The sequence below is a fragment of the Canis lupus genome, chromosome 16 (genome assembly GCF_003254725.2).
Source record: "Canis lupus dingo isolate Sandy chromosome 16, ASM325472v2, whole genome shotgun sequence".
Taxonomy (NCBI): Eukaryota; Metazoa; Chordata; class Mammalia; order Carnivora; family Canidae; genus Canis; species Canis lupus.
Genome location: NC_064258.1, coordinates 6,024,227 through 6,096,315, shown reverse-complemented (window position 1 = coordinate 6,096,315; position 72,089 = coordinate 6,024,227). Strand labels below are relative to the sequence as shown.

At 42.4% G+C, this 72,089-nt stretch overlaps 1 protein-coding gene, 1 long non-coding RNA gene and 1 pseudogene across 5 annotated transcripts; 2 read left to right on the top strand and 1 right to left on the bottom strand.

Moving 5' to 3' along the window:
• Positions 1–12,935: 12,935 nt before the first annotated feature.
• Positions 12,936–14,497, top strand: LOC112650909 (methylosome subunit pICln-like; annotated as a pseudogene).
• Positions 14,498–46,778: 32,281 nt separating this feature from the next.
• TCAF2 (TRPM8 channel associated factor 2) lies at positions 46,779–71,030 on the bottom strand. Of its 3 annotated transcripts, none has more exons than XM_025433821.3 (8): positions 70,796–71,004; positions 67,932–68,577; positions 55,641–56,632; positions 55,250–55,347; positions 54,024–54,237; positions 53,466–53,705; positions 52,229–52,566; positions 46,779–49,568 (listed from the first exon to the last, which is right to left on the bottom strand). In XM_025433821.3, exons 2-8 carry the CDS (start codon positions 68,552–68,554, stop codon positions 49,320–49,322), a joined length of 2,754 nt encoding a protein of 917 aa, XP_025289606.3. In that variant the 5' UTR covers positions 68,555–68,577; positions 70,796–71,004; the 3' UTR covers positions 46,779–49,319. The 3 variants fall into 3 exon arrangements, with proteins under 3 accessions (XP_025289606.3, XP_048950602.1, XP_048950603.1); XM_049094645.1 differs by lacking the exon at positions 70,796–71,004 and adding an exon at positions 69,197–69,360 and having other exon boundaries at positions 67,932–69,093; XM_049094646.1 differs by lacking the exon at positions 46,779–49,568 and adding an exon at positions 51,160–52,115 and having other exon boundaries at positions 70,796–71,030.
• LOC112650911 (uncharacterized) lies at positions 46,999–70,096 on the top strand. 2 transcript variants are annotated; one of them, XR_004805489.2, is made up of 5 exons: positions 46,999–47,134; positions 52,235–52,291; positions 52,654–55,881; positions 69,350–69,405; positions 69,959–70,094. It is a non-coding gene; the product is annotated as an uncharacterized LOC112650911 (long non-coding RNA). The 2 variants fall into 2 exon arrangements; XR_003130522.3 differs by lacking the exon at positions 69,350–69,405 and having other exon boundaries at positions 69,959–70,096.
• Positions 71,031–72,089: the final 1,059 nt, after the last annotated feature.

The following is a 72,089-nucleotide window of genomic DNA, read 5'->3' as shown; positions in this document are numbered from 1 at the left end:
AAGGCCTCAGGTGGTGAGTTTGGGGGAGGAAGGCATGATCAGAAGTTCAGTGCAGGGTATGTTAAGTGAGATACCTACTAGACATCCACATGGATTTGTCTAATTCATGGGGGTTCATGGGAGAGGCCCAACTTACATGTATAACTTTGAAGTCATCAGGGATGCCTGGGTGGTTCAGTCAGTTAAGCTTCTGACTCTTGATTTGGGCTCAGGTCATGATCTCAAGGTTATGACATGGAGCCATACATCAGGCTCCATGCTGTGTGTGGAGAGCCTGCTTAGGATTTTCTCTTTCCTTCTCCCTATGCTCCACTTCTCCCCCCACCTCTGCTTGTGCTCTCAAAAAATTTTTCTTTGAAGTTTCAATTATAGGTGGTATTTAAAGTTATGAAACTGGGTGAATTGGTATGGGAATGAGTAGAATTAGAAAAAAGAGTTCCCCAAGCTGAGCCCTGGGGTATTCTAGTGGTAAGGAGTTTAGGAAGATGAGAAGCCAGAAAGTGGGTCTGCAGGGAGATGGGTCTTACGGCCTCCATTTTTCAGCCCCGGAAATCATATACTTGTCTACTACCTACTTCCCAGTGGCATCTCCATCATATAGAATATTTACATGGAAAATGATTCCATGATAGAGCAGAATGACTTCCTCTATTGATAATAGACAATTACCTCAATGCCTACATACTTCTGATGTTAAGGGGGCTGTGAAGGGTTGCACGATAGTTGGATGGAAAGCAGAAGGTCTTATTCTTTCCTTATTCTTCTTAAAGTATAAGGAGCTTTACCACAGGCTGGAGTTGAGAGCAGAATCCAAACCCCATGGAGAAGAAGGAAAGAATTGACAACAGAGACACCCAGCTGGCTCAGTTGATAGATCATGTGACTCTTGATCTCAGTTTTGTGAGTTAGAGCCCCACATCAGATGTAGAGATTACTTAAAAATAAACTCTTAAAAAAAATTGGAAATAAAATTTTGGAATCTAAAAATCTAGGTTCTTATCTCAAGTTTACCATTTTTTGTTTGTGTGCTATGTGTACTTTGGGGAGTAATTTACTTTGTCCAAGTTGCATGATTGAATATGGGAATAATACTATAATTTGTGTCTAATTAGCAGATTGTTTTAGATTTCATTTAATCTTTAACAACTTTATTGAGGTATAGTTGAACACGAAGAACTACACCACATTAGAAGTGTACAATTTGGTGTTTGGACAGATGCAAACACCCATGATACATCACCATAGTTAAGGGAACAGACATACCTGACACTTCCCAGAGTTTCCTGTTTTCCTTTGTTTTTGCGGTAAGAACGTTTAACGTGAGATCCACCCTCTTAACAAATTTTGAAGTGCACAATACAGTATTGTTAACTATCAGCACAGCGTTGTACAGCAGATCTCTAGAAATTACTCATCTTGCATAACTGAAACTTTGTCCCCTTTAAATAACAATTTCCCAATCCCTCCACCCTCCAGCCCCTAGCAACCACTATTGATTTTTTTTCTTCTATGAGTTTGGCTGTTTCAGATTCCTCCTGTAAGAGGATTTAAACAATCTCCTATTTTTCTTCTTTTTAATTTTTATTTTTAATAATTTTTTGGTAAACTCTACACCCGACTCTACACCAACTCATGACCCGAGATCAAGTGCCTCAAGCTCTACTAACTGAGCCAGTCAGGCACCCCTTAAACAAACTGGTATTTCTCTAATTTTAAAGAGTAAGATTAATCTCTCAATCCCATTTTTTTCATCAAACTCCCATTTTTCTGCAGTCAGAAAAATTCCTAAAGAGTTGTCTGTCCTTGCTTCCTCACCTCTTATTCTCTCTTTTTAAAAACTACTTTACTGAGGTATGGTTGACACATAAAAAACTTTTGGTATTTTAAATGAGATCTTACATATGAAAACATTTTGTAAATTCTAAAGTACTGCATAAGTGCCACTTACAATTATTATTATATCGAAGAGTTATGATCAACATATTATTGAACATAGGACTCTATTCCCCCCTTCTCTGGCACTGAGCTTTCAGAATGTAGAGTACATTCTCATCTCCCATTCTTTTTACGTGCATAGTTTCCCAGTAAGGTGAGAGGCAAATGGGAAGGGACTCTGTCTGAACAGGCCTCCTCAGTGATCAGGACTCACAGATGTGATGATGTCATTCACAAACAGCAGTGTGGTCATGGTTCAGAATTTTGGAAACAGTGCCAAGAGGAACTTGGACATAATTTTCAGGATGTGTAAACTCTGCATGAAAGCAAAGGTTACCAAAGACAAGGACTTTGGGATTTTATACATAATGTTTTCTTTGGCTGGCGTCTGGCTTTATTTGAAGAGTTGTGTCAACATAGGGAATTCTCTACTTGGGCCTAAGGATTCCTCAGGCTGGTGGTGCCTCTGTCCCCTCTCAGAGGGTTGCTGGAGGGTTGGAACCATGTGGGATCTGTGCTGGAAGAGAGACTGGAAAATACTTACATCATCTCCACATTCCTCAGCCATTTGTCATTCGATTGCAAATCAACTGGTGAGATGCCAGTGAAGAAGAGGTTAGTTAAATTATTGAGTTTGATGAATATCTATAGCCCTTAGGGAAAAAAGTTAATTTCATTTGGGGCTTTGCATATTTTTTTTGGTAAATTTATAGAAATAATTGATGATAGAAAAAGAGCAGTAAACCTAAAGTATCAAAAATAAATTATAATGATATATATACAAATCAAAGACACAGAAAAGAAACAAAGTAGACTATAACCCAAACCTTAAGCAGATTCACTAAAAATTCCAAGATGGATAAATTTCTGAAATTCTCACCAGTGAAAAATGAGAAAATATATAAATGAATTTAAAAAATTAAAAAGGTAGAAATTAAAATACTCATAGAGATTAAAGATAATAAGAAAATATTATTAAGTATTTCTAGACACCATGGACACATATATGAAGATAAAAGCCCAAAGGCTTAAGAAGAAAGAAAACTTGGAACCACTTATAATCATTGACATTGAATTACTATTAAAGAGATAAACTTTTGCCCTTCTCACTACTCCCACGGAAAATAATTTTAAAGATAGATTTTACCAAACTTTCAAGGGACACATGATTCTCATATATTAATGTTTTTCCAGGAAATGAAACAAAAAGAAAGAAAAATTGCCCAACTCATTTTATGCAGTTTTCATAACCTGGGCTAAAATAATCCTCATGTTACATGAAAAGTGTACACTGATTTTATAGATGAAAACATTTTTTAATGTTATCCAAGGAAATTGAATGTTTTTTAAAAACATATTTTTACCAAGTGACAGTTTCCTCAGGAATACAGGGATGATTCAGCTTCAAAAAATGTATGATTCACTGTCATAATGGTTGGCCAAAAGAAAAGAGAGTCATCTCAGTACACATGAAAAAAAAGCGATGAAAGTTCTTAGAAGTTAGAAGTAGGAACTTTAAGTTTCCAAGACAAACAAAAACTAAAGGAATTTGTGAACACTAAACCAGGCTTGCAAGAAATATTAAAGAGGATCGTTTGAGTGAAGAGAGAGCCCAAAAGTAATAAAGATCAGAAAAGAACAGAGACAGTCTACAGAAACAATGACATTACAATTAATACAAGGGCACTACATTAATATCTTTCAATAATTACTCTGAATATAGATAGACTAAAATGCTCCAGTCAAAAGTCCTAGGATATCGGACTAACCCATCAATATGCTGTCTACAAGACACTCATTTTAGATCCAAAGGCGCCTCCAGGTTGAAAGTGAGGGGGTAGAGAACCATTTATCATGCTAATGGACATCAAAAGAAAGCTAGAGTAGCCATTTTTATATCAGAAAAACTAGATTTTAAACCAAAGATTATAATAAGGGATGAAGAAGGACACTATATCATAATAAAAGGGTCAATCCAACAAGAAGATCTAACAATTGTAAATATTTATGCCACTGACTTGGGAGCAACCAAATATATAAACTAATAAATAACGAAATTAAAAACACACATTGCTAATAATATAATAATAGGGAACTTTAAAACCCCACTCACTGCAGTGGACAGATCATCTAAGCAGAAGATCAACAAGGAAACAAGGACTTTGAATGACACACTGGACTAGATGGACTGCACAGATATTCAAAGCATTTCATCCTAAAGGAACAGAATACACATTCTTCTTGAATGCACATGGAACATTCTCCAGAATAGATCACATAAAAGACCAGGCACAAATCAGGTCTTAGCCAGTACAAAAGGATTGAGATTATACCATGCATGTTTTCAGACCACAGTGCTTTCAAACATGAACTCAACCTCAAGAAAAAATTTGGAAAGAACATGAATACATGGAAGTTAAAGAGTATCCTATTAAAGAATGAATAGGTCAACAAGGAAATTAAAGAAGAATTAAAATAATACATGGAAGCAAATGAAAGTGAAAACATGACAGTTCAGAGTCTTTGGAATACAGCAAAGGTGGCCCGAAGAGGAAAGTATATAGCAATATAGGCCTTTCTCAAGAAACAAGAAAAGTCTCATGCACAACCTAAACTCACACAAAGGAGCTGGAAAAATAACAGCAAATAAAGCCTAAATCCAGCAGGAGAAGAGAAGTAATACAGATTAGAGTGGAAATCAATGATAAAGAAATTAAAAAACCAGTAGAACAGATCAATGAAACTAAGAGCTGATTCTTTGAAAGAATTAATAAGATCAATAAAACCCTAGCCAGACTTATCAAAAAGAAAAGAGAAAGGGCCCAAATAAATAAAATAATGAATGAAAGAGGAGAGATCACAACCAACACTGAAGAAATAGAAACAATTATAAGAGAATATTATGGGCAATCATATGCCAACAAATTAGGCAATCTGGAAGAAATGGGTGCATTCCTAGGAACATATAAACTACCAATGATGAAACAGGAAGAAATAGAAAACCTGAACAGACCCATAACCAGCAAAGAAATTGAATCAGCAATCAAAATGCTCTCAGCAAACGAGTCTAGGGCCAGACAGCTTCTCAGGGGAATTCTACCAAACATTGAAAGAAGAATAAATACCTATTCTTCTGAAACTCTTTCAAAAAATATAAATGGAAGGAAAGCTTCCAAACTCATTCTATAGGGTCACCATTACCTTGATCCCCAAACAAGACAAAGATCCCACCAAAAAGGAGAATTACAGACCAATATCCCTGATAAACGTGGATGCAAAAATTCTCACCAAGATACTAGCTAATAGGATCCAAAAGCACATTAAAAGGATTATTCACCATGACCAAGTGGGATTTATTCCTAGGCTACAAGGGTGGTTCAACATCCACAAATCAATCAATGTGATACGCCACGTTAATAAAAGACAAGATCCATATGGTCCTCTGAATGAATGCAGAAAAAGGATTTGACAAAGTACAGCATCCTTTCTTGATTAAAACTCTCTGCAGTGTAGGGATACAGGGAACATACCTCAATATCATAAAAACCATATATGAAAAACCCATAGTGAAAATCATCCTCAACTGAGAAAAACTAAACTTCTCCCCTAAGGTCAAGAACATGACAGGGATGTCCACTCTTACCCCTGTTGTTCAGCATAGTACTGGAAGTCCTAGGCTCAGTAACCAGATAACAAAAAGAAATAAAAGGCATTCAAATTAGCAGAGAAGAAGTCAAACTTTCACTCTTCACAGACAACATGGTGCTCTATGTAGAAAACCTAAAATACTCCAGCAAAAATTTGCTAGAACTGATATAGGAATTCAGTAAAGTCACAGGATATAAAATCAATGCATAGAACTAAGTTGCATTTCTATACATTAACAATGAAGCAGAAGAAAGAGAAATCAAGGAATCAATCCCATTTACGTTGCACCAGAAATCATAAGATACTTAGGAGTAAACCTAACCAAAGAGGCAAAGGATTGGTACTTGGAAAACTAGAGAACACTTATGAAAGAAATTGAGGAAGACACAAATAAATGGAAGAGTGTTCCGTGCTCATGGATTAGAAGAAAAAATAAAATGTCTGTGCTACCTAGAGCAACCTATACATTCAATACAGTTCCTATCAAAATACCATCAGCATTTTTTCACAGAGCTGGAACAAATAATCCTAAAATTTGTATGGAATCACAGAAGACCCTAAATAGCCAAAGTAATTTGAAACAGAAAACTGAAGCTGGAGGTATCACAATTCCAAACTTTAAGTTCAATTATAGAGCTGTGGTCATCAAGACAGTATGGTACTGGCTCAAAAACAGAGACATAGATTAATGGAACAGAATAGATGACCCAGAAATGGGTCCTCAACTCTATGGGCAACTAATTTCCAACAAAGCAGAAAAGAATATCTGATGGAAAAAAAGACAATCTCTTCAACAATGCATTGGATAGCCACATGCAGAAGAATGAAACTGGACCACTTTCTTAGACCATACACAAAAATAAATACAAAATGGATGAAAGACCTAAATGTGAGACAGAACTCCATCAAAATCCTAGAGAAGAACACAGGCAGCAACCTCTTTGACCTCAGCTGCACCAACTTCTTGCTGGACATGTCTCCAAAGGTAAGGGAAACAAAAGTAAAAATGAACTATTGAAACTTGATCAAGATAAAAAGTTTTTGCATAGCAAAGGAATCAGTCAACAACCTATGGAATGGGAGAAGGCAACCTATGGAATGAGAGAAAATATTTGCAAATGTCTTCAGATAAAGGGCTAGTATCCAAAATCTATAAAGAAACTTACCAAACTCAACAACCAAAAATCAAAAAATTCAGTCAAGAAATGGGCAGAAGGCATGAACAGACATTTCCCCAAAGAAGACATAGAAATGGCCAAAAGACACATGAAAAATGCTCAACATCACCTTGTATCAGGGAAATGCAAATCAAAACCAGAATGAGATACCACCTTACAACTGTCAGAATGATTAAAATTAATAACTCAGAAACAGCGGATATTGGTGAGTATGTGGAGAAAGTAAAACCCTCTTACACTGGTGGTGGGAATACAAACTGGTGAAGCCACTCTGGAAAACAATATGGAAGTTCCTTAAAAAGTTAAAAATAGAGCTACTCTACAACCCAGCAATTGCACTGTGAGGTATTTACCCAAAGGATACAAACATAATGACTCAAAGGGGCGATGCACCCCAATGTTTATAGCAGCAATGTCCACAATAGCCAAAACATGGAAAGAGCCCAGATGCCCATTGACAGATGAATGGGTAAAGAAGAAGACTGGTATATATACACAATGGAATATTACTCAGCCATCAAAAAGAAACGAAATCTTGCCATTTGCAACCATATGGGTGGAACTAGAGGGTATTAGGCTAAGTGAAATAAGCCAGTCAGAGAAAGACAAATACCATATGATTTCACTCATGTGAACTTATGAAACAAAACAGATGAACACAGGGGAAGGGTAGGAAAAATAAAATAAGAATGAAATCAGAGAGAGAGAGAAACCATAAGAGACTCTTAACTGTGGAAGCAAACTGAGGATTGCTGAATGGGAGATGGGTAGGTGGATGGGGTAATCGGGTGATGGGCATTAAGGAAGGCACTTGATGTAAGGAGCACTGGGTGTTATCTGCGACTGATGGATCACTACATTCTAACTATGAAACTTATACTACACTGTATGTTAATTAAATTGGATTTAAATAAAAAATTCATACACCATCGAATCATGTATAATGATGTATAAGAATCAGAAAGAAGGATGCCTGGGTGGCTCATTCTGTTGAGTGCCTGACTCTTAGCTTCGGCTCAGGTCACAATCTCAGGGTAGTGAGACTGAGCTCTGCACTGGACTCTGCACTGGGCAGGGAACCTGCTTGGGATTCTCTGTCTCCTCCTCCCTCTGCCTGCCCCCCTTTTAAAAAATTAAATTTTGAACTAGGATGGAGAGGAGAAAGGATGAGTAACTTTCCTAGATATTAAAATATACCTGCAAAGCAATAATTAGTAAAATACATTGATATTTATATAACAATAAATAGACATATAGTACAGATTGACAGTTCAAAACACATGTATTTTTATGTGAAGTCAGTAAATGATAGTGATGCATCATAAATCAGTGGAAAATGCTTTAATTTTAAAATAAATGTTTTAGAGAAGTAGGTTTATTAAATGAAGAAAATTTAAGTAGATGCTCCAGATATGCCAAAAAGATGTAAAATATACACTCCTTTAAGAGACAAATTGATGGATTTGACTACATTAAAAATAAATATTTGGGTAACTAAGGACAATATGGGAAATAATAGTCCAGGAAGTGATACTTGCATCATGAATATAAAAAAGTTATTCCACAAGGAAATGCCACTACTTACTTTTAAAAACCAAGAAAAATAGACAAAGGATATGATTAGGCTTTTTGAAAAGAGGAATTTGAATGGATAATAAGTCATTGAAGAGATTCTCAGCATCGTTTTTGTCACAGAAACATTTAAACAACCACACAATCTCTCTTTTCTTTCTCCATCAGCACTGCTATGATGTGGATCCTTGGTCTTCATTTAATCTTGTCTTCATACTAGTCTTTCAGGATCAAGTTATCTTTGTGCCGAGAAAGGAAAGCAAAATTGTCCTATTTCTCAAAGGACTTTTTAAAGGCTTTTAAAATTTTTTATTTATTTGAGAAAGAGAAAGAGAAAGAGAGCACATGAGCTGGACGGAGGGGCAGAAGCAGACTCCCCACTGAACAGGGAGCCCTACATGGGATTTGATGCCAGGACCCCAAGATCATGACCTGAGGTGAAGACAGAGGCTTCACTGACTGAGCCACCCAGGCGCCCAAATTTCTGAAGGGATTTAAATATAAGTCATTAATCAGATCAGGTGTGACTCCAAGAAAAGCCATTTGAGAGAAACAAAGCTGGGCTCACCTATTTATCTTGCCTTGATTTCACATTTCTTACCATCCTGCTCTGAAACAAGTGCCTTTCACAGTAGCTAGTTGCAATATGTTGGAAAACATAACCCATCAACTCCCCCCCTCGTTTTGTGTAGTTCAGTAATAAATACATGTAACCACTTTGGAAGTATTGTTATACCTTAGTTCATGAAGCAGCATATTTCCCAAATGTGACTTTGAGGTCACACCCACTGACCTCACCCAGATAGAGTAACACGTTGAGTATCACACCTCATGCAAGACACTAAGCAGACAATTAAATGAAAAAAATAAAAAAAAAAGCAAGAATAAATGAGAAACCCATTTACAACCATGAGGTTGGCAAAAATTAAAATGCCAAGTAATATAAAGGACTGATGAGGTCGGAGAGAAATGGGAACCCTCTTGTACTGCGAGTGGCGATATAAATTAATGTGATCATTGTGCTCATATTAATTCATAGAATTAATGAGCCTGCACCATGTTCATGTTGTGTGTCCTCATGGTTTCATTCTGAAGTGCCGCAGACTCTTTGCTGGAGATACAAGAAATACAAGTGTTCAGGAGTTCCCTGCAGCATAGTGTGAACCAGCAGGGTTGGAAATAACTTGAATGTCCAATAGTAGAGAAAGGGATAGGAAACTGTGCTGTGTGCAAATAATGGAGCACTGTGCAGGGAGTAGAAGGAAGAACTAGATTGAAATATGTCAGCATGAACAAATCTCAAAATATAATGGCAAGTAAAAGAAAAATTAATGTAGGGGTACATGGGTGGCTCAGTTGGTTAAGCAGTTCAGCCTCTGTGTTGGGCTCAGGTCATGCTCCCAGGGTCCCCCGGGCTCCCTGCTCAGTGGGAGTCTGCTTCTACCTTTCCCTCTACCTCTCCTCCTGCTGGTTTGCTCTCTCTCATGCACTCTTTCTCTTTTAAATAAATAAAATCTTTTTTTTTTAAAGAAAAATGGATATAGCATAATGCCAGTATGTTAATCAAACACACAAGAATGAGTACTTGAATATAATAATACTATTATTAAACATAAGAATAAGGAAAGAGGAACTGCACATGATTGGTAAATTCTATCGCGCCACAAAGTGATTATGGTCACATTAGTTTTTCGCCCCTACCTCTGAGAACTAGTTGGTTGCAGCTAACTAGTATGAGATAATGATTGATGCTTCCCTTATCATCCTGTTTTCTCGAGTAAGATCTATGGTATTGCCGGTTCACATCAGAAATGCTTGTCACTATTGTTAAGGTTCCAAGACTGCTTTTACCATCTTTGATGATTTCTCATAATAAAGACTTGGCAATATGAGGATGAGGGCCATATTTTCAGCCTCCTTGCAGTCATGCGATTAGTTCCTTAAATGAAGCGATCCTACAGAGCCTTGCTGGTGATTTTCCTGTTCATACTGATATCCTAATCACACTTCTCCTTGATTATTTCCACTCCTTTGCTTAGCCAGTAGCAAGGAGATGCTTTCAGTATCACCAACCCTTCTGTAAGATATCATCTACTAAATCCTTTAGCTGATTGTACCTTTGTGTAGTGGGATTGCCTACTCATTTCAATTCCATCCATTCCACTAGCTTCCTTTCTGACCAGACACCTACCAACTTTTCCCCATACCAATTCCTGGCCAAACTGCAAGTGAGTTCCCACAGATGCCTAATAATAGCTTGCTCGTTTGCTGAGGAAATCTTCATAGTGTCTCTGCCAACCAACCTTCTGTTTTCCTCAAACTTATTTCTGCTTATTTTATTCTTAAAAAGATATTCCTTGTTGATTATTGCTTCTCTTGGTCCTTCCATTTCCGCCCTACTGCCTAGCTTGGAAGAGTGCCCAGAACATGGTAAATACTCAGTGTTTGCTGTTGTTTCTTATTGCCACCCCTTGTACCACTGTTGAGTCTCCCAGGACCACCAGATATTAAACAATTAAGATGCTTTGAGCCTTGTGCCAAGTATTTTCTCACTTAACTTAGTACATTCTTTGGCTGAGAACATTGAAGCCCTGCAAGAAACTTTTTTTTTAAAGCTTTCTCAAAGTCAAGCTTCTTAAAATTTGAACTCTCTGCTTATCCTTCTCATCTCAGAAAAGAACTGTGTCTTCCTTTACAAGGCTACCACTTCAACATGTATTTTCATCCTTACTCCTGTAGATCACTCCCAAGACTGTGTTTTTTTGGTTTCTGACACCCTAGATTCTTCATCCTTTCTCTTCCCACTGCCTCCTTTCTCCTTCTAACATTCACAGGTCTGCCTGACTTGTCTTGAAAACCCCCAGGTTTGGGCTTTTTTCTGCATAAGATTCTATACATTTTTCTCCTTCACATCCTTGTAGACATTCTTAGGTAAGTTTTTGTCTATCCCATGCCTTCTTCATGCCTGAAATCTACACTCCTAGAACTCACTTCTACCATTTCTGAACTAATCACAGTTGGTACTGATTTCCCAGTTACTTAAATCCTCTTCTAACCACTTATTCTTCATAGATTTTTCTTGTGCATCTTGCCCCCATGAGTGCTATATCCTTGAAACTCTTTCTTCTTTGGTGTTTATGATAGCAAATATTCTTGATTCTGTTATACCTTTCTGCACACACACCCCTGCCTCTCTCTGCCTCCTTAAAACCAGATGGTGGGGCAACCCGGGTGGCTCAGAGGTTTAACGCCGCCTTCAGCCCAGGGCGTGATCCTGGACACCTGGGATTGAGTCCCACGTCGGGCTCCCTGCATGGAGCCTACTTCTCCCTCTGCCTGTGTCTCTGCCTCTCTCTCTCTCTGTGTCTTTCATGAATAAATAAATAAAATATTTTTAAAAATAAAATAAAAATAAAATCAGATGGTGAGAATCATGTGAGGAACCATCTGAAGGGATCCCAGAATCAGAGCATGGATAGAAGTTTAGGCCTGGGGCAGCAGGAGGGTCAATATTCACAGTGTTAGAAAGAAGTCAAGAGGACATGAAAAGCAGAGAAAGACAGAGGGTTCATATTCCTGGCGTTGATTGATAGCTGATATGTCTGCAACTTTAGGTAAAATATTTAGAGGGCTTACAAAAGCTGATGGAGAAAGGAGGGGCAGAGTTGTGAAGGTAGAAGTTGGATGGGATGACAGGTGTGGGCAGGCTGGTAGGGAGAAGAACAGATGAACAGCAAGAAAAAAAAGGATAAAGAGGAGACTTAGCTCCATTTATTTACTTTCTCCTGATGGAAGTTAATCCTGGGTTGGCCTTGCTCAGAAACCTGTGAGTGATGATACAACAAAGCCACACAGTCTTGGTGATCCCAAGACCCGGGTTGGTCTGATGAATGGCAGTGGAATGAATAAAGTCTGCTGGAGGTACAGACCTGATAAGCAAGACACCTGAACCGTCAACCTCCCATTTTTTTTTTTTGAAGATTTTATTTATTTATTTTGAGAGAGAGAACAAGTCGGGGAAGGACAGAGGGAGAGGGAGAAACAAACTCCCCACTGGGCAGAGAGCCTAAGTACAAAGCACAATGCTAGGGCCCCAGGATCATGACCTGAGCTGAAAGCAGAAACTTAACCAACTAAGCCCCTGTCATCCTTCCTCTTTAATAAGCATCAGTTATCCACACATTTTATACCTTTCTATTATACAAACTTTCACACACACACACACACACACACACACATATATGAAACAGAAAGAATTATATATATTATATTATATATATATAACAAAGAATAGTATAACAAGCCCTCATTTATCAATTACCATTGAATTTATCAATTCAATAGTCATCAACATATTGCAATCTTATTTAATCTGTCTTTGCCCCATGTCCTTAAGATAATTGTTTTTGTTGCAGTGTTTTAAAGGAAATCCAAAATTTCACCCATAAGTAATTTAGTGCCTTCACTTGTTTTATATCTAAGCACCTGCACCCAGTGGTAAATTTCCTGCTTTTGTACAATTATTTCTGTAGCTCTTTAGTTATGATACTTGAGTACCAGGTGAATCTTAAAAAGGAACAGTGGAGTGGCCGCGCTGCAGCTCCCTCCTGGCCTGTGTCTCCGCGCTCCCTGCTGCAATGAGCTTCCTCAAAAGTTTTCTGCCACCGGCTCGGCCGAGGGGCTTCGGCAGCAGCAGCCTGAGACCAAGACCGAGGCTGTGCTGAACGGCAAGGGCCTCGGCACCGGCTTGCTCTACATCACGGAGAGCTGCCTGTCTTGGTTAGATGGCTCTGGATTAGGATTCTCACTGGAATACCCCACCATTAGCTTGCATGCGGTGTCCAGGGACCTAAATGCCTATCCACGAGAGCATTTGTATGTTATGGTGAATGCTAAATTTGGACAAGAATCAAAAGAATCTGTTGCTGAAGAAGAAGAAGACAGTGATGATGATGTTGAACCTATTGCTGAATTTAGATTTGTGCCTAGTGATAAATCAGCATTGGAGGCAATGTTCACTGCAATGTGTGAATGCCAGGCTTTGCATCCTGATCCTGAGGATGAAGATTCAGATGATTACGATGGAGAAGAATATGATGTGGAAGCACATGAACAAGGGCAGGGGGACATCCCTACATTTTATACCTATGAAGGAGGATTATCCCATTTAACAGCAGAAGGCCAAGCCACCTTGGAGAGATTAGAAGGAATGCTTTCTCAGTCTGTGAGCAGCCAATATAACATGGCTGGAGTCCGGACAGAAGATTCAATCAGAGATTATGAAGATGGGATGGAGGTAGACACTACACCAACAGTTGCTGGACAGTTTGAGGATACAGATGTTGATCACTGAAGATGATTTATGCTGCTGTGGGATTCTGCTCATAACTAGGAAAGGACTAAAGAACTTGGTGCCTCTTCTACTGTGGAGTGGGTGTTGATGAAAGTCTTTTTCCTTCTCCAAAATTTACCTGAACCAGTTCTTTTTTTGAGACAGACTGTATACTGAGACAAAAAGTTGTCACCAGCAGAAGAAACTATGACCTTTATTAACAAAGGTGAATTAACTTAACCAAGAGGGTATTTGTAGTTTATCATCTACCCAAAACTTTTGTGTATAGGTATCCTCTGAGAAGGCCTATAGTTCCTGCTTTCACTATATGCATCTTCTGTAACCTGGCAGGCCTATGTGGTGAGAATGCGCAGGTGCTTGAAGACATAGGTAGACTGGATGGGAAGGAAGGAGGCTGAATCTAAGATATATCCTTTAGAGCCTAAGGATTCCCTTACCCCTTAAAAAGAAAGACAAAGAGATCTCAGAGAAATCCTGGCCACTGCTTGTTCTTCACAGGGATTAGGGTCTTTTTACTAATTTGGGATCCAGGTTAGCTCATTTAGGCATCTTTAGAGAGCCTCTTGGGAAATATCCTAGCCACATGAAATACCACTAATATGGATGCTTCTGATCAGCTTTTACTTCTTTCACCATGTTTCACCAGTCTGTTTTGTTATAACCTCTTAGGTTATAGCCTTTAATTTCTAACCTCTTAGGTCAGTTTCCATAACAAATGAAATTGGGATGAAGTCCTCACAGTACTTCAATGATAATTGTTTTGTCTTTGTAATACTTTAACAAATAAATCTAGGTTTTCTATAAAAAAAAAGGAACAGTGAGTTCTGCAAATGAATATAATAAGGACTGATACTGGTGCCTCTTGGTTCCTTTAATCTTCATGGCTTTAAGATACCCCATTAAGGACTGGCCTTATTCCTTAAATTAAAGCAGAGTATTCCTTTCTCAGGCAGTCTTGGTCTTAAAGGTGAAATCTGTGTTTTGGGTAACATGGATTTTGCCATTTGAAAGTCTCTGAGCTAGTCTAATAGCAACCTTAGAATCATCATAATCAACCTAGATTATTGAGCATTCACCTCTGGAAGATAAATACTGGAGATAAATGGACCAACCTGGTAGGGGTGGTATGAAGGGATATAAAACATAATTAACAATACAGAACTGCGGACAGTGTGTCCAGTGAACAGTCCAAAAAATAGATATGATCAACAATTATAGCAAACCAACTATATAAAACAGAAATCAGGATATATGGTTTAATAAAGGGTTTTTTCCAACATGTGAGCCTATTTACAATAAGAATTCCTCAAAATAAAATAAAATAACTTTTCATGCTTTTTTGAATCATCTTTATTAAGAAGAATAAATCTCAGAAGACCAGGACCATGTAAAAAATCTGCAACATATGGTTTCCTGTACAGTGAGCTCTACAGTGAGTCTGGAGTTGTCCACAGGCTTTTTGGGTGGTTAGAGGAGGATGGTATTGAACTTGAAGGTAGAACTTGGTCTGACTTGGTCTGGAGCCAATTTTAAGGCCAAAAAGGATTTGTATGGGGTAGTGGTAGGAGATAAGTCCAGGAAAGGATGTGGAGGTGAGGTGTAGAGTATCCCAGACTGTGTTTTGTGGAACACTGTCAATCAGATGTTCCTAAGTTTTCATTGAAACAAGTGTTCTGTGATCAAATGCATCTTGACAACGTTAGTTTTTTTAAAAAAAGATTTTATTTTTAAGTAATCTCTACACCCAATATGGGACTCAAACTTACAATCCAGAGATAAAGAGCTGTAGACTTTATTGGCCGAGCCAGCCAGGGACCCTGAAAATGTTAGCTTTAAGAAAAAAGTTTCAGATCTCTAGGTCACATATTCGGACTCTTAGCTAGTGTGCATGTAAATGGGGAAGAGATGATAATAGTTAGCCTTTCTTTCTTTTCTGTTTCTAATGAAGCACCTATTAATATCCACAGAACATTGGCGTCCCTCAGCACACCGTTTAAGAACACATGGGCGGCAACTGATCTTATCTTAAAGGATGTGACAAGCCACAGAGTTTTTCTGCAAGAGGAAAAGCGATGTTACTGAGATTCATCTGATGTGGGTTTAAGATGGAATGAAAAAAGAGAACCTGAAAGCAAGAAGATGACTAGAGTAGTGGTTGACGGGGTAAGTTATGAGTGTCTAGATCTAGGCAATGGGTGACTGAGATGAAGGGAGAGTTCACATGCGGGAGTAACACATAGAGAGGATGTTCACGTTTCAGTGGATAATTGAATGGGACGGGTGAGGGCGAAGGGTGGGCCAAGTGGGATTCTGAGGTTTTCACATGTAGGGAAAATTTGAGACCATTGACAGAAATGGAGCCATGCACATAAAGAGAGTTAGTGAGCTGGAAAGGATGCTGAGGTCAGAAGTGAGCCTACTGGGCTGCATGTGGCTGGGCAGTTATGCACAACAGCTGCTGATGCAGCTGTAAAACCAGGAGCACTAGGGCAGGGCCAGACTGAAGGCTTGGAATTTTATTTTATTTTACTTTGTTTTCTATTCTAATTTTATTTGTGGAGCATGATTTTAACGGTTAATTGATCGACATTGTCATTCACTTCTAAATTCACTAAGCTGATTGCTGTGATTTGGATATATAACATCAAGCCTCTGAATGAGACTTGGAAATTTTTATAACCGGGTCTTGAATCTATGCAAACTTTATGGACAGTGTGGTACACTGGAAACAATACAGTGTCTGGAGTCAGAAAACCTGGTTTCTAGTTCTCTCTCTGCAACTAATTCTTTGCAGCTTTGGACAAATTATGTATCTTACCTGGATACATATGCAATAAAAATGCCTATCTCAAAGGATTATTCCTTGTGAAGTTTGAATTAGATAATATTTGTGCATAAACTGTAAAGGGCCGTACCAATTTTAGTCGCTACTATGCCGTGATAGGTCAATGGAGAGAGGAACTTGAAATGTAAAGCTCAGATTCAGAGATCAATCCCAGAGTAAGTGTATAGTGGTAAAGACCACTATAGCTCATGTCAACACAAAGATCAGGGTCTAGGGGGTTGAGCTGGTGTGAGGAAGTCAAGTAGCACAAAAGTGAGCAAGTATTTTTCAGCAAGTTCTGATAGCAATTAGCAGAGATTGACTCATTGGGAATCTGAAGAGTGAGGGGCAGGCCACAGGATACTCCACATGAGGTAAAATCCAAATTGACAGGCCTGGGGTGGAAACCAACTCCTAAAGCATGGAATGCCAAGAGCAGAGCAGAAACAAAAGCAAGGCCGGTGGTCCCAAGCCACTAACAGCGAGAGAGCCTCAGAGTTGGAAGCAGAACGCACTTGAGGAGGTCCTTAAGGAAGGAAACGACAATGGTACTCAACACTGAACACTTGCTGTGTTCCAGGCACTATCATAAGCTCTTATACTGACTGAATCCTCTAACTCTCAAACAACACTATCGTTATTAGCATTTTGCAGTTAAGGAAACGGAAGTCCAGAGAAGCAAAGTGACTTGCCCCAGTTCGCACAGCCTGGAAGAAGCAGAGCCAGAATTTGCCCACAGTGTGACTGGCTTCAGAGTCTCAGCTCTTTACCTGTGTGCCATAACTGCTACTGTTAGAAGGGAGGGGGCAGGCAAGGGGTAGGGATCCCATTCCACTAAAGGGCACGTGACCGGTCCACCACACACTCCCAATGTTTTAGGAGTCTTACCGTTGACCTCCATACTTCAGATCTCTGTATTCTCCACACCCTTTATACCGTTGGGTAGTTGTGTTCATGATCACTGGGAGTGTTAATTCTAGGACAGAAAATGGCTTGCTTTCCTTATTCTATTAGATTCTCTATTATGGAGGCAGCATGACATCGTGATGCCAGGTGGGCCTTGGGTTCAGCAAAGGCTGGATTTGAGGGCCTGGCTCCACTCCACTGTGACTGTGAGGCCTTGGTTTGTAAGGATTCTCTGAGCCCCAGTTTGTCATGTGTTGCTATAGGTAGCATTGCTCTAGGCTAGCAACACATACTTCATTCTTGTATAGGTTTGTGAATCACACCCTTTGAATTTGGTATGGACTTTTATTAGCTGTGTACCATTGGGGAAATGATTTTTTTTGCTGTTTCTCAGTTTCTCCATCTATAAAATAGGCAAAATAGCAACTATACCTGGACTAGAAAGCTGTTATGAGGATTGAATGGAATTTAACAGGATACGTGAGATGTGGTGAGTGTCCAACCAGTGTTCCTTTGTGCCAGTGTATAGGGTTATAGCAAGGACACAAAGGGATGGTTCCGTGAAGCAGTGAGTACAATGCAGGGCACAGATAAGTCACTAAATATCATGGATTAGTATTATTTTCTTACTCATCCTAATGTATTAACCACAGAGCAACAGCAATCCCCAGTCCACATTCTTTACCTTGCAGATCAACCCTCCGTGCTTATTCAGGGGCATGTATCTTAAATTTAGAAGGCCTTTAGATAGGTTCAAATCTAAAATTCACTCTCGTTACTGACTCCTAGATGCCTAGAGGAATTTTGTCTTAGAGCTAATGGCTGCAGGACAATCTCTTCTCACTTCCGTCTATAATCTCATCTGGATGGTTCTGCTGCCCTTTGCAGCTCTGTGAAGGCTTCTCAGAAGGCAGTCTTATTCCCCAGGAGGAGCTAGACAAGGGCATGGCTCTGGTGGCTTCGCTGTGCATGGCCAGCAGGTCAGACGCATCTCCCAGCTGTTGGCTGTATGAGTCCTTGTAAGTCTGTGTCATGAGTCTTACCACATATCCCACATCATCCTCAGGCTTCTGGCAGGAAAATACTCTTCTTTTATAGTTGAAGTTTTATTTTGATCAGTTAAAAAATAATTATCTAAGATTGAAAAAAGTATCAGTCCCCTACCCCACCCCTGCCTACCTCTGACTTCTCAATGTTGGCTCTTTTTTTTTTTTTTTTTTTAGATTTTATTTATTCATTTGACAGAGAGAGCACAAGCAAGGGGAGCAGCAGGCAGAGGGAGAAGCAGACTCCCTGCTGAGTAGGGAGACCAATGTGGGGCTTAATCCCAGGGCCCTGGGATCATGACCTCAGCCAAAGACAGATGTTTAGCCAACTGAGCCACCCAGGCACCCCTCAATGTCAACTCTTAATTATTTCTTCTGGCAGTGTACTTTAAAAAAATCTTAATCTATTTTTGGTTGATTTTTTTTTCCAATTTCACATATTATTTCTCAACTTCCCACTGTGGAAGATGGGCATTTGGTTTTCTTATAGTCCTTTCCAGTACAAACATGGGAGAGGAAAACACAAGTACTTCCTTTCATTATATAATAGTTACATCATGGTTTTGGTATAGGATGATTTTTGCAGTGTACCTTATTGTAATTATGTTAATATTATTCATGGATGAGCCATAGATTATACTGTTACTGCCAATTATTATATTTCCTTTCATGTAAAACCTTTGTTTCCCCTTGAGTCAATAATTACATCATCTTTTGATTCGCTCAGCTTTCTGTGTAGCTATCACTATTTCTTCCTGGAACATGGAACCAAAAGTTTGATTCATGGAGTGCATTTGAACAAATCAGGAATGTGTCAGTTTGCCAGGTGTCGTGGAGACGTCTCTCCTGGAGCTCAAAACTCCTGCTCCAAGATGGACTAGTTGGTCTTTGCTCACTTCACAGCTGTCCTCCTGGCATCTTTCTTTAGCACCATGTTGAGCGTGACTTTCATTTTCTATTGGATCCCTGTTCCCTGGATGCTGGATCATTCTCTCTGTCTCCCTCCTTTATTCTCTAATTGGTTGGCAAATATTCCCCTACAAACTTACTTTAAAAAGTCATTGAAGCCTTTAATGTCTCTTAATGTTCTTATCTGTCCAAAGAGTGGATTACTATTTTGGGTAGGTATAAAATTTTGTGCTGAAAAATCTTATTCCTTAGCATTGTGAAATTTCATTCCATTGTTGCTGGCTGCCGGTGTTGCTTTGGAGAAGTATGATCTTATTTTGATCATTAGCTCTTTTCATATAACCTATTTTTCTTTTCTTTCTGAAAACACTTGGTATTTTCTCTTCTTCCAGAGTAACTTAAAACATGACAACAGTGGCATGGTAGGGCCATTTTTAGAATGGATCATGAGGACTTTGGTGAGTCCATTCAATATTGAAACTCAAGGTCTTCATTCAGGGAAATATTTATTGATTATGTTTTGGATAATGTTGTTCCCTCCATTTTCTTTGTTCTTTTTTTTTTTTTTTTTGAACTCCTGATTCTGGAATATTCTCTTGTTCCAGAATCTTCTGGACTGCTCTCTTGTTCTTTCTTTTTTTAAGTATATATTTTCTCTAGTTTTTCCTCTATTTTTGCTTTACTTGTGGGAGATTTTCTTGACTGTCTTCAGATTCTTTCATTGAATTTTTCATTTCTGCTGTCAAATATCTGATTTTATTTATTAAAATTTTTTATATTTTTAAAGATTTTATATATTTATTCATGAGAGACACAGAGAGAGGCAGAGACATAGGTAGGGGGAGACGCAGGCTCCCTATGGGGAGCCTGATGTAGGACTTGATCCCAGGACTCTGGGATCACTACCTGAGCCAAAGGCAGACACTCAACCACTGAGCCACCCAGGCATTCCTAATATTTGATTTTAAAGAACATTTTATTCTCTGGTGTTCCTTTTTTTTTTGGTCTGTGATATAATGTTCTATTTGTTCTTATTTGATAGATGTAATATCTTTCCTAATTCCTCTGAGGAAATATAAACTTTGTAATATCTCTTATGTATATTTTATAATATCTTCTTTGGGGGTAATATATTTCTTTTCTTCCTCTGAGATTTCTTTTTGTGTGTATATTTTCTCTGATAGTAGAGGTTTTTAAAATGACAGGTGCTTCCTAACTTTTTTTTCATAATATCAATAAAAACTATCTAGAATCACAGTATGTATAGACAAAGCTTATTGATTGGTGGGAGTCAGTAATTGAGTGAGGCCTCAGTTTCTTCAATGTGGGACCTCTACATGTCGGGATCTGTAAGTCTGTTCTGCTGACTTCTCAGGGTACTCAGGATGAATTCCCTAATCTCTAGCTGGTAGGGCATAAGCCTGGCTGCCAGCACCCTGGGAATCTGATGAGGAAGGTGAGCTGGGAGTGAGATGAGAAATAAACCTCACTCAGTGCCTATTTTCAGCATACCAGCCCTGTTCTGGGATATGTATGGTGTCCTTGGATACAGAACTCTGCCAATTGAACCTCTCCTGTCTTCTTCTACCCCTTAGGTGGAATAGGGGCAGCTCATTGACTGTAGGGATCTGATTGCTTCTGTGAAGACTTTTAAGCCAACCCTCAAAACTCAATCTTTCTAATTCCAGAGATGTCCTAATAATCTGAAGTATAAATCTGGGCTTCAGGGCTACTGTATTTGCAGCTTAGGTTTCTGTTTCCTTGGTCTGCTAAGTTGGTTACAGGTCTATTTATTTTGAAGAAGTCAAAAATTTTGTTACTGTCATCATCATTCCCATTTTTTAAAAAGGTTTTATTTATTTATTTGAGAGAGAAAGAGAGAGAGAGAGAACGGACAAGCAGGGAGAATGGCAGAGGGAGAGGGACAAGCAAGCAAGCTCCCTGCTGAGCAGGGACACCCCCCCCCCCCCTGCTCAGTGTAGGGCTCTATTCTAGGACCCCAGGATCATGACCTGAACTCAAGGCAGATGCTTAACTGACTGAGCCACCCAGGCACCCTCCATTTCACTTTCTTTTCAATGGAGAGGAACAATGCAGAAAGCAGCTAAGCTTGAAGATTTATACGTTTTACGTCCCTTACTTGTCATTTTAGAGAGGTTTGAGGGGAAGCAGAAGTGAACTCCTATGGTAAATGGAAGAGTCTTGAGAGGTACTTCTTCACCATCTTCTGCAATGCATGTGTAGTTACCAAGTACAGAAGTTTTTTTTTTCTTCTTTTCATATATTTTACTTCCTGACAATGGCCAAATTTGCTTTAGCATTTAACTCTCCCATAGTTCCCCTAACCACAGATCCTGTCCTTTCCTACTCAAGGGGTGGGTGTGTGACCCATGCTGAACTACTTTGATTCTTACTCCTCGGGATTTAAACCTTCAGAAGATGTAACACAAGGCTGAAGATAATTGGCATTCATTCATCCTATCCATGGTATCCTAACTAGATCCCTTTATCTATTAAATAATTCCTGATCTTCTTGCCTTCTAGACTCCAAAAACTGCCTTCACTCCTGTCGATTTCAGATGTGATTCTATGGGCTTCCAGTCAATTCTATTAGCTTCTGATAATATCTCACCCAATTTCACTCTTGATTTGGTGTTTAGTTTGAGACTGTGTAATAGTTGTCTACCTTTGATATGGTAAGAAATTACCTCATTATTCAACCCTACACATTCAGAGCTCACTAAATTCCCTCTAAATTCTTGCAAACTGATTAGTTCTTTCCTCAGTTCAGCTCTTTCAGGCAGTACCTTAACAACGTAGCTAGTAGCAGTCAGCTCATCTTTCAACATTCCATTCTTCTTTAAATCTCTTTGCCAAATGCTATAATTTCATCAGCTACAGTTTCTGCCTTACAAGTTACCACAGGCAACATATATGCTAAGTGTTTTGCCTCGATATAATAATGCCGCAAGTTTTTTTCCAGCTTCTGCTAACAGTCCCCTTGTAGCCCAAAGCCAATATTGCATATTTCAGTTGATTACTATGTTATGGCAGTGCCCTACAATTCTGTACCAATTTGTGTTCTAGTTGGCTATTGCTGTGTAACAACAAACCACAGATCTCAATGTCCTATGACGAGATTATTCTTTCTCCGTTGAATTCCCTTTACATATCTGTGGAAAAATATGTTGATATTTATGTGTAAGTCTATACCTGGATTCTACTTTTTTACATTGATTTATGTGTCTATGCTTTCACCAATGCTATGCTGTCTTAAGTCTTGAAATGAAGTAGTTTAGTCCTCCAAGTTTGTCTTTTTCAAAATTGTTCCAGTTCTTGCAGTTCCTTTGATTTTTCCCCTGGGGAGTTTGGAATCAGCCTCTCAATTTCTACAAGAAATTACTGCTATGATATTAAGATTGCATTGAATGTATAGAACGATTGAGGCAGAGTTGACATCATAGCAACACTGAGACTTTCAACTCATGAACAAGATATATCTTAGATTTTTTTGAGGTCTTTCACTTCTTCCATCAGTGTTTTGGAATTTTCAGTACACAGATCATAAATACATTTTGTTAAAATTTTAGTCCTAAAATACACCAAAATATTTTGTATTTTTTTTGGTTCTATTATAATGATACTACTTGAAGTTTTCCAATTTCTGTTGGTAATATAAACAATATATACAGAAACACAACTGATTTTGACAATTGAACATATATTGGCCTTCTATCTTTCATTGAACTTACTTTTCAGTTATAATTCTCATGGACTGGAATTTTCTAAATACATATCTGTGAAGAGAAACATTTTTATTTCTTTCATTCCAATCAGTATGTCATTATGTCTTTCATTTCTATGTCTTCCCTTACTGCAATGAATAGAACTTCCAATATTATGACCCATAAGAGTCAAAACATTCCTTTCACCATTAACTATGATGTAAGCAGGCCATTTCGTAGATGTTCTTCCTTAGTTTGAGGCAATGCCCTTCCATTATCAACTTCTTAAGAGTTTTTGTTATGAATAGATGCTGGATTTTGTCAAATTATTTTCTGCATCTTTAGGAATAAGCATATCAGTTTTTTTCTTCTTTTGTCTACTAATGTGATTGATGAATTAATTTGATTAGCTTTTGAATGTTTTAACTATCCTTGCATGCCAAGATAAATCTTTTTTTAATTATAAATTTATTTTTTATTGGTGTTCAATTTGCCAACATATAGAATAACACCCAGTGCTCATCCTATCAAGTGCCCACCTCAGTGCCCGTCACCCAGTCACCCCCACCCCCCGCCCACCTCCCCTTCCACCACCCCTAGTTCATTTCCCAGAGTTAGGTGTCTCTCATGTTCTGTCTCCCTTTCTGATATTTCCCACTCATTTTTTCTCCTTTCCCCTTTATTCCCTTTCACTATTTTTTATATTCCCCAAATGAATGAGACCATAGAATGTTTGTCCTTCTCCGACTGACTTATTTCACTCAGCATAATACCCTCCAGTTCCATCCACGTCGAAGCAAATGGTGGGTATTTGTTGTTTGCCAAGATAAATCTTATTTGGCCATGATGTTTTACCATTTTTACATATTGTTGGATTGCAATTGCTACTATTTTATTAAAGATTTTCATATCTAGGCTGATGAAGGATATTTGATCTGTAGTTTTATTTTAATGTCTTTGTTTTTAATGTAAGGTAATACTGGTCTCATAAAATAATCTTGGTAGTGTTCCCTCCTCTTTTATTTTCTGGAAAAATTTGAATAGAATTGATATTGTTTTTCTGAAATGTTTGAAAAAACTTGCCATGCAGCCATCTAGCCTGGAGGTTTTTTTCTTGGAAGGTTTTTAATCACAAATTAAAAATTAATTTTTAAAAAAGAATATAAGATTCTTTAAGAAGTCTGTTTCCTCTTCAGTGAGTTTTACTAGTATTTCTTTCAAAGAACATGTCTGTTTAATCTTTATGAGTATAAATATCTTTAGGCTCTTCAATGAGCCTCCTTTATTCCTAAAATTGGTAATTTGTCTTTTCTTATCATGGCCAGTATAGCTGGTCAGGTATTAATTTACTGATGTTTTTCAAAGGACTAGCTCTTTATTTTATTGATTCTTTCTCTCTCTTTTATTGCTTTTCCATTTTATTGTTTCTTGCTGTTATTTTATTATCTCCTGAGGATTCTGGATCAATTTCCAAGAATTAACATTCTAGGTCATTAAGTTTTAAACTTTAAAAAAATTATGACTTACCATAAATATATTTTACATCATAGTCTACTAGGTGCACAAAAACCCAGATATATATAATTAAACTTTCGCGAAATAACTTACCTGTACTACAAGTGATACATTTCATCCTCCCTGCCACCCCAACTCAATTCCATTCTGTTCCAGCCTGGCTATAGTCTCATGTGTTAAAAAGTTATTCACAACTTGATAAACTGTATTTACTGCCTACTAATGGTTAGTGATATGCAGTTAGATAAACATTGCTGCAGATAATTCTGATAACAGATCATTTTTTACATCATTTTAAAAAATCCTCTAGTATTTCTTGATCTATATCAGTGATAAAAATGAAAAACAAAAAAAAATGAAAAACAAGAAAAGGCACATTATCTAGTCCTACAGCATATCCCTAAAATATCTTACCAGGTTGAAACAGATCATTAATGAGCATAGTTTGCATGTGATGGTTTGTTCATTCATTCAACAAATACTGAACCAGGTATCAATTTAGGCACTGTGGATGCAGCAGTGCATAGAACAAATAAAGTCCTTTACCTATAAAATTTCCATTTCAGTAGGTGAAAATAGTCAACAAATAAAATATACAAATAAGTTTTTCAAGTGAGGATAAGCACAATCATGAACACTAAAACAAGACGCAGAAAAAAGACATGGAAGCCATGTGATTGTTTGGGATGGCCAGTGATTATTTTCCTTAAAAGATAATATTTGAGCAAAGAACTGAAGAAATGAGAAAAAGCTGGGAAAAGAGCACTCCAAACAGAGAAAAGGGCAAGTGCAAATGCCCTGGGGCCAGAATCACAGCTAGAACTGGAGAGGAGCACATGGAGGCAGGGCAATGGTAGAGACAGGAGCAAAGGTAGCAGTGTCCAGGCTGGGGCCCACTTTATAGGGCATGACGTGACTGGATTTTAGTCTAAGAAAGGGGAAGCTATTTGAAGTACTTTTGCAGCTGAGTTATAAGATCTGACTTACACTGTGAAAGACTCAATCAGATGGCTGTGGGGAGAATAGAACATAGAGGGGTAAGATAAGACAAAAGAAGGTATTGGGAAATTCCAGGCAAAAGGTTATGATGACTGGCATTAGGAAGGTAGCAAGAAGGTGGAGAGAGAAATTGAATTGTTTGTGTACAAGATAAAGCCAACCAAACCTGCTGATAATTGTATGAGGGCATGAAAGAAGGGAAGAACCCAATCCTCATTCTACATCATCCCATTTTATGTGTATTTATGGAACTTGCTACCATTTATAATTATATTGTATATTTTTTTCTTACATGTTTATTGTCTTAACTTCCTTCCCCCTACTCACATGCACTTGCGCACTCTCTCTCTCTCTCAAATAAATTTAACTTCTAGAGCAGACACTCCATAAGATCATAGACTGTCTGTCTGGTTGACATACTCCAGTACCCCAAAGAGTACCTGGCACATACAGATGCCCAATAAATACTTGCTTCTATGAATGAATAAGAAGAAAGGAATTTGGCCTTTATATGAATCCTCAGTATATTTCTGCCCTTCAAGTCTCTAATTCCACTTCTAGGAATCTATTTTGAGGAAATTTTCCCAAATGCAAAGACTTATCTCCATAGACCTTCATCAAAGCAATGGATTCTAATAGTGGAAAATTAAACACATGCTAGCTGTTCAACAAGAGGAGAATTTGGGACCCTTCCTAAAAGGTTCAAGGAAGACTTTGCCTACTTTCAGGACAGGATGGCCATTGGTAGAAAATAGCTCCTTGCCTGGGCATCAGCACCCAGAGCCCTGTAGACCCGTGGGCACAGAATTATGCCAGCTAGTTGTTAGTTCACTTCATATCATGCATTCTAATTATAACTATTAAAATCTCAAGGGTTTAATTTAAAAAGTTTTACAGCAGGCTTTGAACCAGTTCCTGGGGCCTCATTATTGTCAGCTTTCTTCACTCTGGGCCTGTGTGGAGGGAGTTAAGGGAAAGGATAGAGGTAACCAAGGGAGAAGGAGGGGAGAGAAGGATAAATGATAGAAAAACTCAAGGGAAAGTGGGAGCAGAACTTTAATTAAAACCCAGCTGGGCAATTTGCAGCAGTGAGTTAAACCCTGAGAAGGACGGGCTAGCCTAGCCTTAGGAAGTGCTGTGGGAATATGGGTGTGCTGGGCCCCTAACATTTCAATAGGTGTACAGTTCTCCTGGCAGGTCCTCAGCACCTTCCTGTGGGAACTCATGCTTCTGTGAGCAAATGTGAACACAGTGGCATTTACAATTTTACTAATTAATAAAACCTACATTTATTCTGCTGAGTGCTGGGAAAAATACATGAGATAAAACCCCATTTTTTTCTCACTAATGAAACATTTTTTTAAACGTGCATAATGGAGCTCTGAGTCCTCATACCCAATTTTAAGTGTATTTATTCCCAGATCAGAGAGTTCCTGAGCTAAAGGGTACTCAGCTACTTTGCCTCTTCATTTTACAAAGAAGGAAAATGATGCCAGAGAGTACTTTAAGGTCATAGAAAAAGGAAGAGAATCCCTTATTTCTTGACCCTATTTCAGCTTTCTCTTCATGATTCTTTACTGTTTTATCATTTTTTCCTGGATTTGCTTATTTGACAAATACTAACTGAAAATCTATGTGCACTGCACTGGTTAGCCATTGAGGAAAGTGGCACACAAAGGTGAAACAAAAATGAATTCTATTTTCTTGGATGTATGCTTGAGATGTCAGTATTCTTATACTCATTCATTCAGTCTTTTTCCTCTGCCTGACTCTAAGACCAACCTTGGGTGACCAAGATTTGGATCCTTGTGAGCCAAATGAGACCCAGTGCAAAGGAGAAACCATGAGTACGATTTGGGCTTGCGGAGATTCCAAGACTTAGATGAATCGTTGGAGGAAGAAGCTTTCGGGTTGGCTAGAGGATGGTAAGTTAGGAGCGTCTTAGTGCAGCCCTCGGGGATCTTCATTGGAAAGCAGTAGGAAAGAAAGCCTTGGCTAACTCCCAGAGGAAAGGAATTTATAGGAAATAATTTGGACAGTTCTCATAATTAATGCCATGTATGGAGATCCAGGAGCTAGATGACCAGAAGGGCAGCACATTTTATACCTCAGGAAGTTTGGTTAGGATGCAGCTGCTGTGGCCACTAGCCACTGGATGCTACCAAAGGAATTAATTCCATACTTTTATGCTCCCCTGACGTCATCTGTTTGGTATGCAGTGTCCCAGTGGGTAAGACGGACTACTCTAGTTTCAGGGTTGAGAGGAAAAAATATATGTATTTGGCATTTTTACCTACTGTGCTGGGAGGAGGACCCTAAACAGAACCAGGGTCCAAATGCTGAGCACTCAGAATGAAACAAAACAAAACCCCCAAATGACTAAAAATCCCCTATGTCTGTTTAAAATTAAACAGAACTGAATGAGTTGAAAAAAAATAGGCAATCTGTATGAATCTGGTCAGATTTCTACTTTTTCATCTGTAGAAGGAATTAGTAAGTCTTCTCTCAATATAGTTTTATCCTAGATACCCCAGGATCTATTAAGAAGTAAGATGCTAATATTAGAGGGAAAATACCCAGATATCTTATTGTTATGAAAATCATCTGAGCTAATTATATATCTTTGAAAGAAAAAGTATCTTTTACACATTAGTCTCTTAAACATCAAGCATATAACAAATTTCAAGTCCAGTCAAGATGAATATCAGTGTTGCTGAGCTATGGATCATGATCTATCTAATCTCTTTCTTTTATTTGAAAACTACTTCATAATTTCACATAATTTTACTAATTAGTAAGGACCTCCATTAGTAAAACTAAATGAATTTACTTCCCCACCCCTTTCAAACACATAATTTTAAACACAGAATTTCTCCCTCCATCCTGAATTAGTCACATCTTCATACAAATATTCTCTAATATTTCATTATCTTAAGAAAACAAACTCTTTAGATACATGAAAAGATGCTCCACGTCACTAATCATCAGGGAAATGCAAATCAAAATCACAGTGAGATGTCACCTTATACTTATCAAAATGGCTAAAATAAAAAAAAAGATAAGAAATAACAAGTGTTGATGAGGATGTGAAGAAAAAGGGAACACTTGTGCGCTATTGATAGGAACATAAATTGGTGCAGACACTGTAGAAAACAGAATGGAGTTTTCTGCAAAAAATAAAAAATGGAAATACCATATGATCCATTAATTTTCCTACTGGGTATTTACCCAAAGAAAACAAAAATACTAATTTGAAAAGATATATGCGCCCCTATGTTTACTGTAGCATTATTTACAATGGCCAAGATATGGAAGCAATCTGTGTCCACTGACAGACAAATGAATTAGGAGGATGTGACATAGAGTATTATATATAGTGAAATATTACTCAGCCATAAAAAGGATGATATTTTTGCCATTTGCAGCAAGGATAGACCTCGAGGGTATAATGCTAAAATAAATCAGACTGAGAAAGACTACATGCTTTCATTCACATGTGGAACCCAAAAATCCAAACAAATAAATAAATAAAAAGCAGAATCAAACCTACAAATACAGAGAACAAACTGATGGTGCCCAGAGGGAAGGGGGTGGGGGGAGGGGCAAGGAAGTGAAGGGCTGAATTGGGTGAAGGGGAGCAGGAGGTACAGGCTTCTAGTTAAGGAAGTCACTGGAATAAAAGGCACAGCATAAGGAGTATAGCCAGTGATATTGTAATAGTGTTGTATGGTGACAGGTGATGGCTACACTTGTGGTGAGCACAGCATAGGGTACAGAGAAGTTGAATCACCATGTTGTACACCTAAAACTAATGAAACATCATGTACCAACCATACTAAAACCCAAAACAAATCAAAAGAACTCTTCCCTGAGTTTTTTATTCCTCCAGTTGTCACCTCTTTTTTTGTTTCCTTACCAAGAAAAATTTATCAAGAGCATTTTAAATACAGGTTATCTCAAATTTCTCCCCTCCCATTCCCTCAACATACCTCAGTTGGATTTCTGACTCAGACACCACCTCCCTTGACAAGATCATCTCCACAAGGACTGATCCCAAGGTCACATCTTTTTATCCTCCTTTTACACAACTTTTCCTTGAGTAGTCAATAACCTATGACTCTGGATATCTCCCTCTTCCTCTGCTTTAAAAAATATTTTCTTTCCAATAGTTCTGTGATACTGTAAGTAGTTTGAGCTTTTATCCTACCAGGCTAGTCCTTCTCAATCTCATTTGGTTGCCTCAAAATGTTGGCTGGTAGCATTCTCAATGTCTTTCTTTTTTTTTTTTTAATTTTTTAACTGGAGTTCAATTTGCCAACATTTAGCATAACACCCAGTGCTCATCCCGCCAAGTGCCCCCCTCAGTGCCCATCACCCAGTCACCCCAACCCCCCCCCACCTGCCCTTCCAGTACCCCTTGTTCAATTCCCAGAGTTAGGAGTCTCTCATGTTTTGTCATCCTCACTGATATTTTCACTCATTTTATCTCCTTTCCCTTTATTCCTTTTCACTAATTTTTATATTCCCCAAATGAACGAGACCATATAATGCTTGTCCTTTTCCAATGGACTTATTTTTGAACTTGGCCACAGCAACTTCTTGCAAGATACATCCATGAAGGCAAGAGAAACAAAAGCAAAAATGAATTATTGGGACTTCATCAAGATAAAAAGCTTCTGCACAGCCAAAGAAATAGTCAACAAAACTAAAAGACAACCTACAGAATGGGAGAAGGTATTTGCAAATGACGTATCAGATAAAGGGCTAGTGTCCAAGATTTCTGAAGAACTTATCGAACTCAACAGCAAAGAAACAAACCATCCAATCATGAAATGGGCAAAAGACATGAACAGAAATGTCACAGAGGAAGGAAGACATAGACGTGGCCAACACGCACATGAGACAATGCTCTGCATCACTGGCCATCAGTGAAACACAACTCAAAACCACAATGAGATCCCACCTCACACCAGTGAGAATGGGGAAAATTAACAAGGCAGGAAACCACAAATGTTGGAGAGGATGTGGAGAAAGGGGGACCCTCCTGCACTGCTGGTGGGAATGTGAACTGGTGCAGCCACTCTGGAAAACTGTGTGGAGGTTCCTCAAAGAGTTAAAAATAGACCTGCCCTATGACCCAGCAATTGCACTGCTGGGGATTTACCCCAAAGATAAAGATGCAGTGAAACGCCGGGACACCTGCACCCCGATGTTTACAGCAGCAATGTCCACAGCAGCCACACTGTGGAAGGAGCCTCAGTGTCCATTGACAGAGGAATGGATAAAGAAGATGTGGTCTATGTGTACAATGGAATATTCCTCAGCCATTAGAAACGACAAATACTCTCAATGTTTTTCTTAAGGAATTCAGTGTGGTCTAAAACTTTGAATACCATCTATATTCTGATTTCTAATTTATTTTTATTTCAGACCTGACCTCTTGCCAGAAGTCTAGACTCATCTATCAAACTGCCTATTTGATATTTTCTCTTAATCCCTTACTCTCATTTCCCACTGTATCAGTTAAGGTTCTGAAAAACACTGAGGACTCAGGCCAGGGGCCCAGGTATCATGCTTGGGCTCTCTTTGCGTGTCCCTGCCACATCTGATTCATCAGCTAAGTCTGTTAGGTCCACCACCAAAATACAGAGGGTTGTGCTTTCTTGCTTTCTGAAAATAATGACTATTTTGTTTTTTCTTTTCCAGTTTGTCTATTTTTCTTGTCTTCAGGGATTAGTAAGGACCTCCAGGGATATGCTGAAGGTAGTGCCAAAAGTGAATATTCTTCTTATGTTCTTGAATTTAATGTGAACTCTTCTAACTTTTCACTACTGAATATAGTGCTTTGTCAGGGGTTTCTGATAGATATACTATTTGTTATAGGAAGTTTCTTTCTACTTTACTGTGCTGCAAATGTTTAATCTTGATTGGGTCTTGGATTTTTCAAGTTATTTTCTGTCACAATCATGAAGTTTTTCTTTTATGATCTGTGAAGTCAGTGAACATGTTAGTTGTACTAGAATTGCAGCATTCTGCATTCTTGAGATTTATCTGTTCCCCCAATCTACTTCCTCTAGACTTGGAGAATTTCCATGGCTACTCCTGCTCTGTAAAACACCTTGTACTGGCCAGGTTCTTGGTTATCTTCTACCATGTGATACCATCTTCCTGGGTCTTTCACAGGGAGCTAGCCTTCTGGCTTTCCAATAATGTGTTGGTGTTTTAGAAAAGATCTTGTCTTTATAGTAATTTAGAGCCAGAATTTCAGAGAGGCTAGAGCCTGGGCTTAGCGGGCCATCTTGAGGACAGACAGGGAAGGACTGGGGTTATTTTGGTTGATCCTGTAAAGAGACTTGGGAATCATCCTGATTTAGAGAAGTGCCTTTGATCCAGAATTTAGTGACATATAGCAGGACCAAAAGAACTGACAATTTAGAAAAAAGAAGAGCCTCTCCACAAGTAATGTTGGTTGAAGTTCAAGTGAAGAAAAACAGGTGTTGGAAGAGCTAAAGACAGAAAAGACAAACATAAAAATGTCAAGGCCTAAGGAATTTAATTAAAAGCTGATTATTTCTGAGTGCCTGGGTGGCTCATTCGATTAAACATCTGATTCTTGGTTTCCACTCAGGTCATGATCTCGGGATCATGGATTGAGCCCTGCGAGGGGCTCTTTGCTGGGCTCGGAGTCCGCTTGGGATTCTCTCTCTCCCTCTGCCTCTCCTTCTGCTCTCACATATGCTCTCTCTCTCTCTGTAAAATAAATGAAAATTTTTCTTGAAAGGCTGATTATTTCTCTTGAAGGTTTCCATCATCATCCTCTACAAAATTTTTCCTGAAAACATTCTTATCAGTACTGAATCTTGAATATATAAAAGGGGTAGGAGAGGAAACCAGTGGAAAGTTAACTTCTCATCTAATCTGGCCACCAATATGACCAGTATTTATGAAGTAAGGAGGTAGAAAAAAATAGAAGAAAGACTAACGTTCTATTGCAGCTTCTTTCTAGAGGATGGAAGAATGTCTTTGAATTTCATTAAATATCATAGGCCTGTATAGGATATTAAGAAACTCAGTCTTGTTTAGCTTTATCTAGTCCACAAATACCTTTTGGTGTGTCAGGCAGGCCCTGTGCTAGGAGTTGGAGGTAGAGCTCTGAGGAATGCAGACATCAACCCCACCTTCATGAAATGTACAGTCCAGTTAGGGAAGAGAACATCAAACAAACATTACTGCAAATGTGATGAGAAGTAGGAAAGGAATACCTGCAGGGTATGCTTGCAGGTAACTGTGCATAACAAGGACACAGTAGAGTTTGCTCTAAGAAATGGTTTTTCAAATGAGACCTACAAGGGGAGATAGAACCATTGGTCAGCCTCTGACCAGATTCCTGTCTTTCCAAAGCAGGAGAAAAACAAATTCTTTGCCTGACTGATGATTCTCTCTATCCAAGTCAACCTTTAAAATCATGAGTGTATGGTTTCAGAATCATGGAATTCTAGAGTGGAGTCCTTGGTGATCATTGGCTAGCCTTACCGTCAGTGGAAAACTGGCTTGTGATTTCACCGTCCTGACTCATGTTGTAGTGATGTCCATCCACTGTGAGTAGAGGGAAGAGAAGTGACATGAGAGCAAATCCTCAGTGAGAGAAGACAGGAGTCATACTGCTCTATCGGCAAACTGGAGGAAAGGGAAAATATTTCAGTTGGACTTTTATGATGACAAGTGACTGGAACTCAGCTCACACTGGTAGATGCAAAGGAAGCAACTGATTGGTTTAGAAGACAAAAAAGTATGGGAGTTTATGTGGACTTTGAAGACACTACAGGCCCTAGACTTCGAAGCAATATCCTTAGGGACCCTGCAGAATCACAGCCTGACAAGTGAAAGTAGAGCACCACTGTCATTCTTCATTATTGCTCAGCTGTGATCTGTCTGTGTCATTAGGAGATATCTCATACTAACTATAGCCAAGCATTTGCTGAATATCTACAGGGTACCAGGTGTGGTGCTGCGGGTCACAGAGATGGAAAAAGAGAAGACTCTGTACTGCCTGATAAAGAGAGATCACTGCTTAAACAAGCAACTTAGGATGTGGTGTCATTAGGACACAAAAGTAACATGGGAGAGCAAGTAAATAATATCTTAAAGGAACATATTCAGGGAAGGCTTCTTGGAGAAGGAGACAAATGAGCTCATCTTGAAAAGTGAGCGGGAGTTTTCCTGATGTATAAAGAAGGCAAAGCTGTTTCAGGGAGAAGGAACAGTATCTGTAAACATACAGAAATGTGAACCTTGGTGATGTGTTCTGAAGACTAGAAACAATTTGGAATTGCTGGAAAATAAGAGGGTGGAAAGTGGAACTCAAGGCAGGAAGATAAGGGACAGCCAGAAAATTAAGAGTCTGGCATTCTCCCTGAAGGCAACGAGGAGTCACTGAGGGCCTTTTAGCTGAAATATGCAGTTTTTTTTGGCAGGAATTTGGAAGACAGATCAGTTGGGATCATGCCTACTAGTAGGGAACCCCATGAAGAGGCTACTGGAATAGTTCAGATGAGAGAGGCCAGGGACTCGAGTTTTGACCATGATGCAGGAAATGGAAGGCGAGGAGTCAGAGTGGTGGTGACCTGGCCCTGCACAGGAGGAGTCTCAGCCCAGAATGATGGAAATCTAGACAGAGAGCAACAAAGGAAGTCTGCCCCCGGGGACTTTGAATTGAACTTGCCTGTCAGGCTTCTGGCGAGGACTGGGACTCTTTCCGGTTGATGTTCAGACAGATTCCTTACTGCCAGGGGAAATGGTACAGTCCTAAATGACCTTGCTGCCTGAAGTAATCTCAGACTCTTTGGAATTGTGAAGGCAGTAAATATCCAGAGACAGTGCGCTGTAAGATAAAACACATGGGGATCAAGAGTCAGAACACTGAACTTGAATTCTAGCTCTGTCCCTTTTTGGTTGGTTAAAGGGCCGATGGCAAACTACTTGTGCCCTTAACCTTCAGTCCATGCACCTGTAAAATGAGAATTGTATTTTCCACATCTGGCAAGGATTACATGGCAAAATGGAAAGGAATTATTTCAAAATGCTATAAAACACTGTGCGCATATTATTTATTTCATAGTGAAACCAGAGTTTGGGATTTGAGTAGGAAGATACCATTTTGAGAAAGTCACTATCAGATCACTCTCCCCAAAATATGTCCTTGTGATGCCTTGTATAGTGAGGTGAAGTCATCATCTTCTGAGCTATAAAGATAACTCAGGAGAAAATATTGATCTTGTATTGGCAAAGCTGAGAGTCTACCTTAAGATTTCTGGCCAGAGCTGTGTTATTACGGTTTATTTTCATAATGACTCTACCCACTTTCATTTATTTCCACAAACTTTGGAGGTAGAGGGGAGGAGCAGAACATGTATCATTAGCCATTTTAGACACTTAAAACCTGGACCACAGAGACACCACCATGTAGCCCAGTCTCCTTCATCCAGGGAAGGTGGTACGTCCATGGCTGGTGTGGGTGATAAAGGAGTTGTGTGGCTCCTGAGGTCATCAGGACCTTGGTTGGGGAGGGGATCTAGTGGTCCCCATCCCCACCCATTTCTGCTCAATATCTGAAGGTATGTTTCCAGGGCTATCCACACTTTCCAGTCATGCAGGGAGCTTTCTTATTCACTTGGATTTTGATCCTCACCTCTTGCCTTAGGTCTCAGAGCAGAGGGGGCCTGAGCCAGGAATGTTCAGGATCATCTCATGCACATAGACAGGCCAGAGGTTGCACATGGCCTCAGTGGTTTGGGGACAGATAGCCCATCCATTCACCATTGGTTATAGTCCGTTTATGGAAGGGAACCCAAATGCCTTTGGACCTTGTGATCCCCTCATCAAGAAACATGGGCACTGACTGTATATGGCACATGATGGGATGTCCTGAAAGCATCCAACATGAAGAAAACAATAGAAAAGAAGAGATGATGTGATGTCCAATATTCTTTGTAGATTATATCTCCCACAGCATCCTGGGAGACCTTAAAACATTTTGAGTGATCTCAGATTAATCAGAGAAGCATTTTACTTTATCTCCCAAGTTTATTTGTAATCTAACTGGTCTCCTTCCAAGTTCCTTAGGGTTTATACTCTCATCCCCACTTGACCCTGAAATATACACAAAAGAAAGAGAACCAGATTCCAGGAAAATCAGAAACAGAAAACAGACCAACAACAAGGAAACTTCCCTCATGTACTTTGGGTACCTGGAGGCTCTGATTCAAACACACATTTATGTCCTTGATCAGTACAAGCAAACCTAACTATATCCTCTCAGTGTTACCATAAGCTCCAGGCACACAACCGTAGTTCCATACACAAGGAAGGAAGCTCAGTAACACCTCTCTCCTCCATGCCTGGGTCGTTCACATTCCAGAAACAGCCAGAGAAGCTCACCTGCTCATTTTGTGACTATAGCTCAGGTCTAGTGTGAAAGAGAAGAGTCATCTATGTAGAAGTGGTGAGAGGATGGTCTGGAGATGCTATATATAGGGAAGAAGGTGTGATTGCATTTTGGAATATCCTGCTTCCTGCATCCTTTTGTGAGAGTGGTTCCTGGCTGGACGACTTCCCTGAACACCTGAGTGACACTCAAGTGGTGCTTCTTGGGTCTGGGTCTGTAAGTGAAACTGAAATGATTTAGGCTGAGACCATCCTAGGGCCTTCAAGTGTTTTCCACATGTCATCATCATGCTCTGCATGATATTATTCCCTGTGGTGAGCCGGAGATCTCTGCAAAACTTCTGTCACTTTCAGTGAGAAACATGACCCAAAATGACAAGAAATAGTGACTGGATGAGGAAAACAAAATGAATGGAAGCAGAGGTTAATGACTGCTCTGGGCATGTCCCATTAGGGAGTCTCCTTGGAGACTTGAGTTTTCATCTTTAATTTTTGATCCTGGTTAGGAAATTGGAATACCACTACTGACCATATGGGGCCAGACTGGACATTCTGTGTTGGGCAAGTTCCTTCTAGTGAGAGGCAAGGCAATGCACCCCAATGCAGGGTGCAGTCAGCTGTGAGGCTTCACAAGACACCTGGGCTCAGGGTTGCTGATTTGGGAAGAACCAAAGTGCTGAAAGCTGATTCACCAAGAGCTAATGTTTGAAACATACATCCCCTGGAAGCCTGAGTGATGAGTTTGCTGATTTTATTTGTTCCTTGTAGCTCTTTGTATAGTTTGCAGCACTTTGTACAAGATGGCGGTGGGTTTTAATGAATTATGAAGAAATCTGTCTAGTTTAAGGTTTGGTTAGTTTTTATTTCAGTTTTTGACAGCATTTGAAAGAATTTTCATTTGTCCTTTTTGCCAAAGCCTCACTACTATACATGGAGGGAGAAGGGGTAGAGAGAATAAACTCTGTGCTTGGGAATGATGGAGTGAAAAGTGATTAGTGAAAAATGCACATTCTTAAACATTAATATAAGAGAAGAAAGACTGAAAATAAATTGAACTAAATATCAACTTATAAAGTTAGAGGGTGGTAGCAAAATAACACTTCCCACAAGAAGGAGAAGAAAGGAAATAATGAAATTAAGAATAGACATTATTTAAACTGAAAGAAAGTGGAAATAATGAGACTTGAAAGTCTGAAAAGACGAGTCTCTGGTGAAACTGATAAGAGACAAAAGAGGTGAATGAAGCACAAATAATAACATCAGGAATGAAAAGGGCAACAAAAGGACAGATGACATGGAGATAATATAATTACACAAGGATGTTCTAAACATCTTGAAGCCAACACATTGATAAAGTTACATACACAAATTAGTGAAAAGCATAACTTTCAAAGCTGAATTGAGAAGGACTTTAATAATTCTGTAACCATCAAGGAAATTTTATAAAAACTTCTTACAAAGAAAATTCCAGACACAATGTCTAGTGAGTTCTTTCAAACATTCAAAGAACAAATAATTTTAATCTTATGAAACCTTTCCGAAGAAAGCAAAAGAGGGAAAGGTTCAATAACTTATTTTATGAGGAAGGATGTAACTTGGATATGAAAACATGTCAAGGACACTAAAAGAGGAGAATTGTAGCCCAATATAATCTAATATAATCTAAAATATAGATGTGAGAATCCTAAGAACAATATTAAACTTATAAATAATAACTTACACCTATCATAATACATGTGACTAGTTAGGTTGATACCAGGACACCACATTGGTTTAACATTAGAAATTCAATTTATGAACCCACCAATGTTAACAGATAAAAAAAAAGAGAGAGAGAGAGAAAGCACACAATCATTTCAGCAGCTGAACAAATGCTTTTTATTAAACTAAAGTTCATTCAATAAAATCCCTTAGAAAATAAGGAATAAAAACAAACTTTCCTAAACTGATTGAGGATATGTACAAAACCTATTGTTATAAATTGATTACATGATGAAATATTCAAATATTTCCTTTTGAGATCAGAATAAGAGAAGGATGTGCACCGGTATCATTTTTATTCAGCATTAAAGGTCCTAGCCGGCACAAACCACTAGGCGAAAATATATAAACAAGCAAATAATGAACATAGAGATGAATAAGTGTTATAAGGACTGGAAATAATTTTTTAAAACTTTTAGTACTTACAGGTGATATCAGTGTGTGTGTGGAAAATATTTAGAAATTCTCAAAGTTCAAAAGCTATGGAGTTTAGTAGTGTTGCTGGAGTTAACATACAAATGTTAATATTTTGTGATATTGCTGGAGTTAATATATAAACATTAACTGCATTCCTATATACTAGCAATATTCCAGTTGTGAAATGACTATTTTATCCATTTGAAATAATGGGAAAATCCATTACATTAAAAACTATGAAGGATTCAAGAATGAAATAATATATCTAGAAATTAGAAAAGTATACAGAGAATCACTGGGGGTAGCTAAAGAGATGCAGAGGTAAAATATTATTTTTCTTTATCTGAATAGTTTTTTCCTAGTTTATTTATTTTTTACATTTTTTATTTTAAATTCATTTTGCCAACATATAGTATAACACCCAGTGCTCATCCAATCAAGTGCCCTTCTTAGTGCCTGTCACCCAGTTACCCCATTCCCCCGCTCACCTTCCCTTCTGCAACCCTTTGTTTGTTTCCCAGAGTTAGGAGTCTCTCATGGTTTGTCTTCCTCTCTAATTTTTCCCCACTCAGTTTCCCCCCTTCCCTTATGGTCCCTTTCACTGTTTCTTGTATTTCACATATGAGTGAAACCATATGATAATTATCTTTCTCCAATTGACTTATTTCACTCAGCATAATACCCTCCAGTTCCATTCATGTCTATGTAAATGGTAGGTATTCATCCTTTCTGATGGCTGAGTAATATTCCATTGTATATATAGACTTCATCTTCTTTACCCATTCATCTGTCAAAGACATCGTGGCTCCTTCTAAAGTTTAGCTATTGTGGACATTGCTGCTATGAACATATATGGGTGCAGGTGTCCCGTCATTTCACTACATCTGTATCTTTGGGGTGAATACCCAGTAGTGCAATTGCTGGGTCATAGGGCAGGTCTATTTTTAACTTCGTGAGGAACCTCCACACTGTTTTCCAGTGTGGCTATAGCAGCTTGTATTCCCACCAACAGTGCAAGAGGGTTTCCCTTTCTCTTCATCCTCGCCAACATTTGTTGTTTCCTGTCGGTTCATTTTAGCCATTCTCACTGGTGTAAAGTGGTATATGATCATCTTTCTTAAAACATGTCAATTCCTCCCAAATCGATTTTAAAAATTGCTTAGGATCAAACCACAACAGGGTTTATTGAAGTAGCAGTTGTTTGCTTATTTGTCTGGTGGAACACAGTGAGCTGATTTTAAAATTTAAATGGAAGCAACAAAGAGCCAAGAATAGTTAAGTGTTCTAGAAGAAAAATAACGAGGAACAAATATAAAAATATTACAGTATTGTAGCATTGGCACAGAGATAGAAAAATAGATTGATAGTAAAAAACAGAGAGCCTCCAAAAGACCCCAAGTATACAGACACTTGGCCCTGCAGATGAGAGAAAGAGCAGACTTTTTAATGAACAGTACTATGATAACTGGGAATCCATATTTTTACACACTGAAATTGTGTTCCTATCTCATGTGACACAAAAAACATCTGAACTTGAAAGGAAAATTGCAAAGCTCTTGGAAGATAATATAGAAAAATATCCTCATGAAAAAAAAAAACAAGAAAAAAACAAAAAACAAAAAACAAAAAAAGAAAAATATCCTCATGGAATTTGGGTAATCAAAATAATTTTCAATCAAGATACAAGTAGTGTTAACCATAAGGAAAAGATGAATAACTCTGACTTATAATGTTTATCAGAAAAAGCAATTAATCAGATGATATCGGAAGAAAAAAGAAAGGGCAACCCAGAGTGGGAGAAGCTATTGGCATGCAAGTAACTGACCACGGCCATATAAACAGAATGTCACGACATACAGAAAATCCAACAGAAAAATGCACAAGAGGGAAAAACAAAATTTAAATATCAAATTAGTATATTCAAAGCTGCCTAATCTCATTAGTCGCCAGGACAGCATAAATTAAAACCACCATAATATGCTCTTATGCACCCATCATTCTGGAAAAAAAAAAAAGCCCATGCTATTAAGTATCCAAAGGATCTAGAACAATAGAAACTGCTCATATAGCGAAAGTGGTAAAACTTTAACTCGCTGTTGTCTGTAACTTGTTTTCATCTAGTAAAGTTGAAGCTGTGTATGTTCTATGGCACAGCAGTTCCATTTTTAGGGTTAGCAGAGAGACTCTTTCATGTATGTACCAGAGACACATAGAAAGATGTTCATAGTAGCAAATGGGCTCCAAATAAAAACAATCAAATATCTATTGATAGCAAAATAGGTTCTATTTTGTATACTATTCACACAGTGGACTATTAGGCAGAAATAAAAAATAAACTATAGCTGCAGATATCAATGCAGATGAATTTCACAAATATAACCTTGTATCATAAAGTATTTACATACAATCCTATTGCATTTATATAAAGTTCAAAATCAGTTAAAACTAAACTACATATATATATTTTTAAGTAATTAATTTTATTTTATTTTATTTTTTATTTTTTTATTTTTTTGCGAGAGAGAGAGAGAGAGAGAGACAGAGCATAGGGGAAGGAGGCGGAGGAGGGGCAGAGGGAGAGAGAGAACCTTAAGCAGACTCCATGCTTAGCAAAAGCCCGAGGTGGAGGTGCAGCTCCGTCTCAGGATTCAGAGATCATAACCTGAGCTGAAATCAAGAGTTAGACACTTAACCAACTGAGCCACCCAGGTGCCAATAAACTAAATTGTTTACAGTTGTGCATAAAGGGCAGTAAAACTATCAAGGAAAGTAAAGTAAGATGACAAATGTCAGGTTGTGTTCTATCCCAAGAGGCTTCAGTTACTGGCAATAGTCTTATTTCTTAGCCTGCTGTTGGCCTGATGGTTCACTTTACAATTATTACTTAAATTGTACCCATCTTTTATGTACATTTTTTGTGAACATGACACATTCCAAAATAGCAAGAATATTGTTATGTTGTATCCTCAGACTCTAAAAAGCCCCACTTTAGTTATTAGAGCATGTTATATAACCTGTGTAGGTCATAACATGGTGGTATTCCTAAAAATACTTTCTTTTTTTTTAAATTTTAAAGTCTATAGTATAAAGAATGGATTGTGGCAAGTAAAGTTCAAAGTTCTGCCTGCTTCTGAGTGATAACTTATTGCTTCTTCTTCAAAGTGTTTGGCGTTAGCACAGATTCTAACAATTTCCATGTTTCCTTTCAATTTGGCCTTTAAAAACCTTAGAATAAATCTCCCAACTCCTACTCCAAGATCTCATTTTCTCTGGAGGGGTCCAAGAGGGTGGCATCTTTTTCATAGAAAATCATAATATCCTAATCATATTAGTTTAAATCATTTATTATCTGCAACTCAGAACTGCCTACACTAAGGAATCTTGCTTCAAGTAAAAGCAAAGAAAAATAGAGTAGAACCTCCCTCAACTATTTACTTTTCTTTTGTCTTTTTCCAGCTGAATATAGGATTTGGATAGAAATAAAGGGATACATTGGCTCAAATCCTTTTAAGGGCAACCACCTATCCACATTCATAAACCAATTTCCTGCCACTGTAGGAGCAATTAGAGCTCCTGGAAGATCAGCTCTAATTAAGGTATCCGCTGCATAATTCTGCTTAGAGTCTTTAATACCTCATGTACACACACACATACACACACACACATTTGGTTAGCATCAATATGTGAGACTAAAATTTTACGATATCTGTGTATTTGGCCACCTGCTTTCAGATTGATGTGCTCTATATTACTTTGGGCTTGGTATACCAGTTGTCCCATGGCCCAGGGCTTGAGCTCAGCCAAGTTACTGGAAGTGGTTCAGGAATTCTCTGTGTACCTAAGTATTTTATTCTGGAGCCTTTCAAGATCTTCAGGCCTGACACAGTTGCTCCTTTTAGAGCCCTCAGCAGGGTCAGAGTCCTTGACAGGAAGTTTGAGAACAGAGATTCAAAAGAAATAAAGACCCATTTCATGACTGGATTGTTTGTTTCTTGAGTGTTTTATTTTTATTTTTTTTATTGGAGTTCAATTTGCCAACATATAGCATAACACCCAGTGCTCATCCCATCAAGTGCCCCACTCAGTGCCCGTCACCCAGTCACCCCCACCCCCCACCACCTCCCTTTCTACCACCCCTTGTTCGTTTCCCAGAGTGAGGAGTCTCTCATGTTCTGTCACCCTCTCTGATATTTCCCACTCATTTTCTCTCCTTTCCTCTTTATTCCCTTTGACTATTTTTTTTGTCTTTTTAATCCTTTCACTATTTTTTATATTTTATATTCCCCAAATGAATGAGTGTTTTTTTTTTTTTTTTTTTTTTTTTTTTTTTTTTTTTTTTTTTGAATGAGTGTTGATGTTGATAAGTTCTTTATAGATCTTGGAAACTAGCCCTTTATCTGATACATCATTTGCAAATATCTTCTCCCATTCTGTAGGTTGTCTTTTAGTTTTGTTGATTGTTTCCTTTGCTGTGCAGAAGCTTTTTATCTTGATGAAGTCCCAATAGTTCATTTTGGCTTTTATTTCCCTTGCCTCCATAGATGTGTCTAGGAAGAAGTTGCTGTGGCCAAGTTCAAAAAGGGTGTTGCCTGTGTTCTCCGCTTGTATTTTGATGGATTCTTGTCTCACATTTAGATCTTTCAACCATTTTGAGTTTATCTTTATGTATGGTGAAAGAGAGTGGTCTAGTTTCATTCTTCTGCACGTGGCTGTCCAATTTTCCCAAAACCACTTATTGAAGAGACTGTTCTTTTTCCAGGATATTCTTTCCTGCTTTGTTGAATATTAGTTGACCATAGAGTTGAGGGTCCATTTCTGGTTTCTCTATTCTGTTCCACTGATCTATGTGTCTGCTTTTGTGCCAGTACCACACTGTCTTGATGAGCACAGCTTTGTAGTACAGCTTGAAATCAGGCATTGTGATGCCCCCAGCATTGGTTTTCTTTTTCAACATTCCTCTGGCTATTTGGGGTCTTTTCTGATTCCAGTAATGAAATGGGTAGAAGACATGAACAGACATTTCTCCAAAGAAGAGATACACATGGCCAACAAGCACATGAAAAAATGTTCCACTTCACTTGCCATCAGGGAAATACAAATCAAAACCACAATAAGATACCATCTCACACCAGTGAGAATGGCTAAAATTAACAAGGCAGGAAACCACAAATGTTGGAGAGGATGTGGAGAAAGGGGGACCCTCCTGCACTGTTGGTGGGAATGTGAACTGGTGCAGCCACTCTGGAAAACTGTGTGGATGTTCCTCAAAGAGTTAACAATGGATCTGCCCTATGACCCAGCAATTGCACTGCTGGGGATTTACCCTAAAGATACAGATGCAGTGAGACGGTGGGACACCTGTACCCCAATGTTCATAGAAGCAATGTCCACAACAGCCAAACTGTGGAAGGAGCCACGATGTCCTTTGACAGATGAATGGATAAAGAAGATGTGGTCTATGTATACAATGGAATATTACTCAGCCATCAGAAAGGATGAATACCCACCATTTGATTTGATCTGGATGGAACTGGGGCTATTATGCTAAGTGAAATAAATCAATTAGAGGAGGACAATCATCCTATGGTTTCATTCATCCATGGAATATAAGAAATAGTGAAAGGGATTATAAGGGAAAGGAGGGGAACTGAGTGGGGAAAATTAGCGAGGGAGACAAACCATGAGAGATCCCTAACTTCGGGAAACAAAGGGTTGTGGAAGGGGAGGTGGGTTAGAGGGTGGAGTAAGTGGGTGACAGGCACTAAGGAGGGCACATGATGGGATGAGCACCGGGTGTTATACTATATGTTGGCAAATTGAATTGAAATTAAAAAAATAATTTTAAAAATCCGCCCCCCCCCCAAAAGAAGTAAAGACCCTTGAGTCTGAGACTCTGGTCTTCAGGATAGAGTCAGAATTCCCTGCTTATGGCCCCCATTTGGTGAGGTGATTATTGATGCAGGTATAGGTGAAGTTCTCAGTAGATTGAGTTCTATTTCCTATTATGCTTTTTTCTTTTTCTTTTTCTTTTCTTTTTTTTTTTTGCCAGAGTTCTTCTTAGCCTAACCATGTTGTGGCTGGCTATCCTATCATTATTCAATTTTTGATAAGTAGTTTGTAGCGCTCAATATTATTCTATGAGTAGACTTTTTTTTTTTTTAACCAAGTGGCCAAGTTTCCTTTTCTGTGTGGTATGAATCAAGTGGAAAGCCAGCCTATACTGGGATCCAAAGAGCATCTTATTACTTCTTTTTCCCATTGGGTGGTCACTAGTTCATGTACATCCCAAATGGTTAGACTGAAGGATCCTACCCATATATGGAATGGTCTAACTCCATCAGTTAAAAAGACTACTCATGTCTGAACCTGTTTCCTAGGAGAGAGGGTTTAAGTGACAGAAAGGTAATGTTTACTTTGGGAGGATATTTCTCTATGGTGTAGATATCTCTGTGGCCAAAATGGTATCTTTTGGGAAGGTTTTTTTTTTTTTTTTTTTTTTTTTTTTTTTAAGATTTCATTTATTTATTTGAGGGGGTAACAGACCCCCATTGACCAGGAAGCCTGACATGGGACTCAATCCCAGGACTCCAAGATCATGACCTGAGCAAAGGCAAATGTTTAACCAACTGAGCCACCCAGGGCCCTGTTTTTTTTTTTTTTTAAAGATTTTCTTGGGCTTGCTGTAATGATCATCTATCTTATGAAGCTCATAATTTAATAAGAAGTATTAACCAAAATTTCATATGTGTAATTGATATGGGAAGTTATTCTTATATGCCAACAATCTAAATCCATTTCAACAATATTACGAGCTAAACAGTAGATGAATTTATTTCTATTTGAGTAAGAGTACATTGATTTGGGAGATTTTTTCATGGATAGTGCAAGCGAAGCTGGCCTCCTTTGTGTATCTCTATTCAAAGATCAAAAGCCATGAGGGGTCTTTTGGTGAGATACTTGCCTTCATAATAAAGACAAACTTTCAAAGATCTTAAAGATTTGGACAGTAGGCTTTAAATTACCCCTTCAGGGAATTTGTGTATTTGCCCTCTTCTAAAAGTTATATTTCTTGGCTTTAAAAAATTCATTTAGAATATTTTTTTAAAAAGTGAAGAGCCAGTTGCTTTATAGGAAGAGTAGCATGGGGATCCCTGGGTGGCTCAGGGGTTTAGCACCTGACTTCAGCCCAGGGCCTGATCCTGGAGACCTGGAATCAAGTCCCACGTCGGGCTCCCTGCGTAGAGCCTGCTTCTCCCTCTGACTGTGTCTCTGCCTCTCTCTCTCTCTCTCTGTCTCTCATGAATAAATAAATAAAATATTAAAAAAAAAAAAAAGGAAGAGTAGCATGGATAGCTCTTGTAAAGGAAAGCTAGGGCAGGGACTGTTTGCCTCTGCCTCCATGGAACAGTGCTGTTGAAGGTCAGAAATTGTAATGTTTCTGAGCAGCCACAAGGAGGAGACAAAGAACAATATAGGTGACCCCAGAATCTACAACTCTAGGTTCACTCGACAGAAATTACTTAAATTCCCTTTAGCAGGATTTATTTCAGTTTAACAATATTTGCTGGAAGTAGGAGGTTGTATGGTTCCATTCAGTGTGACCAACCACTAGTTCTGCAATGTTTTTGAAATTAATTGCCCATACTTCTAAATAACTCAGTGGTGAGGGAGAAGATACAGGTAGAGTCCTTTTTATCGCCTTTAAAACTGTAAGGCAGCCATTACTACTTCCCTAAATTACCCTGGTGGTGTCTTTCCTTTGAAATTTATCCAGTTTTCTCTGAATGTGGATATTTCAGACATTGGATTTAATAGTCCATAAAACATATGTGGTTACGGGACGCCCGGGTGGCTCAGTGGTTGGGTGTCTACCTTTGGCCCAGGGCATGGTCCTGGAGTCCCGGGATCGAGTCCCACATCGGGCTCTCATGGGGGGTCTGCTTCTCCCTCTGCCTGTGTTTCTGCCTCTCTCTGTGTGTCTTTCATGAATGAATAAATAAAATCTTAAAGAAAAAATATGTGGTTCCTTGTCCCACGGGTTCTGAGACATGAAGATGGAAATTGGGATATCCTTCAGAATGAGCAAAGGACACTTGGATACAAGTCTTGTGTTTGAGACAAGCTTCTAGAACTCCACCAAGCTGTGATTTTGAAGTATCAGATCTTTAAAATCCTCCAGACTAGGTAGGGCAGGGTCGTGGTATTAAAGGATGTGTACCTTGGATGAATGACCCTTATCATTAAGTAATTTTCTTTTTGAGCAACTAGAAATCACATGCTTGGTTTTTAGCAGTTTGGATCGGGTTGGCCATTTGTGGTTCAGTAGCCAAACACGCGAGTCTCTCGCAAGCAGAGCTGCCGATTGCAGTAGACCCAGGAAGCATATATAGTATGTTGGCTCTGAGGGTGGGCTTGGGGGTCCAGCTTCCAGGGTTGGAAATGTGGCCTCACCACTTACCTTTGTATCTCTGCTTCCTTCTCTGCCAAGCAGAGACAGCATTAGTACTTATTCTGTGGCTTTGTTGTAAGCATCAATAAATAAAAGCATTTATAACAGTTCCTGGCAAACAGCATTTATTGATGATTCACCATGGCTCCATTAACATCCTTGTGAGCATTAAATATACTCTGGAATATGGAATACCCTGAGATTCTCACAGTTACAAGTAATTGTGAACTTAGAATTGTAAGAAGGGAAGGCTCCAGTTTCCCCTACAGAGTGTTGAGGAAGAGTCAGGTTTTGTCTTTGTCTCTATGGCAACCTCTTAAACCCAGTAGTAACCACCTGTGCTCTCCTCCTTAACATCATGGTTAAGAATACCAGTTCTGAAGTTGAATTTCCTGGGTTCAAATCCTTTCCCTACCGATAGGCTAATCATTTGCGGAGACAACCAGAAAATCAGGTACTAATGCCTTCTGGGAGGTTAACTTTGATATTTAACAAAAATTCAGTAGTTAACATGAGGCAAATCAGAAGTTTGATGAGCTTCTCTTTTCTAGGTGAATTTCTGTTTCAATTATAAATCCTTCAAGGATGATTTTTTTTTCATTGCTGGGAGTTCCACTCAAGCCCTGGGGGTTCAACTTTTCCTCTTATTAGCTTGGTGACTTCAGAAGTTATTTAATATCCCTAAATATCTGTCTTGTCTTCTCAACTCTGATGTGGGGATAATAACAGTACCTACTTCAAAGGTCTGTTGTGAGGGTTCCATGAGATGACTCAGAAAACAGCCCACACAATGCCTGGGACACACTGACTGCTCATTGTGTGCTACGTGTCATTACTGTTCTTTCTTTTCACAAATGTTTATTGAGCCCCTTTCAAGTGAAAAGCACCTGGCAAACGATAAGATTAAAATAGAAGGAAATTATCCTAGAATCAGGAGGAAGAGGATGGGATCCAGAAGAAGACTTCCACCGGTCAGTTGTTCTTCTGAGGAGCCACTCTACTCTCAACACAGCTCATGGAATGATATTCAAAACAGCAAAAATATGGTTCAAAATCAAGCTAGAGAAAAATGGCCACACCTCATTCATTAATCCTGGAGACAAAGCTTCAGTGAGAACTCCACGTAGCCAAAGGGTTGGGATGGGTTGGAATGGATTATGAGAAAGCTCAGGGAGGTTGTGTTATGGGTTAATTGCTCTGCTGCGCCTGCTATAATCCTGCTCCCAGGTGGAGCCTGTCATGCACGTGGACTTCTCAGCATGGCTGCTGTTAACACCAGACAGTGCCTTGATTCTGTAGTGACCAGAAGGGTCTGTCGCCTGCTTTGTGCTAAGAACAAACAGGCTGGTGGACTTGGTAGCGTTTGCTACTGTGACATTTACTTTTGGTTGAAACAAAAAGTACTAGAACGTGCAACTAACCAAGAAGACCAAGTGGCTCTATGTCATCCAGTTTGAGTTTATACCATCTCTCTCTCTCTTTTTAAAGATTTTATTTATTTGAGAGGGAGAGCAAGCAGGGAGAGAAGCAGAGAAGAACAGGAGACTCTGTCTGAATGCAGAGCCTGATGGCAGCTTGATTTCATGACGCTGAGACCATGACCCAAGCTGAAACCAAGAGTCAGATGCTTAACTGATGGAGCCACCCAGGTGCCCCTTATATCATCTGTTTTGAGTTTACACCATTCTTCGGGTTGTGTCATACCCAAGAATCCTTGCAGCGGTGGGAGAAAGGACATGAGACAGAACAGGATCTCAGTACGGATCATTAGTACCGTGTCCGGAACAACACTGATATGCATTAAATACTCTTACACGGACAAGGACTGCATGCCCATCTCAAGGTGGCCAATTCTGAGGTGGGATTCGGTTTTCAGGGTGTCCACACAAGACTGGACACACAGGCCACCATGAGCCCTGGCCAAAGCTAAAGCCCTTGCATGTGTATGCGTGTCGCAGTGGATGAACACTTCACTGCCATCAAACGGCAGACTTTTATCCCCATGTCATGGATGAGAATACAGAAGTACAGAGACCTTAAGAGATTTTCCATAAAGCCAAAGCCGCTCAGGGCTCTCTATACCAGCCTGTCTCTTTTGCTGTTAGAGAACTTCCCAAAGCATAAAAAAATTAGTAGCCGTGTTCAAGTTCAGCAGGGATGAGATTATTACGGAAACTCATGGTCTTTAGAACTGTTGGTCAAGGCGCTCCTGGGTGGCTCAGGTGGTTAAGCATCTGCCTTCAGCTCAGGTCATGATCTCGGGGTCCTGGGATCGAGCCCTGCGTCGTCAGACTCCCTGCTCAGCAGAGTCTCCTTCTCCGTCTCCCTCTGCCCTTCCCCCTGTTTGTGCTTGCTCTCTTGTGTGTGCTCTCTCCCTCCTTCAAATAAATAAATAAAATCTTTAAAAAAAGAAAAGAAAGAACTGTTGGTCAAAAGTAGAAGCCAAGAGCCCGTAGGATCTTAAGATGCACAGACGTTAAGATCCTCTGCTGGAGAATTAGATGGTGAAACAAGTAGGTGACAGTGACAGTATAAACAGGGGAGCAGCAACGAGGGCATTTTCCTGAGAAAGTTGGTGTCATTTTGTCTTGTGACCATAACTGCTCTCCCTCCGCCACCTTGCTACACTTCGTCTACTCCTAGTGATGCATGTCCACCCGCATGGGGTTTCCCTGCCACTCAGGCAGATAGGCCAGACTATTCGCCACGTCCTTCTGGACAGGCCAGCCCCAGGCCTCAAAGAATGGAGCCAGATTCTTCTGCACCTTTTCAGAGAACTTCTTCACCCAGAGATTCATCTTGCCAGCCTTGTCTTTGGGGATGCCAGAGAGCATCTGGTACTCTGCAAAGAGCTCGGTGAAGGGCTCCCACCCAAAGGCCTCCTGCAGCTGAGAACAGAAAGAAGAGACAGGATGAGGAGCCAATTTGTCATAGTACCTGCAACATGCCTGTTCAAAGTATATCTCAGTCACAGTGATTCCTTCCCCTTGATCTTTCATGAACTTCCCTCCTGTGATTTGCCTTTGTTTCCCCATCCTACCCCTGCACATAAATACAATCCTGTTGGTGCATTCCGCCTCTTGGCCACTGAACCGACAGCCCCCGAATTTAGTAGGGGACCTCACAGGGAAGCTAATATCTGAAAAGACGTAAATACTCAGTAAATGACAGTTATTATCATTATCTCTAATTTATAAGTTATATCCCCAGATCCTAAGTGTTTTCCTAGGTATCAGATGGGTCTGAGCCCAACCGAGGTGGGAAACCCTCGTGTCTTTCATGATTGGTCTCTGGGATCCTAAAGGCTGGGGACTTCCAACACTTCCCAGGCATAGTAAAGCCCCTGTTCTTATACAGCCATCTCAGATCGGTAACTGTCGTCAAGGCTACTGTTTTGCTCTGTGGAACACTCGCTTTGGGGCAAAACAAGAAAGATGCAGGCACATCACCAGGGGCTCAAAAGGACAGTGACTTAGGTTCTCACAGGGGTGGCCCACCGGAAAGCCACGGGCAGGAGGCCCTTGTTCGCTAATAGAGATGTGGAACGCGCGAGGATCCTGGGGTGTCCTAGGAGGAGAATTCTGACTCCAAGGACAGATGACATCCTGAAGTCAAGGCCTCCCTCTGATTCACTGCCTTGGGCTCTGACAGTCCTCCTGCACGTCACTATTAGTACATCAACACATTAAACTCTTCTTACACACATAACATTAAATATCTACCGTGTGCCAGGTATGGTGCACACTGATATTTGATCACAAAAGTGATGAAGAGCTCCTGTTCTCCCAGAGGTCGCGGGTCAGTGGGAGAGACAGATGTGTAAATAAATTACCAAAAAAGGAAATAATGTCAGGAGCAGAGGGCAATAGAGTTGAATTTTGACAGGTGAGAGAGGCAACGGGTTAAAATGTTCAAGCACGTTTCGGCCACGGGAAGGAAACATGGGGGTTGGTGGGTAGGAAGCTGAGGCGGAAGATGTGTTCGGGGGCAGGAGGGAAGCAGTAGAGGCTAACTAGGGAGGCCAACTAGGGAGGCCGAGAAACGGGAGCTGGAGCTGGTGCAAGCCTGTCATGCGGGGCCTTCTGCACCCTGCCAAGTGGCTTCGACTTTACTCTGTATGTGGAGGAGACCACTTGAAGAGTGAGATTTTGAGGTTATTTGGGAAGTAAACTGGAGGATGGACTGTGGGGGTGGAGGCAAGAGGCTGGAACAACATAGGAGGCTCTTGCCAAGACAGAGAAAGGTAGGGAGCACCTGCAAGGTGACAGGGGGAGGGGGCAGGTGGAGGAGTCCGAAGGTGTCTGCCCATCCCAAGACCAAGGACTCCAAGGTGATGGGTCTCTCCATAGCTTCTGCAAAATGATCTTCAGGGCTCCCTGGTGAGTGGGTGGGTGGGGAGGGCACATGTATGGCTCTCGCTGACACTTTGGTGGCAAACGGCATTTCTAGTGTGTTTCCCTGTAGGCTCTCAGAGTGGCTGCACGACACAGGCCTGAGGCGGTGCACAGTCATCTCGTGGACTCGAGCTGTCTGCGTTCACTCATAGAAAACACGGGGAAGAAAACAACTTGAGGGGGTGTGGCAGTGCCAAAGCCTGAGACTTGTCATTACCTCCCTACTTTAGGCTCTGGGTCCATTATTTAAACGAGCGATACGGGACAGGCTGCTGAAATTCTGGAACCTGGCACTTGCCTCTGGGAGAAGTGGGCGACACCACTCTCCTGCAGGGCTGTGGTGGACCGCACATGGGGTCCGATCTGGGGACAACTCGGAGACATTAATGCTCAGTGCAGGTCAGGGGAGGGACAGGGCTTTGTGTGCCTTTCACAGGAAGCCCACCTGCTTCAGGACTTTGGGGTTCTCCCATTGGCTTGGTTGGTTATTCACTTATTCTTTTTTTTTTTTTAAGTGTATTTTATTATTCATGAGAGATACAGAGAGAGAGAGAAGCAGAGACACAGGCAGAGGGAGAAGCAGGCTCCATGGAAGGAGCCCAATGCAGGACTCGATCCTGAGACCCCAGGACAATGCCCTGGGCCGAAGGCAGGTGCTAAACCGCTGAGCCACCCAGGGATCCCCCTCACTTATTCATTCAGTTTCAAGTGGGTAACTGAAGTCAGACCTTGACAACAATGAGCTCCTAAAAAAGCCTCTTGTAACACAGTTGTCCCAGAGACACACCACTGTTACAATGAGGGGCTGAAGGGATGCAACACTCACTTGATGCCCTGAACGAAGGTGAGAAGCAACAAAGCACAACAAAACAGCTCCCCCTTCTGGAGCACTTATCTGGTGACCATGGTCAAAACTGGTGAGTGGAGGCGCTGGGCTCCAACCTCAAGAATGACTAACTCAGAACTTCTGCTCGTGACCAGTAGACCAGTAGGCTGTATTTTCTCTACTTGTTTTCCAGAATACTTTTCATTTCCTCTTACCTAATGTCACAAAGGATAGGAGGCCAGTGGGACAAGTGTCAGTATCCTCATCTTAGAGAAACCCCACCATGCAGTCTGGTCCCCCATGCCCTTCCTGACTTTCTGCTCCATACCTGTAGGTATGTTTCCAGAGCCGTCCACACATTCCAGTCACACAGAGGGGCTCCCTTGTCCAGGTATGTTCGGATTCTCTTCTCTCGTTCTGGAGGGCACAGGGCAGGGTGGGCCCGAGCCCTGGGGATGCCCAGGACCGTCTCATGCACGTAGACAGACCAGAGGTTGCAGGTGGCCTCAGTGGTGTGGGGCGGGAACTCCCACTTTTCTTGCTGCTGGTTGTGACCCAGCTCATGGATGGGTCCCCACAGACCCGTGCTCCTCATGCCTGCCTCATTGAGGAGCTCTTGCACTGACTCCAGGTGGCACATGATGGGGTATCCGGAGTGCATCCAGCCTGATGATGCAGAAGGAAGAGATGAGGCAATGGTGGGGTCGGTGGGGCGGGGGGACACAAACCATCCCCCTTCATTCCTCTCTGCAGGGTAACTTTTCCTTACCATCCTGGCTGCCCCCAGGAATACCAGAATGTCCATGCTGATTGGAAAGCAGATGGCTACTTGGTCAGAAACTGAACAGTCCCCAGCCCCTTTCCCAGCCTTTCACGCCAGGGTTATGCCCTCCTCCCTCTCCGGCCCTGAAGAAGACGAATACACTTTACACAGCTGTTCTCGCTACAGTTCAGTGCTTTATTTTGTGCATTTCCTATCGTGTGAGTCTGCAGCACTACGTCCCATGTCTGGATTTGGGATCCTTGGGGTCAGAGCCGTGTCAGTTCTTCCGCCGTGTAAGCCACCCACTGTACAGATTTATACTCTTTAGCAGAGATGATCTTCTCCTTTTATAAGAGAAGAAAAGTGAGGTCTAAAGGAATGTTCTCTATGTCAGAAACACGTTTCCTTCTTTTTCTTTCACGGAAACCTCTCAATACTTACCATAAACTTCTTTCCCTACTCCTTCCTTCCATTGCCAACTCTGACTTACGTTTGAAAAAATATTTCTGTTTTAACATCTCCTTGAAACAATGAAGAGGAGGCTCATTGCTGTCTGTAAACTCCTGGTAGTGATTTTTTCCCCCTGAGATTGTTCTGCTATCCTGTGAAATCTCACTTTGTAGATGTAAAGGACTCACCTTTTCACATGGGAACATCTTTGCATCCCCGTCAAGGTCTATGTCTATTATGTCTTTTTTCTTTTACCGGTAAGATTATGCCTTTTACATATGGGACATTAAATAAGACAAAATAATGAATAAGTGGTGTCCACTGACTGGGAGCACACCCCTGGAGCACCCACCGGCTGAGATCTGCACGTCAGCAACAATCCTCTCGGGACGGCAGAAAGGAAAAGGCCGGGCTGCTAGCCGGGCTACAGCACACATCATCTCATCCCAGAGGCAGAGTGCAGGCTCGGGGTTCTCCAGGGCTTGCAGGTTTGCAGTTGGCACCGTCAAGATGATATTGTCCGTTGCCAGCTCTCCCCAGGGAGCCAGGCTCCCCTGGATACAGTTCTTCCACTCCTCTAGAGAGGTTTTACCTGGGAATAAATATCATGAGCCTGTTATCCATTTCCCCAACTTACCCTGAACTCCAGGAGGAGGACAATGAAATAATGAACTAGTTACATGTCATCTACATGCTATGAAGTGAAGGACAGGCCTCCAGACCTTCCCCTTGGTTCTGCCCAGGTGTCTCCATGGACATGGTATGCCATAGCTCCCACCTCCACTATATCTTGAACGGTTCTGCTTTCTGTCGCCAATCCCTACCCCCATCCCCCTTTAGCAAGCAGTCCATAACTATGGTGGCATCCTCAGCACCCCTTCTTTAGACCCTTAGCATTCAGTCCACTCACCCAGCTTGTAGTAGGGGGCAGGCACAGCCCTCTTGACAGTGATAGATATGGGGCCCAGTTGGCTGCCCTTTGGCACAATGACATAGAGAAGGCCACCCCAGAGGCAGGAGATGGATTGTACGGTCCTGTCCATACAGCACTGGTGAGTCACCACAGGGGCTCGAGACAGCTTGCTGGCATTGGTCAAGTTATCGGTGTGGCAGCCAATCTGTACCTGGGGAGGTGATTCCACCATGTGTAGGAGGAATTAGGTCCCTGTGGTGTGGTGTGGTGTGTGTGTGTGTATGGGGGGGGGGTGCTATGTGTGTGCTGAGTGAATGGCAGGTCTTAGAAAAACACCAGCTTCCCCCTTCTATGAGCTATGCATGGAAACTTAAGGAATTTTTGTACTTCAAAAGTCATAGGGACTGAAGGGGATGTAAAACCATTCTCCTAGGGATTTAAACAACTCAACAGTGGGTTGTCACCAGATAGACCAGGGAAGATAACCCTGAGACAGAAACTGACTAGGGCCCCACAGTGCCTCTGTACCACGTGGAATACAGGCTCTCATGTCAGGGCGATGCCCATGTGGTGACTCCAAAGCCAGGATGAGCCACAGGGGATCGTGGCCCACCCTTTGTTTACAGACAGGAGGCCACCCATCCAGAGGCAGCGGGATCTGGCCTGAGCCAGGAGGATTGATTCTCACTTCTCCCTTTGTCAAGGGCTCTCCTTCTGGGTCAGATGGGTTGAAAGCTGTTTTGTCTGGAGTCCTGGGGTTACTTTTCTTAAGTTTAATGTAAGCAAAAGACCCCCTGTAACAGGAAGTGACCCTCAGAGCTGAGGCAGGACAATTTTAATTCTGTCTGTAGGGCCTATATTTGTGACTAGATGAAGCACACCCTCTGGGTGCCTAGGTAATGACGTATAATGCAGAAAGGCCGTGTGCTGTTGGTGAAGCAGGTGTGGTCCTGAGGATGTGACGGGTGCTGGCCCCCCTCACATCCCCGTGGGGAGGTAAAATTACTATACATGGACATCCAGGGGCTTGGGTTTGAATACCTGAAATTAGCTCTGGCACCAGGTCACTCCTTTAGGTTCCCTGAAATTGAGCTGCTTCATCTATGAAATCTGTGAAATGGGCAGAGCAGTCCCTTCCTGGCCTCCCAGCAGCCCTGCTGTGAGCTGAGGACAAGGTGTGGCTTTGCGGATTGGGGTGTCAGCAGTGGGCGTTCTGGCCTTACCTTCAGGCCAGCACAGGCTGCGGCTTCCGACAGCGAGACTTCTGCACTTTTTCCATGTGGCAGGTAGAGGCCGGTGCTCACCCAGGAATCACAGCTGCCTGCCAAGAGCCAGAGGACAGGCTGAGTTCTTCCCCCACCTGGTTCTGCTGCACCTGGAGCCTCGCCACCCCTCCCGGAAACGCAACCCCTCCCCTGCCTACCTCAACTCATCCATGCTTCCCGTTCGCACGCATCCCTCCCAAGCGGGACCCCAACCCCATCTTCCCCAAAGCACACGAGAGACAGTGAAGCTGCCCCACCTGAGCTTCAGCACCTGCAGTGTCCTGCGATCCCGGGAACCCCCCCGCTTCCCCCAGGGTTTGATGCTCGGGGTGCGCTCCTCGCTCTCTACCTGGGTTGCTCCCATCAATCTCCACGGTGATGGGGTGTTCTGAGGGGTGCGGACTGGAGCTGCAGGTCCAGGTCCCAAGCTCCTGCACCAGCTGGGAGCAGTCGGTCCCGGCACGTGCCAGCTCGGTGGCCAAGGAGAGCACCGCCGCCTCGAAGGAGTCGCTAGCCACGGGGCGCTGGGGGCTCACGGCCGGGAGGCCCGACAGACGCAGCATCTTCCTCAGCAGTCGGTGCAAGGATAGGTAAGCAGGGACCCCCTCTGCAGGGATCTGCAGGAAGGCTGCGCCATCTGCTCCCAGCCTCGCCAGCCAGAGCTTTCCCAAGTCCCCAGCCCCGTGGTTCAGCGCAGCCTGGAATTCAGACAGCGCCTTGCGCAAGTGGTAGCCCCGCATCTCGGGGGTCGGGGCAGGGAACCGGCCTGCCTGGAGAGTCTGAGCCAGGATGCTCAGGCCAAAGCCGTTGAGGATGATGTTACCGGGGAAACCGGCCAAAGCGGAGCGGCCCGGGTTCTGGGAGGCCCACCACCAGGCCTGGCCCCCGATCAGCAGGCCCCCACCCTCGGCCACGAACTCCCGCAGCTGCCGGGCCTCCCGGTCGCTGTAGGCCGTGCAGCAGTACACGCGCAAGCCCCGAGTCAGGTGGGGCTGCAGGCTGCACTCCAGGCCATGCTCCGACAGCAGGGCACACAGGTGTTCCAGACCCGTGTTCACCCCACACTTGCCCGGCTGGCCTCTGGCCAGCCAGCGCACAGCATTGAGCAGGAAGCGCCCCAGCTTGGGAGCACAGAGCATGCCCTCGTGGGCAGCCAGGACCACCCGGCCCTGGCCGTAGCGGGCGCCTGCCAGGAAGCAGCCCAGCGAGGCGTCTAACCCCAGAGGGAAGGCGAGGGCGCCGTGCACCAGCAGCTGCGAGGGGACTCCCCCCGTCTTGATGTCCAGCTCTGAGATCCCTTCCAGGAGCTGCTGCTGATCTTGCCTGAGAACCTCCCCACACCTGGCAAGTGACAGGGGGACAGAAGGGCGACAGTCAGGCGGAGAAGCACTTAGACAAACTCACAAGGTAGACAAACTCACAATCTGGGCAGGGGTGCAAAGATGACCTCGTTCATGCCAATCCCCTCGTTCTCCCTAATAACTGCTAGGATTTGAGTAGGTAATGCCGTTTACTTTCTCGAGTCTAAGGCATTTTTCTTTACCTTTTAACAACCAACTGATGGTATATCATTGTTTCCTTGGGAGTGTTTGCTCTTAGTGACATATAAGATAACGGTGCTGCTTATAACTGATGTGGTCCTAGATTTGATGACACATGGGGCACCTGGGTGGCTCAGTGGTTGAGCATCTGCCTTTTGGTTCAGGTTGTGATCCCGGGATCCTGGGATGGAGCCCTGCAGGGAGCCTGCTTCTCCCTCTCCCTATGTCTCTGCCTCTCTCACGAATAAGTAAATAAAATCTTAAAAAAACAAAACAAAACAAAACAAAAACGCTTTGATGAGATACTGAGGAGTGTGGTAGTGGCCTTATGTGTACATCTTCAAGTCCATCTTCTCCAAGTAAACACTTCCAGGAATTCTTCCCATGTTAGTCAAATGAGTGTTGAATATTCTGACTTGACTTTCATGTCTTTTAAAGTAATTAAACATATAAATAGGTTAGAAAAAAGTAGTCCATTCCTAGAGAAAGTGATCCTACTCCTACATTTCTCAGAGCTAATTTTCTGGGGAAAAAAAGCTGTGGAAACATCAAATTCCTAGCTCTGAGCTAGAAACACAAGTAAATTGTTAGTACTACACTTAAAGATTTATGCAAACATGCCCTCTTTTAAAATTATCACTTAAATCTGATGAAATTATTTTCCACTTTTTATTGAGAAATGGTCTAAATGTAATAAATTCAGACAAAGTCTGTACTTCAAGATTTTTTTAAAAACCAATTTGTATACTCTAAATGTCAAACAATGGGGGATTGGTTAAATAAGTTATGGTTAACTGTATATGGTTTACCATGTGGTAATTAAAATAATTATTAAATAATATTGGAAAATGCTTAATGGAAAAAAATTAAAAATCAGATTCCAAGAAACTGTGCCCTAAATAAGCCAACTTTCATAAACCACCAAAAACAAAAACACAAAACAAAACAAAAAAAGACAAATAGAAAACATCAAACCAGTCATAGAAGCAGAATCTAAGGCATATTTATCAAAATGTCTTCAATGACCATCTTGGCTAGTGGGATTATAGATAATTTTAATTACCTTTATAAAACTTTATTGTCTCATTCTAAAAATCAAACGTTAAAAAGAATTTGTTCAAGTAGCAAAACATTACTGAAAAAAGTACCTCTTGTACAATTTCTCCCAATTTCTCTTCAGCATAAGGGAGAAACAAATAAAAAACTGGCATTAATCATACCATGGCTTGTTATTTACTGGTTAATAACAGCAAGTAGATCCATGCGAATTAACGTGGACAGATGTCCAGAACATTCTGCTGAGCAAAAAAAAATTTCTAAAATAGCAGAACTTGGTGATGCCGATGACATAAGACAAAAATAAAACAAAGTTAATATATGTCAACGTAAATGTCAAGAAAGTCAGGGTAAAACCACAATAAACTTTTTTGGGTTGTGGATAGTGAGACAGGGCTGGTTTTGAAAGAGATGGTCAAAGCGGCTTTAGCCTCATTAGTATTTTTTTTTTCAAATAAGGAAAATGTAAGAAATTTTATTTTCTCAGGTAATTAAAAATCACAAATTAAACTTAAAATGTTAAAGTAACTGCTTGAAAAATAGGAATGAAATGTATAATCTACAAATGTGTTGGGGAATTTAAGGAATAGAGAAAACTTAAGAAAGGATGTAGACAGAAAGCATAAAAACAAAATAAGAAGGCAAGAGTAAGAGATACACTGAAGTTATCACTATATATGCATGGGTTAAATTTCTATATGAAAAGACAGAGGCTCTTAGATTGGGCTAAGAACATCTAGGTATCAGCTGCTTGTAAAAGACAGACTTGAAACGGATCCAGAAGGGCTGCAAGTGAGGAAATCTAGATAGCAACAAAGCTATATCTGGAAAACACTGCAAAAGGAAATCAGAAGTGCTAGTATTAATTAGAGATGCAACTGAATTCAAAGAGGAAAGAATTAAAATACACAAAGATGAATATTTTTCCATGGGTAAAAGTTACACTTAACCAAAGATACAATTTTCATCAGTTTTTAGGATCTTAAAAACAGCACTGAAAGCAAAAACTGCTGCAAAGCAAATTAAAATTTGATGACTTCCTAATCACGTTTGGGATGGTAATGGCTCTCTCAGCATCCAGTGAGTCGGTAACATTAAGAGAAAAAAAAAAAAGAGAATAGAAATGATTCAAGCGGAATAAAAACACACTTGATTAGAACCAGACCACAATAGGGCAATAGTCTTCCAAACTCTGAGGACAACAGAAAGCCCAGAATGCCATATTCCACCAATCTGTGACATAAATATACAGAAAGAAACAGACTTTCTCAAACATGATACATTAAATAAAAATACCATTTTTTGGCTTACACACATGCACAGATGAGCAAATTAGATGATCTGCATCAAGCTTCTCAGAGTGGTAGTAGCTACCTTAGTTCAGAGGCTTGGGATAGAAGACAACCTGCCATTCTCTTCTACATATTTCTGTTGTATGTTTTCACAGTAACCTTGAATTCCTTTAGAAATATTTTTGTAAGAAGATGGGATATTTCTCAAAAGAAAAAAGAAGGAAGGAGGAGCAAGCATAGTAGATGGGACATGAGGCAATTCTCAACAGATTGACAATGTTAGACGGGCAATATGAATGATCTCAGATGATCTATTTACCAATATTTAAAATCTTGTATACTATCTAGTTACAATATTGAAGTCTGAAAAATATTGAAAGTAGCTATTACTTAATGAGGCTTAATATATGCTAGGCATCTACACATCTGGATTCTCTCTTTAAATCATGATAAACCTGAAATATATTATTGTTGCTTTATAAATGAGGCTTAAAAAAGTTAGGCAGCTGCTCCATGGTTCTTAGCTAATAACTGGTGGGAACGGGAAGCAAATCCAGGGTGGTTTGCCCCTACAGCCAGTGTTGTCCACACAGCAGAAACTCTCCTTTAATTATTGAGTCCTTGGATTAAGCCCATAGGTGAGTATATGGCAATCAACATGTACAGTTTGTGCAAAAGAGGCTTTAAATAGATGTGAAGGTTGGGGCGCCTGGGTGACTCAGTTGAGCATCTGGCTCTTGATTTGGGCTCAGGTCATGGTCTCAGGGTCCTGGGATTGAGTCCTGCATCGGGCTCCACACTTCACAGCGAGTCTTGAGATTTTCTCTCTCTCTCTGCCCACCCCCATCCAAATAAATAAATAAATAAATAAATAAATAAATAAATAAATATTTAGATAAATAAACAGATGTGAAGGTGCAAATAATACAGCATTTATAGAAAAGGAAATGCAATGTGTCCCTTCAGAGAGGACAGTGCAGGAGACACTGAAGAAGAAGGGAAATGAGAGGTGGTGGTGTTCAGAGGGACCTCAGACTGATGCAGGAAAGACTTTAGGGCTCAAAACCCAAGGCCAAGAAAGAATTCTTGAAATGTCTTTGGTGCAAGAAGATGGTTTTATTAAAGCATGGTGATAGTGGTGCCTGGGTGGTTCAGTCGATTAAGCATCAGCCTTCAACCCAGGTCCTGATCTCAGGGTCGTGACCTCAGGGTCCTGGGATCAAGTCCTCAGGCTCTCTGCTCAGCTGGGAGTATGCATCTCCCTCTTCCCCTCTCCACTTGTGCTCTCTTGCTCTCTGTCTCAAATAAATAAAATCTTGAAAAAAAAAAAAAAGCACTGGGACAGGACTTGTGGGCAGAAACAGCTGGAAAGGGGTTGTGAGGAGCAACTGATTATATACTTGGAGTTGGGTGAGATCAGGAAAAGGGAGGTTTTCCAAAGAACTTTCATATGCGAAGGAGGACCTCCAAGATACTGGAGGCCTTGCCATTGTCCAGTTAAGGTTGGTTTTCCCTCTAGTTAAGCATTGACATTAAAATAGTCAGGCATTTCCTTCTGGAAGTTAGGTTATGGATAAGAATGCTTCCTTCTTGTAAATCACTAAGACATTTGTAAACTGAGGGCGACTCCTGTCTTTGCTGGACTGTGATCTCTATTAGGGAAGCATTTGTTTTTCCCTTTAGGGCAGCCAGGGGGGCCTGAGGAATGCCACACACATCCCACCTGGGAGTGGGAATGGGGGGAGGGGGCAGGACTATCCCCAGCAAGGACAGCAGCAGACCCAGGTGATCTTTGCCTTCAAGTGCATGCTGTAAACCTCAGGAAACAAGAAAGTGAAAGTAGAAGTATATCAACCTCCATATTACCTGGGAAGGTGGATGAATGCGGGATGCGTGTATACACACTTGCTGGGGATAGCCCTTCCACTCTTTGGGGACCTGAGGCTAGGCCTACTCCCCCGAACCAGGGGTGGACGCAAGGGCGTCACCTTCATGTGAGCAGTTCCTAATACATTCTAGACCTTACAGGTCTAGAGCTGTTGTGTATTGAGCTGTTGTTCTGGGAGTAATGTTTTCCCTAGACTCCACTGTGTCTTGGCTTAAAAGCAGTGAGTGCCTTTGGATCTGACCTTGCATATGAAAGCAAGGGCAGTGCCCTCCTGGGTACATAACCACAGGTGTGGGTCAGCTCTTGCCCTTGGGGACAGGACATTGAGAGTTATCTTCTGTTGGGTTTTTAGACACTGCCCCTCTCCTTGGCAGACAGAGTATTTCCTGCCTCTAGCAGGAATCTGAAGTTAGCAAACCTGCTGGGTCAGTCCAGGAGCTTTGCACCAAGATTTGCTGGCAGGGAAGTTCCCTAAAAACCTCTAAGGTGATGCCAGGTGAAGGAGGACTGAATCCGAGCCGACGTCTTAAGTATAATTTGAGGAAATGTTTCCTATTGTTTAAGATTTTATAAAAAGGCAGAGAAGTAATATAAAATTTTCTCAGGTTATAATTATAGACAATTTGGAAATTACAGAAATGTTTAAAGATGAAAACAGTCATCACCTATCAACTTATCCCTAGAGATACACTATTAAAACTTTGTTTTATTTTCTTCTAGTATTTTATTTTCTACTTACGTACATACACTTGCCTTAACAAATTTGGCATATCATTTTAATCTAATTTTATATCTTAATTTTATTTTATTTTGAGTATTTTCTTATTCTTTAAGTAATAAGTCTTTAAGGAGCTGAAGAGTAAGATATACCATAATAATGGAAGCAATGTTCCATTTATTAAACACTTAGAATTTTCCCAGTGTTTTACTTAATAGTGAAAATACCATTAAAAGTATTTGCTACTAAGTATCTACCTCACGGCCCAATTTCTCCTGTCCAATCCTTCCATCTCCCCTTCCCCCATAGGCATTGATTTGGAGAGTCCCTCCTAGTAAACTTCCTGTACACTGTGTTGGTTCCTGAGCTGGGTTCCTGGGGAACCCAATTCTGGGGAATTAAATGTTTAGCAGAAATTACATTTGCACTTCTCCTTTGACTCACCAATCTTATTTGCAGTGATATGGTAAAAATATGAAGACATGCACATAGGAATTTATTGCAGGATAGATGTAATAGTAAGAATACTGGAAAAAGGGGCACCTGGGTAGCTCAGCGGGTGAGCATCTGCCTTTGGCTCAGGGTGTGATCCCGGAGTCCTGGGATCCAGTCCCACATCGGGCTCCCTGCATGGAGCCTGCTTCTCCCTCTGCCTGTGTCTCTGCCTCTCTCTCTCTGTGTCTCATAAGTAAAAAAAAAAAAAAAATCTTTAAAAAAGAAAAAGAATACTGGAAAAAGATTTTAAATACTAGAAACTCAAATGTCTGTCAGTAAAAAACCAACTGGATAAATTATGCGGCACACATACATTTCAATGTAATAAAATATATAGTGAATATCTATAGGCTACTATGGAGCCATCTCCAGAAAATAATATTAAGTAAAAAAAGTAAGGTGGAGAAAAATAAGTGTGGTATACTATCACCTTTTTTCAAGTGTGTGTGTGTGTGTGTGTGTGTTCATGTATCAACCAAGAGTGGAGTAAAGATAGTTTTTTTTTTTTTAAAGGGAGAGAAGAAAATTATGTTAAGGGAATAGGGATAAAATATTGGCTTAATATTTTACTGTAGACCCACACAGCTATGTTACATAACTATACAATAATATTTTTTACAATAATATTAATTCACAAATGCAACTCCCAAAAAGCAGGGTAAAATATCTAAATGAATCTCATGTGTGTCCACTTAGTGGTATAACCACAAAGAGGAGAGCTAGTCTAAGTGTCTTTAAAGAATAGTAATTTGACTTTATATACCTAATAAAATATATCATAGGGATGAAAGGAGCTGAAAATCATCTTTAACTGTGCTGGTAGTACCGTTATTTAGCAACCGTTATGTATGTATTGTGGTATCAAGCCAATGAATCATTAAGTTACTTTTTTCAGAGCTCACATTTTTTCATCAAGGGGTAAAAAGGAAACAGATGTAAGATTGTTCAATTAAATAAAACCCTGTAGCCCTGAAGTTGAATTTGAAGCATCAGTATGAACTCTTGATGTATGTATCTTTTAAAAATACTTATTTCTTAGTTCAGCCCACTCAAAAGGCCTGGAAACAATGATCAGCCCAGGAGCAGTGAGCACCCAACAGACTTTGTTTCCTAAACACCATTTCCCACTCAAAGAAGTAAGGGTTCCTTGGAGAAATGGCTGCTCTTAGGTAGGGGGCAGGAACGTGTTGAACATGAGACGGAAACAAGGAAGTCCATGAAGGTTGGGTCAGAAATTTCAGGAGTTCCAGGGGTGCCTGGTGACCCAGTTGGTAAAGCGTCTGCCTTCAGCTCAGGTCATGATTTCAGGATCCTGGGATCAAGCTCCGCATCCAGCTCCCTGCTTCTTGGGAAGTCTGCTTCTCCCTCTGTCGCCTCTCCTCCCCTGCTCATGCCCATTCTCTCTCTCTCTCTCTCTCAAATAAATAAAAAAATCTTCAAAAAAAAAAAATTTCAGGAGCCTTTTTGTGAATAGGCTCATAATGGCCAAACCTAAGATGAAACACATTTATTATGTGTTTCAATCCATGAGTTCACAATGGAGGCCTTTGGAAGATTCTAGGGATCCACTCAAACCAGTGCTCGGAAAACCGGTTAAAAAGGGGAAGAGAAGCAGAATCCAGCACTTGTCCTGCCTTCCCTACACAGACTGGACCACAGGAAAATAGTGCAGGAAGCAAATAGTGGAGGAAGGGAAGTTCATTTTTATAGAAATATTCTAAATATTAAATAAAAGAAATGCTAGAACTTTAAACCTATCATTTTATAACCACTAATGAATTAATGAATCTAGGGTTAGGCAATGATTATTAATGACTGCTAATGTCACCATGAGAGAAACAGACGTTAGGTTCCGTCCTGTGGACACACAACATGGTACCACTCTAAAGTGGTCAGGCCAAAAATTCAAACATAAATCTCATCAAGCCTCTTAAATCGGGGTGTGTGTAGGGGACTTTGTTAACAGGTCAGGTAATAGACATTTTAAGCTTGTGGGCCACCTGGTCTCTGCTGATACTCCTCAACTCTGCCCCTGGTAGCTCCAAAGCAGCCATAGACAACATGTAGGTACACAGACGGGTGTAGCTGTGTTCCGATGAAACTATTTTTTTTTGAGATTTTATTTATATATTCATGAGAGACACAGAGGCAGAGACACAGACAGAGGGAGAAGCAGACTCCACGCAGGGAGCCCAATGCGGGACTCGATCCCAGGACCCCGGGATCATGCCCTGAGCTGAAGGCAGATGCTCAACTGCTAAGCTACGCAGGCGTCCCTCGGATGAAACTATTTACAAAAATGGGCTGGCCCACTGGCCAGTTTGCCAATCCCAGCCATAGAATCTAGATCTAACTTCCAGTGTGCAGAAAATACAGGGAACAAAGGAATATATTAAATGACACCATAGGGATGTAATCAGCAAAATTCTGATTGCAGGAAACTGCTCAAGACAAAGTACCTACTTCCTCCAACAAAAAATAGAACAAAGCAAGAGATAAGAAGAGTTGGTGAGGCAACTCATATGAGATATAAAAGTCAGAACCATCAGTCAAAATATTTGGGCTTTAATAAATACCAAGTTCAACAAACTTTGAACAAAAAAAGATAATCATGGAAATACATGATAACATTAAGGAATTATTAACAATTTTAGATGTGACAACGGTATCCTGTGGTTATGTTTTCAAAAATGTTTATAACTTTAGACATACATATTGAAATCTGATACGATGTCTGTGATTTACTTCTGAGTAATCTGGGGTGAAATGGGGGGTGGGGCTATCAGTAAAACTGATTTTTTAAAAAAGATTTTATTTATCTACTCATGAGTGACACAGAAAGAGAGGCAAATACATAGGCAGAAGGAGAAGCAAGCTGCCAATGAGGAGCCTGACGAGGAACTCGATCCTAGGACCTTGGGATCACGACCTGAGCCAAAGGCGGATGCTCAACCACTGAGCCACCCAGGTGCTCCAGTGAAACTGACTTTGTTCTTATGAAGGTCTCTACTTTTGCATGTTTGAAATTTTCTGTAACTGAAAGTCAAAAGGAACACAAAATATAACTTTGGTTCATCAGCAGAGATGAAAAATGTATGTGTAGACAAAGAAAAATAGCTATAATAAGATGGACCAGAGCCTTTGGCACAATTAAGAGGAGTCAGGCTCATGGGGTTTGTCCCTGAGAATTAGAAGCAAAAATGGGCTGGAGTGGATCAGATCCACCCTGATGTTTCTGTGTAACCTGTCACCTCCCACCCCCTCCCAACCCTGTCACAGGGAAGGAGGGCCAAGCGCACCCTGGCTTGGGGCTGACGGCCCGGGGCACTGCCAGCTGCTCATCACCACGCGTATGCTCTTCTTTCTATCAGCATCTTGATTTCTTCAGAGTTGCCAGTGCTCTTTTAAAAACGTCCCGCCCCGACACCCTCTGGCAGCAGAGCTGGCCAACTGAGCTAGTTTGGGCCACTGACATGTAATAGGAAGTCTAATGGTCAGGGCTTCCAGAAAATATTTTATTTTCTGAATCAAAAGGAACGTACGCCGCAGCGGGTGTGGATATCCCAGCTTCTCCTGGCCCGGGTGTAGGTGTAGCGCCTGAAGTGGGAGGGGCAACCTCGTACCCATAAAGGTAAAGGTGATTATGCCATGAAGGCAGGGGCAGGGGTGCAGGCGGAGCAGAGAGAGACAGAGAATGAATGAGCCTGTCATTGCCACAGGCCTAGCTATCTGGACTTCACGTTACACAAGATTAACTCCTGCACAGTCAATCCATTGTGGTGAGGCCTCCGTCACATGTGGCCAAAGTTGGTCACCGATCTCACCTGTGATGTGATCCCAAACCCCAAGTGTCCAGAATGAAATGCCCCGTCTCCTCTGAGCTGCCTTCTCAGCTCCTTAAGTGGCAACACCAGTCTTGAAGGCATCCAGACCCAAAGTCCTCACGCCTTTTTGCCCTCTTACTCCATGTTCACCCATCGGGTCCCGAATGTCACCTTCAGCTCCGCTGCTATCACCCTGAGCCACCTGCCCCTCTTGGGTGGGCTGTTTCAGGAGCCTCCCGATGGGTCTCCTGCCTCCACCCTTGCCTCCTGCAGCCTGTTCTCCATCGAAGGGTTCCTTTCGAAATAGAAGTACCTCTTGTCACTCCTCTGACCCACATCCTCTCCCTTACACCAGCCCTCATTCACTCAGCTCCGGGCACACCAGCTTCCTTGATGTTCCTGCAACGAAGCAGGTGGGCTTCGGCTTCAGGCCTCCTCCTTTCCTCCCTGCGAGTTCTCTTTTCACAGATGTTGGTAAGGCTCATTCCCTAAATTCTTTGAGATCTCTTAGGGGTCCCCAGACCAGACCAGAGAGGCCTTCTGAGCCGGCCACTTGCTTGCTGGCACTCACACCCACTCGCTACCGCGCTTCTCCAGCCTGCTGGGCTTTTCAGAGAACTGCCCTTCCCTGGCTTCTGGTGGGGACACCCAAGGGGGGCAGAGGTAGAGGCCCGAGGCCAGGCAGGCAGAGGGAAGGAGCCAGGCTCTTTGTCTCTCTCTTCAGCCTGTGTTGCTGACAATTGGGGCATCTCCTCTGAGACCCCAGGTCCCATGGACAGCCCCCACATCTGGGGTCCCAGGTCCTGCTAGACAGGCCTCACATGGCTCCAGCGTCCACCAGGTGACTCGGCACCTGGGCTCCAGGGACACCCTGTCAGTCCAGCTGTTACTAAGCCTTCGGCTACCGTGCTGTCTCTTGTAGAGGTTTTCAGCTCTGTTTAGTCAATTCCTTGTATTAAGTGTCTCTGTTTGAAACACCACCTAGTTCTGATGACCCTAAGTACCCTCCCCTCCCTTCCCTGTCACTCTGTCCACTTGTCATGCTTTACTTTCCTCGTAGCGCATATCAGCACCCGCTAGAGTTTCTATCGATTCGTTTCCTCAGTTGCCTAACTCTGCACTGGAATATAAATGAGCAGGAGGGAAGGCTAGGTCCGCTGGATGGGGCCTGGCACCCGGCCTGGCACCCGGCAGTGCTCCCACAACAGCGTTCTTTCATCTGTTTGAGAGACACTGATACGCGCTCTCGCCACCCCAGGTGCTAGACACGGGAAACAGAGAGGTGAGTGAGATCAGCTCTTCTCTTTGGCCACAGGACGGAGTAGCAGAGAGAACCCAGCCCCCCTCGGGCCTCGGTGTGTTTTCATCATCCTGTGTTTGGCTTCTGGTGGTTCCAAAATAGAGTGGAGAATCACGTGTATTAAAATGGAAGCTCGGGGGTGCCTGCATGGCTTAGCTGGTTGAGTGTTCAATTTTTTCTTTAAACGATTTTATTTATTTATTTTTGAGAGAGCAAGCATGAGTAGAGGGAAGGGCAGAAGGAGAGGGAGAGAGAGAATCCCAAGCCGACTCTACGCTGAACTCTCAGACTCCGAGACTGAGAGTCAGATGCTCAACCGACTGAGCCACCCAGGGGCCCCTGAGCATCCAACACTTGATCTCAGCTCAGGTCTTGATCTCAGGGTCATGAGTTGAAACCCTGCTTTGGGCTCCATGTTGGGGACAGAGCCTACTTTAAAAAAAATAAAAAAAGGAAGCTCACTGAAGAGGGAGATTGAAACTATCATTAATATGTGTCAGACTCCCTGTGGGGAAATACCACTCACCCGACCTGGAGTGGGATCTTGGGTATCTTCTTAGAAACCTTGAACCGGCCTTTGTCCCCATAGATGTCGGTGAAGTACACTCCAGCCACACTTGTCACCTGGTTCCCAGGGAACCTGGACAGCACGTTGTCACGACCATGCTGACTGGCCCAATACCAGGCCTGGCCCCCGATGAGCAAGCCACCTCCATGTTTCACAAACTGGATCAGCTCTGCAGTCATCTTATCATTGTAGGCATTGATGCAGTAAACCCCCAGGGGGGGGCCCAGGTCTGACTGAACTTGTGCCTGAACTCCACAGGCCTGCAGGATAGTTACTAATGATTCCAGGGAGGGGTGCACTCCAGTGGGAGCCCCAGGTGAGGCACAGAGCCAACCCACTGCATTACGAAGAAATGGAGCCAAGCCAGCATCCATCAGGTAGCCCTCATGGGACACCACCACCAGGCGGCCTAAGCCATAGGAGGAGGCAGCAATGAGGACCTGTCCCTTGTCATTCACCATCACTGGGAAGGCGGCTTCTCCAATAAGAAGCAGTTCACATGGGACGGGGTCTTTGGGGACATTCCAGCTGGTCACTCCATCCATGAGGGCCTCGAAAGCCCGGGTGGGAGTTGTCACCATGGTTCAACTAGCTGCTGCAGATGCTGCAGAGAAAACCAAAGACTCAACTTGGCTTAGAACTGATGAAGGATTGAGCGAAAAACACAACAAATGCATTCACACAAAAGCCATTTACTGGGATCCCCACTGTGGGCCAACCCCTGGGAATACAGCAAGGAACATAGCAGACAAGGGCCCCACTTTCATGAATCTGCTATTTCAGAAGGGGAAGGACAATAACGGGTACATAAACGGATACGGGAAATGCAACAATTAATAACTTCGGAAGATAAACCAGTGATGGGTTATCAGGCAACTGGAGAATCTAGATCGCATGTTAGGAAAGGACTAGATGAAGGAGTGACTGTGGAGCTGGAACTGACATTTCCACCGAGATCTGAAATGCTTCAGGAGGAGAGGACACCAGCCCAAAGCAGCACCTGGCGGGGTGGCCGGAGGGCGCCGGGTGGGGCAGAGCAGGACCTGAGTGGCCCAGGGAGGGGCCTGGTGTGCAGGGGAGAACTGGTGTGCAGAAGTTGCCTTGGTATTGCACTGCATCTCTGTGGACAAAAAGGTCAGGTGACCTTCCAGAAACTGCATTTTGGGGGATACTTCTGACTAAATGAATTGAAATGCCTCCCAATTTATCATGTCAGCCCTCACCTGTAGGTGGGTAGCATCCTGTGGTTTCCAGAGGTCTTTTAAAATTCAGGGTGCCTAAAATTGAGCTGATTATTTCCTTGAAGCAGCTCCTCTTGGATAAATTACTTAAGCCTCAGTTTCCCCATTCCTAAAAAGAGACTCATATACCCCCAGGAGGATTGTTTTTGATGAAGAGAATGCATATGAAAACCCCCTGTTGTGAGCACACGGTGAGTACTGAGGAAACACGAGGGTCTGTCCCTATGCTGACCTTTCTGGCTCCCCCAAGTGACAAAGGCCATACTCCGGGTGCCCTGTCCACTCCCCTCGGCCCACCTCCAACTTCAGGAGCCACCAGGCAGGAATCTCCTGAGCGCTGGAATGCCTTGTCCCTTGGGCAGGTGCACAGGGGCAGCTTTGAAGTGGTGGTTAGCTGACACTGGGGGGGGGGGGATGTCGGGGACACACGGCCAGGTGTGATGGTCCCCAGGTGCGTTCTGGAGTTCCTCATCACAGCTCCAAGCTGCAGCTGGCCACAGGGTAAACAGCTCAGCCCTATGCCCTTCCCTTCCCCTCCCTCCTTCCTGGTCTCTCCCTTCCCACATCCTCGCTCTGGCATTCTGGGCTCACATCCCAAACAACCTGACTCAGGTTCTTATAGCAGGCTGTACTTTGGGGGAAGAAATGAACCTAAGACACCAAAGCTCTCCTCTCCCTTTGCCTCTCTCCTGTTTCCTTAGCCAGCCAGCTGCCTCCCTCACTTTGTTCATCTTGCGTCACCAGGTCCCTCGAACATCACCTGTACTGGCACCTAGACTACACGGATCTGGCTTTAGTCTCAGGACGGATTCTCACCCACAGTCTTCCTCAAGCCATCCTATCCGCTCCTCTTTGTAATAAAAACTCTCCAATTTCATCCAGTCCCCAAAAGGTAAAAGCTGGGAGCCTTGCCTTGGATTTGAAAGCCACCCAGGTCTGGCCTCCCCCCCCCCCCCCCCGCCGTTTTGCAGACTTTTTTTTCCTGCTACATTCTCTACAAACCTGCAGCAGGTGCGGCACCCCTGAACATGCCCTGTATTTCCTGTACAAAGTCCAGCTCCTTTCCACCCCCCAACTTCCCTTCCCGTCTGACCGCCTGTTTCTCAGTAATGCTCCCAGGACAGTGAATTCCCAAGAGATCCAACACGCACGCGCAGTGTCACGGGGCGTGTGGGTGACCTCAGGTTTCGGCTGTAGGAGGGGGAAAGCAGCGACAGAGGTCAGGAAGCCCAAGCACCTCTGAGACAGCGGCCTCCACTGCCCCGGGACCCGCGGCGGCCGGGCAAGCCGACCCCGCCGCAGGAGATGCCCCAGGTCCTGCTCCCCCGGAGGGGTGCGCCGCACGGGCACGCACACACCCGCGCACACGGCTCCCTCAGGTTCCCGACCCCCAAGTCGGTGTGTTTTGAGACAAAAAGCAAACAGCAGCAGTCCAGCTAAACGAAACGAAACTTGGGACCTGAGAAGAGAGGAACAGGCCGGCCCAGGGCACGTTCTCGGGAGCTTCTGGCCCCCGGGGCGCACCAGTGTCCCCGGCTCGGTCCCGCCCCAACCCCAGGGCCCTCGGACCGGCGGACTCACGAGCAGCAGGCGGATGTGCAGCGCTGGCTCGGGCGCGGGGGGCTCCGGCAGTGCGCGGCGGGCGGCCGGGGCGGGGCGCGGAGGGCGCGGAGGGCGCGGCCCCGCGGGCTCAGGGTGCGCGGGGGGCGGGGGCGCTGCCGGGGCTGGCGGGGCGCAGCGGACCGCCTGGGGCCGGGTAGGCTGGGTGCGCGGGGGGCGGGGGCGCTGCCGGGGCTCACGGGGCGCAGGGGACCGCCTGGGGACCGGATAGGCGGGGTGCGCGGCTGAGGGGCGGGGCCAGGCGCGGTGGGGGCGGGGCGAGGGGCGGGGCTGGCGGGCGCAGCGGACCGCCTGGGGCCAGGTAGGCTGGGGGCGTGGCCGGCCGAGGGGCGGGGCCAGCCGTGGTGGGGGCGGGGCGAGGGGCGGGGCGCAGCGGACCGCCTGGGGACCGGATAGGCTGGGTGCACGGCTGAGGGGCGGGGCCAGGCGCGGTGGGGGCGGGGCGAGGGGCGGGGCGCAGGGGACCGCCTGGGGACCGGATAGGCGGGGTGCGCGGCTGAGGGGCGGGGCCAGGCGCGGTGGGGGCGGGGCGAGGGGCGGGGCGCAGCGGACCGCCTGGGGACCGGATAGGCTGGGTGCGCGGCTGAGGGGCGGGGCCAGGCGCGGTGGGGCGGGGCGAGGGGCGGGGCGCAGCGGACCGCCTGGGGACCGGATAGGCTGGGTGCGCGGCTGAGGGGCGGGGCCAGGCGCGGTGGGGGCGGGGCGAGGGGCGGGGCGCAGGGGACCGCCTGGGGACCGGATAGGCGGGGTGCGCGGCTGAGGGGCGGGGCCAGGCGCGGTGGGGGCGGGGCGAGGGGCGGGGCGCAGCGGACCGCCTGGGGACCGGATAGGCTGGGTGCGCGGCTGAGGGGCGGGGCCAGGCGCGGTGGGGCGGGGCGAGGGGCGGGGCGCAGCGGACCGCCTGGGGACCGGATAGGCTGGGTGCGCGGCTGAGGGGCGGGGCCAGGCGCGGTGGGGCGGGGCGAGGGGCGGGGCCACGCCCCCGTTGTCGCCCGCGCGCGGCGCCTGGGCTGGGTGCTCTCGGGGGCCTCGGGGCTCGCGGGGCTCCGTCGGGGTGGGTGGCTAGCGGTCCCAGGAGGCGGGGTTCCTCCGTCTGCAGGGGTCGGGGCCGGAAGCAGCTCCCTCAGGCCCTCCGACGGTTCCGGGGTGCGAGACGCAGCCTTGCCAAGTTGCTGTCGCACTTGATGCGGAAGGCTAACGTGAAGCCTCCGGTCACCCGGATTCGGGGTGAAGAGCTCCCGGCCACGCGGTCGCC

What these genes read in the sequence shown, in the direction of transcription:
- TCAF2 (XM_025433821.3), bottom strand. Translation starts at nt 68,554, where the DNA reads ATGGTGACAACTCCCACCCGGGCTTTCGAGGCCCTCATGGATGGAGTG. An exon ending in GATTGATGGGAGCAACCCAG is followed by an intron (nt 55,348 to 55,640) that starts GTAGAGAGCGAG and finishes GGCTCTTGGCAG; the next exon opens with GCAGCTGTGATTCCTGGGTG. An exon ending in CTCTGGAAACATACCTACAG is followed by an intron (nt 49,569 to 52,228) that starts GTATGGAGCAGA and finishes TTCTGTTCTCAG; the next exon opens with CTGCAGGAGGCCTTTGGGTG.